Source organism: Ambystoma mexicanum, chromosome 3q (genome assembly GCF_040938575.1).
Source record: "Ambystoma mexicanum isolate Mex_15411 chromosome 3q, UKY_AmexF1_1, whole genome shotgun sequence".
In the NCBI taxonomy this organism is placed as follows: domain Eukaryota; kingdom Metazoa; phylum Chordata; class Amphibia; order Caudata; family Ambystomatidae; genus Ambystoma; species Ambystoma mexicanum.
The window spans coordinates 1308727378-1308799466 of NC_090926.1; positions in this window are offsets into that span (position 1 = coordinate 1308727378).

Consider the following 72089-nt stretch of genomic DNA (forward strand, 5'->3'; position numbering starts at 1 on the left):
TCGTTTGAGCAATCTGTGAAGAAGGTGCAGGGTCGAATACCTTTAGAACCAAGCAAGAAAAGTTCCAGGGCAAAGGTAACAGATGAAGCCAGAAAGAAGTAGAGTATCCAAAAAACAGTCCGTGGTCGTAGAGCCAATGAATCCTTGATGAAAACAATAACGCCAAACAGTCCTTACGAGAAGCAGCTGAGAGGCGCTGCCAAAATGGTTTCCGGCGCTTTTGAATGTTAGTTGTAGTCACATGATGCAAAAACGCGGCAGCGTGGAAAATCACGTGATGACAAAGGATAAACGTGATTGACAGCAGTTCATCTCACTTGACGCGTGAATCGCCATGTTCCTCGGCGGTGCTGTAAGGTATACGAAATTTTCCACGGGAGTTGCCAGGACAATGAAGGTCGGAAAACACCTGGAAAACCAGTCATTCTTCTCCAGTGTTGAACAGAAGGTCGTTTCCTTGTGCCCTGATGTGCAGTGAGAAATGTGCCAGGTAAATGTGGGCTGATCGTGGGTTGCCTAGTGGGTTGCCTAGTGGGTTGCCTAGTGGGTTGCCTAGTAATGGGCACACTGGGAGACGTGACAGCTTCTCTAATGGTGAAGGCGAGCGTCCCCAAATAGCACAACCCTCCCCGCAATGAGAGACAATAATGAACTCTCCCAAGTTGGGAATAAGGCTAGTACCAAGTGCGGGTGAGCTTAATGGGAGTTTATATAAGTCAAATAGGGCATGCAAACTCCGAGAGCGCTCTGTCTGACAATCGCAAAGACAGACGTTTATATTTACAAAAATCCTCATAAGAACCTACACACTATAGGGGACACAAGTTCATTGGGATTGGGTGGCGTCGACTAACTATAGGTGCAGCTGTGATGTGTCGCTTCGTGGTTGGTGGACATCACTAGGTGCCAACGTAGGGTGGGTAGGTCAGCTGGGCTCATCCGGGAGGTGCTGCCCAGCCAGGTGTGGTCAGTGTCATTGATGAACGTCTTTCTTGGCTCTCTGCCCTAAGGGCCACGCACACCCCATCCATTCAATACTGCATTTCTAGTTGTCCTGTAAATCCTACAAGGGGTTATTCTACAGGTTAATGCAACACAGGAGGAATGCACATTGAGTGGGATACTTTGACAATACGTCAGTACATGGTTGCCATCATCCCGGTGGCTGGATATCATGGGTCATGGGGTTGGGTCTAAGGGCACGGGGCGGGCTGTCCGAGTTTCAGGTCTTGTTAGAAGTAATCACATATGCTCTCACACAATGTTGGTGCAATATTAGGTGTCTTTTCTTACAAGGGCCATTAATTCAGGGTGAACTGGTGGGCCATGGGGCCTGAGAGGGGGCACCTCTGGCCTTTTGGTTATGGCCGGCGTTTACTGCCTAAGCTGTAAATAATTCAGGTGGCTGGCCGTGGCCATGTGAGCTGCGGGGGAACGTGAATTCTTGAAGCGGCTCCAGCCGAATTGGGGGAGGCGAGGCGTTGCAGATCGGGCCTCTGCTTTTCTCTGGCAGGCTTCAATGGGGAGGGAGGGGAAGTGGCCTTGGATGTGCCCACAATGATACACTCCTCGTATGTTGCAGGTTATATAAAAGACATACAAAAGTCATATAACGTTATAATGCTTATTCTAAAAGGTTATACTTTCATATCGTTTCGTGCCTTCACATAGTTATTTCAACTGTACTAACTATACCACGTTTCTGTTAAACACCATAGAGTGAGTATTTGTAAACATAGCAGCTCTTGCATTATATGTACACATGATACGTGAGGTAGCGTTAAGTTTGATGGAGCACGCAGGAACAACAGACCGATATGGCTGACAGCAGTGATGCACGTTAAACTTGTGCATTCACATTTTGATTACACTCTATGTATCTCCCTTTTGAAGTGGGAGAATGGAACAATAGGCTCCCACCAATCCCCTCTCGCCCTTGGCCTAGAGGATCACGGCCTAGGCACCCGCCACGAGATGAGTTTGCCCATCTACCAGACGACCAAATACCTTGGTACAGGAACTTACGGATGTGCCCACCTACCTGCCCTACCTGCCCAGCAGCTCGCCCTACCCAGGCCGACACCTGCAACATGGATCAACTCGACTAAACCAACACATCGTTAGAGATGCCATGACGACCTAGCCAACGGTCACACCTGTACGACCATGCACACTGGACACTCCTACACCAATCTACACGAAGAATATACTCAACGCTATGACGTAGGTGACGAACACATCCACGGACGTGCATCTTTATTATTTTTCACATAGGCTTTTAAGATGCAGAAACGCAAGACGCACGATGAACTTATCTAAATGGCTTGCTCACGCTTCACATAAACCCTATAACCTAAAGCACCTGTGCACTCAACGGCTCCATTTATCCACCTGATTCAAGTAGGCTGCAAGCAAGAGCTTCCATGAACATTAAAATGAACAAGAGTCCGGTTGCTGATCCTGAAGAATGAGCTCGGCGAAAGGCAGACAGCCAAGCCACAATGTTGCAATCTCGCACGCCGCACACCAACGTCAAGGTCGCACCTGCAAATTAAACAAGGCACACAGTGGAAAAAACAATATTAATTGTGCAGATTTCGGCCTCAAACACGGTCCCGCCTCACGTGACCAAGCCAAACCTGAAAGGATGCCAAGGCTAAGAGAACGGGGGCGCCTGGATCCCTCGTTACAAGACACAGGCAGATACAAATAAAAGACTCAATGGACATCTGCGACAGTGGGAGTAGTCGGCCTTCCAGCCTATGAATATGTCCTCGCATTGTCTGCACGTACCCATAGTGAAACATTGTTGCAAATGACAGGTACACCGCGAGCTGGGAACGGCGATGGTCCCAGGCTGGGAGGCTCGCGAGCGCACCAATCAGAACATGGGGCTCTTATCACTGACGCCATTAACATTGACCAATCCTCAGGGGTCTTCATGTAACAATTCTCATGTATCTAATTGCAGGGACAACCCAGGTATACCACCTGACTGACCCTCAGCCACTAATACCCTTCTCTATATGTATGCTATACTAACCCTACCACTCAAGTAACCAATCCAGCGCGTCATACCAAGGTAAAAAGGGCCTGCGAGCCCCACGATTGTGTGTGTGTCAGGACGGACGCGTACGATCCTCGACCCATCCCTGCCGTTTGTATAATAAACAGCAGAACCACCTTGCTTCTTGCGTGCGCCTCATACTCATTTTTGTGATACGCGGGAGGAGTTGGGGCCTCCCTGCCCGGAGGTCCGCGGACGGCCCAGCCGACCCCGGCAGAATTTCCCCCCGACAAGTTGGAGGCACTGCTGAGATCTGTTTAAGGTCTGCTTTTATTTTATTTTTTCCGAGTGCTCCCGCTGCGAGGAGGCCCGGCGGCGCGGCCCCCTCTGCCGCTGCCCCCTTCTGCAGACTACAGGACCATCGCGGAACTGCGAGAAGACCGGACAGCGCAATCCGGATATTGGCCTTCGGGAGCCGGTTGAGAAGTATCCCGGCCGCGGTTGGCGAGTGTCCAGATGTGGTCCAGACGAGGGGAGGTGGTGAGCCGCTTGGAGAGGTGCACGCAGTCGAGCGGCCCCGCATCAAGAGAACTTGGTGAGTAAGCCACACCCAACAAGCAATGTGAAATTGTGAGGGAGGGGGGAGGAATTAAATAAGGGAGGAGGGAGGTGTTGCACAGGTGCGCGGCGAAGGTTTGACAATTTAGTGTTGGCTATGAAATGAATGGTAGCCGAACGAGCGCGAGTGCAGTCGGCTACGCTATGCGAAAGAGGGGGGCGGAGCACGAAAACATCACGTGCGGCCGCTCGTAGACACTGATTGGCCTAGGTCGCGACTACGTGTACGGGTGTGGGTGTGTGCGGTTTCCTACGATTTGGTGATTATTGATCAATGAGTAGATGAGGATCCCTATTGATCGAGCAAGAAACTCGATAGGTAGATGACGTTTCCCTGTAGGCGGTAGCTAGTTGGTTGCCCAATACGGAAGATAATTGGCTGGTTAAGCCCTCCTGTCGAGGGGCGTATCACACGTGAGGCGACGCAGTGTGCGCAGTCCGATTATATATTGTTGATTACCTTGTTCCAGGCGTGACAGGAAGACAGCTGTGGGGTTAACGGGGGTAGAGTGTAAGTGTATTAAGAACTGACTAATAGTTTGAAGAGATCGGTGACGTCACTAGTAGGGCTTTCATAGGATATCCCGAGCACAAGGCATCTCTCTTTCGGAGGGTGGTGGGGAAGAGAGTTGTGGTAAGGGAGTGGAAACGGAGATAAACGGTAACGAGTAGATCGGGGAAAAGGCGAAAAGGGGGGGCGTGGCTGCGCACGGAGAACGCCGGCCACGGCAAGTATAGAAGAGGGATGAGGAGCAAATGAAAATAGGACGACTGTATAAGAACGTCACAAGGGGTACGCAGCCGTAGGGGGCTACGTGCGCCTCGGCCGCAGGGGGCCGTAAGGGTGTTCTGTAAGGGAAGACAAGAAAGAAAAGAATATGCAAATGTAAATACTATATTTTAATAATTTTCCTTAGCGGACTATCGCAAGTCCCCAAACTCACGGGGCCAGGTAAAGGTAAAAGGTTGTGTATTGTAGGTGTTAGTAAAATAACAGCTACCAAACAGGGGAAGGATAGCAAGTGGAGCGCTGCTATGTCACACGGAGCAGGATCGGGAGGGTGGGGGAACACCCTCACTACCCCACTACAGCACATATGCAAAACACTGTCACCCCATCGGGAGAAATTGATCAAGTATAGCATTGAATGGACACAGGGGACGGACAACAAAATGACAACACCATGGCCGCCTAATGGTAGCTTCGATCCATATACCCAACACTCACTATTAAACCATCTGCATAATACATACAAGGGGAAGAAATTGACAAACCATGTGGAGATGTTTAACTTATGGCGGATGTTCCAGGGGTCCCGACCAGGACCAAATGGAATGTTCACTGTGGGGGAAACACCAGAAGAAAAAGAGATTAAGGAGGAAGGAGAGAATGGGGAGAAGGAGAGTGAAGGCCCAAAGAACACAGGGAACGGACAAGAGGGAGGAGAAAAGAATAACAACCCAAAAGAAAATGAACTAAAAAAGGAACAGAGCGAAGATATAACCCTAGCAAAGGTAGTGAAAACAGAGGGAGGGGGGTTGTACCCTTTAAGAGAACTAGGTGAAATAGGAAGAGAACAATTAAGGGCGGCTGAGGGGTACTCGAACCCGACATACGCCCGCCACCATATGCAGTGACAGGTGTCAACAAGGGAGGGGAGCGGACTAGTACGACGGGATCAGCCTATAGGAAGATGCCAGAGGGGGAGGGGAGGACTGGAGAAGAGCAAACTGAGGAAATAGGACATGACGAGTGGGTAGCTGCACAGATACTATTAAAATTACGAGGTACACTAACAGGAGAAGAGAGGGAGGTAGTGAGGAAGATGGACGAGGATAATACCAGGGAGAGTGAAATAAGGGGAGAAGAGCTGATAAGACGAAAGGAAGAGATTTTGGAGGAACGGCTAGCAGAGCTAAGGGACGAGCAGAATGAACTAATAAAACAGCTCGAGAGGGAGGAAAGAGAGAGAGCGAGGGAAAGGAAAGAAGGTAAGAACGAGTTGGAAAGAACAAGGGAACGAAATGAGGAGCAAAGGAGAGAAGCCGAAAGGGTAAAAGCAGCAGCAGAAAGGGTATCAAGAGCAGTGCTACGAGAGAGGAAAAAGGAAGAAGAAGAGAAAGAAAAAGAAATGGCAATGTGGAAGAAGAGATTACTATCAGAAACGACCAGGAAATACGAAGAAGGGAGGGTGATAGAGAGTATATTAGAAAGAGAGAGGGTGAGAAGGGAAAGGAAGGAAGAGGATGAAAGGATATTGGGAAAGATGAGTAGTGAAGTAATGGAGGAATTAAAAAGGAAAAGGGAGGAAATTGGTAGAGAGATGGAGGAGAGAAATGAAGGGGAAAGAGAAGATAGGAGAGGAGAGATTGAAGAAAGGAGGTATGTATATAGAGATACAGAAGTAGCAACAACATCAGCACAAAGGGGAGAGGGTGATAAAGGAGAAAGAGGAGACACAGACCTAATAGACCTAAAAACAGTAACGATCAAGGGGAGAAAGACAGAGTGGGGGCAGCCACATACAGATGACTTTTGTAGTGAGGAAGAAGAAGGAATGGAGAAGGAAGGAAGAAACAGTGACAGGGAAAGGCTAGATAAACTATACACCTCTCGGACCAATACAGACTCACCATGGATATGTATGAGAAAGGATGAACTGGAGAAAAGTGAGGAGGAAGAGCAAGGAATAGCGAAAAGACAGATACATGAAGCCACACCCTCACCATCCTACCCTCAGTCAACCACCCCACGCTCACTACGTACAACTAAACTCACGCCTTTCACAAACGAAATGACACCTTATGTAGGTAGGCTTAGAGACCTCCCTAGACGTAGGCAGGAAGGACGAATACACACGCCCACATTAAATACAGGAGATGATGAAAAAAGGGGAAACGATGGAGAAGAAAGAGTTACGAGCAGGGGAACTACGGACGGAATTGACGATATAAGAGAGAGGGAGGAAGAGGAGGGGTGTGGGGACTCAATTTTATGGAACCCAAGGGAGATAACGAGACACAACTTAATGCCACTTCTGGAGAGGGGAGGGGTGAGACCACAATACGTCCCTTGGAAGCATGTAGACAAAGAAAATATAAAGTGCAGGCTCCCATCATTAAGTGGAGGTGCAGGTAAATGGATATATGAAATGGAAAAACACACCGCAGGACAGAAACTGGCAGTGGGGGATGTAAAGGGCCTTCTAATATCCATATTAGGGGATGCAGCGGATGACATTTGGAAAAGAGCGGGATTCACTGGGGTAACAATAACCAACACATCACACGATGGGGCACCATTCGCAAACTGCAGACATGCATTATGGCAGGCACTAAGGGTACAGTACCCAGACACATCAGACATAGGAGCAATTACCTCACGCAAGATGCGTGAGGACGAAGATCCTGTTGATTATATCCAGGAAATTCAAGAGAAGTGGCGCATGGAAACTAGTGAACAATGGGACAAAACACCAGCAATATTCTATCATATACTGGTACAAGGGTTCCCAGAAGGAGTTCAGAAACAACTGAAGAAAGTGGTGGGAATGGAAGCAAAAGCATGGCCAGAAATACAACTGACAATAGTGCATCATTGTAGGACATGGCAAGGTAAAATGAAACAAAAGGAAGAGGACAGGAAAGCGGAAGAGGCTAAACTTGTACAGAAAAAACTTACTAAATACACAATGGAAGGGGCACTAATAACTACACCTGCAACAATGACTCAAAGCCCCACACAAGTAGGGGCTGCACAAGACCCCTCCCAAATACAACCCTCCCAGACTATAACACAACAGATGACACCACTCCAACCATACACGACCAACTTGGGAGGAGGATACTCAATGCCAGGAGCTGGGTATTATAATTACAATAGGGGAAGAGGAGGAATAATGAGAGGGAGAGGATACGGATACAACACACAACAACAGGTGGGAGGACTTAGAAATTACTACCCCACCGGTCCACCAGTATACCAGGACAACACAGGAAGCTTTCCATGGCAGAGTAGGGAACCACCAGTGTGTTGGATTTGTGGATTGGTAGGACACATGTCACGCACTTGTAGAGTAAGACCAGGAACATCATCATGGAGCGAGCAGGGACAACTAAAGCCCACACAGGAACAGCAGGGGATACAACAACAGCAGACGTTGCTACAGGGAAATGACCAGCAACAACTAGTAACACAACAACAGCCACAGGCATTCTCACTGCCACAACAACAGGTAACGACAATACAACAACCCCAAGCACAACAGACAAAACTGGGTAAGGTGACAGTACTAGGACACAACCCTTACACAGGAAACGGTCAATCGTTGTACCCTCAATAGGACAGCCCACAGACGGCCTTGGTGTGTCCCATCCTGTCAGTAACGCCTAATAGTGCGGAGGAACCACGCATAGAGGTAACGATAGGTGACAAAAAGTTATCATTCCTTGTTGATACCGGGGCGACCCGGTCTTGCATAAGGGAAGGTAAGTTTAAGATGTCAGGCGAAGCCATGAACACCCAAGGATTCTATGGGGCTAGGGGGTTGGTTCCCTTTACTGATAACGTTCCCTTATCAATAGGGGATTATGACATGTCAGTGCCACTTTTATATTCTAGGGCCTCACCAGTAAATATACTGGGGAGAGACATCATGAACAGGTTGAATATGACGATTTCCTTTACGGAAAACGGCATAATTTGCTCTACTCCAGGGATTAACATGCTCACAGCACGACAAATCATGCAAGCATACTGCGGACAGACAGCGATTAGGGCTGAGCCAATTGATGGTGAACTATTCCAGTACGGGACAGACATGGCATTTGCCTGGATGCCAGGGATAGAAGGGAAGATCTGGAGGAGGCCAGCAGCCTATTTGTTCAGACCAGAAACACCAGCCAATGAACCAGAAGGAAAGGTGATTTCAGTGGACATAGAGAGCATTATAGCAACAGCTGATTAAATTGCAGTGCATGCCCAAGACAGCGAAGGAAGAGCATGGAGAGCAGTAATAGCACTAGCAGAGGGATGTAGGCTCACCCAGGTGTCAGACGAGGAGCTCTTTTCAGAAGAAAAGGAGGAAGGTGAAATGGTGTTTATGATGAGTGTGGAGATATGGCTAAGAGTGGCGTATAAACAAGTGGCACAAAAAATTGCAATGGCACTTGAGGCACCCGCATCCACCCCAGTTCCCTTCTTTGAGGAGGATATGGCAAGGGTACCCACGTCACTATGGACTACTAGCCCCTATATAAAAAGTATAGGAGGTGTAAGGATAAAATTGAAAAAAGGTGCAATACTCCCCAGGGTAAAACAGTACCCACTATCAAAAGAGGCAGATGAGGGCATATATGAAACCATAACGGCCCTCATAAATAATGGCATACTGGTACCATCAGAATCACCATGTAACACAGCTGTATACCCAGTGCGCAAGGCTAAAGGGGGGTCTTGGCGCTTCATACAGGACCTCAGGCCCTTGAACAACATAGTGGAAGCAGAGTACCCCATAGCAGCAAACCCGGCCACAATATTGTGTGGCATTCCAGCAGAAGCATCATGATTTACAGTGATCGACCTTAAAAATGCTTTTTTCTCAATACCATTGCACCCAGACTCACAAGATTTGACAAGCTTCACGTACAGAAACACAAAGTGGAAACACACTAGATTGCCACAAGGATACTGCGAGTCACCCTCAATATTCAACAGAGTAATACAGATGGATTTGGGTAACATTGAAGTAGAAAGCACAGTGTTGCAGTATGTAGACGACATAATCATTTGCAGCACAAACGAAAAAAGATGCAGAGAGGACTCATTAAAGATGCTGACAATATTGGCTGATAAAGGTTACAAGGTAGACATGGAAAAATTACAGTACTGTCAGGAACAGGTACTTTACATTGGTCAGCTCATATCCCAACATGGAAGAAAGATTGCACCACAAAGAGCACAGGCCATTTCAAAAACGCCATTGCCACAAACAGTGAGGGAACTGCAGCAGTTCCTAGGTCTGTGCAACTACTGTAGAGCATGGGTATTTGATTACAGCTCATACATAGGACCCCTGCTTGAGGGGTTAAAAGAAGCTAACAAAGGGGAGAAACAGTTGGGGTGGACAATGGAAATGAAAGAGGCTTTTGATGAACTGAAAGATGCAATATCAACTGCTCCAGTACTGGCCACCCCAGATTATGAGGGACAATTTTTCATATTTTCACATTGCGACTCAGCAGTAATGAAAGCAGTGCTGGCTCAAAAAACCAGCATGGGCTACAAACCAGTAGCGTTTTACAGCGGCCACTTAGATCCTGTAATGTTGGGCCATTTCCCTTGTGAACAAGGTCTCGCCGCAGCTGCTTTTGCGGTAGAAAAAGCGTCAGCAATCACCATGGGGTGCCCAACCACACTATTTGTGGAACATGCACTATTTGCAATATTGAATAAACCCAAGTGCACCCTAACCATGCAGAGGGCATCAGGTTATGAGATCATCTTATCTAGAGCTGAACTATCAATTGTTAGATGTAGCACGGTCAACCCTGCAAGGTTTTTAGCAGAAATAATTGAGGAAGGAGATTATGCACACGATTGTACGCAAACCACTGAAATGTACTCATGTGCTAGAAAAGTTGAAGAAAACGCACTAGAGGGAGGTGAGCTCCTGTTCATTGATGGGTCATCAACAATTGACCAAAAAGATGGGATAAGGAGGACTGGGGCAGCAGTGGTGAAAATGATGGAGGTACCGGTGTGTGTGGCAATGAAATGTGTGCAATTACCACAGCATTACTCTGCTCAAGCAGCAGAGCTAATTGCTCTGATCTTGGCGTTGAAGGAAAGCTTTAATAAACGAGTGACTATATATTCTGACAGCGCATATGTCACGTCCACTGTCCACTCAGGGCTGTCAAAATGGAGAAGAAGAGGGTTTAGAAGAGCTGACGGCACTCCAGTGCAACATGCTCTTTTATTGGCAGAACTAATTGAAGTAATAAACAACCCCCAGGAATTAGCCTTGGTCAAGTGTACCGCACACACCAATGGAGAAGATCATGTCTCAAGAGGGAATGCAGCGGCAGACGCACATGCGAAGTATGCTGCATACTTTGGTGAGATATGGAACCCCCCAGAGTCAGACAGAGGGAGAGGGAGGGGAATGGCTAAGGAGATGTTGATAAGGGAAGGGTACACCCATCTCCCAGCCACACAGATAATGGAGCTACAAGCAGCTGCACCAATGGCAGAAAAAGAACTATGGGTAAAAAGAGGATGCACAATGTCACCAACTGACGCACTATGGCGCCAGGGTAACACTGGAAAAATTGTAATACCACTGGCACTATTGAATACCGCCCTGAGCCAACTACACCACCCAGCCCATACAGGCAAGGAAATAATTGCAGCACGAATTAGGGAAGACTGGTTTTGCCCCGAATTAAACTCTCATGTGTCAAATTTTATAAGTAACTGTCTCACATGTCAACAGTTTACGGCCGGTCACACTCTGAAGGTGATAAAAGGTACTATACCCCGGCCAGAGGGACCCTTCCGACATCTCCATATTGACTATGTTGATATGATCAACGTATGTCAAGGAAACAGGTATATGATTGTAGTAGTATGCCCATTTTCGAGGTGGATTGAAGCAGGGCCATGTTCACACCCAGATGCATTCAGAGCAGCTAAATTCCTAGTGAGGGAGGTCTTCCCCAGGTGGGGGGTGTGCGAGGTACTGCGGTCAGATAATGGGCCACATTTCGCAAACGAAATGTTCCAGCACATCACGTCCTTATTGAGCATCAAGCATAAATTTGCATGTGCATACCACCCACAGGCCAACGGTATATGCGAACGCCTGAACGGCCTACTAAAAGAGGCAATTGCAAAAATACAGCAAACAACAAAAAAGAGTTGGTTGTATTGCCTTCCGCTAGCCCTATTTGAGCTAAGGAATAGACCAGGTTCCGACCACCACCTCACCCCTCACGAGGTGGTTACCGGACGCCAAATGCGCCTTCCTCTGACACCAACATCAAGAGCATTCACCAATCACGATAGTACTGCCACTGTTTTTGGTGATGAAATGTACCAATATGTGTCTTCTTTGATTACTAGTGTAGTGTTTGTGTCTCAACAGCTCGAGGGTACACGGGGCGGGTCTAACAGTGATCAACAAGAAGAGGCGGATAAAGAATTGGAAAAGGAAAGAATGTGTAAAATTGCTAAAGGTGACCACGTGCTACTCCGCAATTTCAACAGGAAGTGGAACAGCCCACGTTTCACTGACCCCCATCTGGTAGAGGAGATATCAACGAGAGCAGTAAAGCTACAGGACAAACGTGCCTGGAATCACCTACATGACGTAAAGATCTACAAACTCCAGACCCGCCCCAGCGCCACCGACAGGGCCATCGGAAGAACAACAACAGCGTCACCAATGGAGGAAGAGACTTCTGCCATTACTGACGGCTTAAGTGTCCCCATACCCTGTCAACCCCCACCCCCAGATCCCCCAGAGACAACTAATGGACCCACCCACCCCATGGTCACACGATCAAAGAATAAAGAGACTTCCGCCAGCTAAGCCCCAAACCCTCTGCCCAGTGGCCCCCTACCCACTACAGTAACGACCGAACTGAAGGACATTGTTTTGCACATATACACATGTAAACACTTGAATGTTCTCTTTTTCTTTTCTCTCGCACATGCAGGTACTGCGTATTATTGTACTGTTAAGAAAATAGCTAATTAACAAATTCACTGCCCAGGAGTAGATGGTACCCTCAGACGATAACTACCCAGAAGAATTGTCACACCAATTTGTATATGAAGTAAGAAGGCCAACGTACCTGAACAAAAGAAGGGTACGTGTCTACTACACAGCATTCCTCTTGGCCATAGAATATTCAATGCCCCACGTCCACCCATACTTGCCTGCCCTAAGAGATAGATCACTTAGAGTGGCGTGGGAACAGCTCTTCGCCTGGGCACTGAATGACTATCTGATAGGGAGGGCTTAAATAACAACCACTAACCTTAATAACAAGCATATTAAGAATTTTCAGGCGGGCAACTTTAACGTCGCAAGAATAAGCTGCCGGACTGCAGCAAGGTAAGAGCAAAATGCCGGTGAAATTAGCCTTTGTAATAAAATTGATAGGGATTTTGATGATCACCGGGTTCTTGGCTGCCTCTGTATGGCAGTACAGCTATGCTATGAATATTGTTGCTGTACCCAAACCTAATATACCCCCATCCCCAGCTGCAACAGGTGGTACGTCAGGTGGTAGTAGTATAATCCCACACAAAGATAATAGAGTTAAACGCAGCACATACTCAGATAATAAAGGCATTGACAACTACATGCAAGACTCAGCGCACATCTCAAACAACATGTGGTATCAACACATGACCCACATAGGTAAGCAGACAACAGAAGACAGCTGCTACGTTTGCTCATTAATTCCATATGCCATGAGCGCTTCTCGAACATTCGTTGCCACGGAAATAGATGACAAAACAGCACGATGCATAATATACCTGGCACTGTTCCAAACGAAAGGAAGATTTCAAGGGACAGTGGTGCAATTGGTATGGAAAACACGAGACACATATCCATATGAAAACAACTTCCTCAAGACTTATTTAAGTTACCACAAGAGCAGTTTACATACTGAAGCCTACAGATACATGACAAGTGGTCCTGAAAAAGGAGAAACAAAGAAGGTAACACTACAGTACCTACCATGTGATTGGTATGCCACTGAAGTTCCTGGTAAAACAGGATGTTGGGAGAGGCCACTGGTGACGATAACAGGGAAGGTGTACCTGGACAACAAATGGGAGATAGGAGTGGTTGGCAGCAACATGATAACAAAAGAAACTATTTCAACTATCGATGGACACAACCACAGATGTTGGACGACTTGGATCAAGTACGTACCCATGCTCACGTGGATAGAGAAGGATGAAGACCCAATAATAATACTGCAGCTAACTGCGCCTAAGGTATGCTACCAACATAAAGGAGAGGTGGACGTAGGATATAACACCAATTGTGCAAGCGTGATGGAGCTACCTGAGGGGGGAGCAGGAACAGCAGTGATAATGGACCATTACTGGGCCTGCGGAGAAAAGGCATACCACACACTGCCCCCCCTGTGGAATGGTATATGCACAATAGTGCACGTTAATGTACCATCACTAGTGGTACCCCAGAAACACGTGAATATGGCCAACTTCCCCAAAATGGATGAAGGGAACGAGAGGAAGAAGAGATCTGTACAACCTCAGAAGGGGCCAGAGAACAAAGCCAACAGCAATAATACTGTCCTGAATAGAAAGAAAAGACAAGAAGAACCTCTGACAGGAAATTACCTATGGGGTAGATCAGAAACAGCACTCACCTCAATTCCGCCAGAACACAGACTATTTAGCAGAGCAGCAATGTTCTTCTCCTCAATAATACATCCGGGATTACAGGCTTACGCAAATGCAAAATGGCTCCAGATAACTAGATGAGAACTAATGATGACCATCAATTCTACAGTGAATGGATTCTACGCAATAAAAGAGGAACTGCGCGCAGTGAGGATGGTGGCACTTCAGAACAGATATGTACTGGACCTCCTCACAGCAATGGAAGGAGGAGTTTGCGCAAAGATAGGACAATCATGCTGTACATTCATCCCTGCCAATGATGCTGACAACGGTACGCTGACAGAGGCAGTTTCACAATTGGCCCAGATGCATTCCAAAATGATGGATGAAAGTAAAGGTGTAAAAAAGGATGAGAGCTGGTTTTCAATATTATGGTCATGGATGCCATCTTGGCTGTCAGATGGACTGAAAATTATAGTTGGATGTACCATTTTGGCTGGAGCTACACTGATCATAATAAGATTTTGGAAAGCCCGGAAGGCACGCACCACAGACGAACTGATTGAAATGGCCGGTATGCACCCCTTGATGCCAGCAGATGACGGCCAAAACACAGGCATGATAATACAAGAGAGAGAGAGGTTGCGCAATCAGATCACCACCAACCACCTGGACCCACCATCTGTGAAGCTCAAAAACCCAAGAAACCCAAGGAGCTACATAGGGAAATGGGTATACTGCACTCCTGGAGGAACCTGTGAATACATGTATTGGTCATTTGAGGACCATGTTAACCACTATGGACATTTGGGAGGAATAACTAAAATATGGAGAGTGAGAGGAGATAAAGAAAAGGATATGTTTGTGGTCGACAAGTCGACCAGAGGGGGGACTGAAGTGGGAGAATGGAACAATAGGCTCCCACCAATCCCCTCTCGCGCTTGGCCTAGAGGATCATGGCCTAGGCACCCGCCACGAGATGAGTTTGCCCATCTACCAGACGACCAAATACCTTGGTACAGGAACTTACGGATGTGCCCACCTAACTGCCCTACCTGCCCAGCAGCTCGCCCTACCCAGGCCGACACCTGCAACATGGATCAACTCGACTAAACCAACACATCGTTAGAGATGCCATGACGACCTAGCCTACGGTCACACCTGTACGACCATGCACACTGGACACTCCTACACCAATCTACACGAAGAATATCCTCAACGCTATGACGTAGGTGACGAACACATCCACGGACGTGCATCTTTATTATTTTTCACATAGGCTTTTAAGATGCAGAAATGTAAGACGCACGATGAACTTATCTAAATGGCTTGCTCACGCTTCACATAAACCCTATAACCTAAAGCACCTGTGCACTCAACGGCTCCATTTATGCACCTGATTCAAGTAGGCCGCAAGCAAGAGCTTCCATGAACATTAAAATGAACAAGAGTCCGGTTGCTGATCCTGCAGAATGAGCTCGGCGAAAGGCAGACAGCCAAGCCACAATGTTGCAATCTCGCACGCCGCACACCAACGTCAAGGTCGCACCTGCAAATTAAACAAGGCACACAGTGGAAAAAACAATATTAATTGTGCAGATTTCGGCCTCAAACACGGTCCCGCCTCACGTGACCAAGCCAAACCTGAAAGGATGCCAAGGCTAAGAGAACGGGGGCGCCTGGATCCCTCGTTACAAGACACAGGCAGATACAAATAAAAGACTAAATGGACATCTGCGACAGTGGGAGTAGTCGGCCTTCCAGCCTATGAATAAGTCCTCGCATTGTCTGCACGTACCCATAGTGAAACATTGTTGCAAATGACAGGTACACCGCGAGCTGGGAACGGCGATGGTCCCAGGCTGGGAGGCTCGCGAGCGCACCAATCAGAACATGGGGCTCTTATCACTGACGCCATTAACATTGACCAATCCTCAGGGGTCTTCCTGTAACAATTCTCATGTATCTAATTGCAGGGACAACCCAGGTATACCACCTGACTGACCCTCAGCCACTAATACCCTTCTCTATATGTATGCTATACTAACCCTACCACTCAAGTAACCAATCCAGAGTGGAGATAGGTTTTTGCTAACTTTTCGAGGTGACGCAAGTAGCGCGTCATACCAAGGTAAAAAGGGCCTGCGAGCCCCCCGATTGTGTGTGTGTCAGGACGGACGCGTACGATCCTCGACCCATCCCTGCCGTTTGTATAATAAACAGCAGAACCACCTTGCTTCTTGCGTGCGCCTCATACTCATTTTTGTGATACGCGGGAGGAGTTGGGGCCTCCCTGCCCGGAGGTCCGCGGACGGCCCAGCCGACCCCGGCAGAATTTCGCCCCGACACTTTACATGAATCTCACAATACTGTCGCACTTGTGTTCCGTTGTACTCTAGCAGCATTAGTTTAGTTTTGGCATGCAGACTTGGTATTGCTTCTTTTTGCATTCCCCCCTAGAGAAGTACATAACATAAGGCTTGGGACACTTGACGTTTACACATACTGAGGGGATTTGGGTATTCTAAACAGTTTGTCACAAGACAACACATTCTGCTGGCTTTACAGTGTTTGTAGGTTTTGACAAGGGGTCATGCTGAAAGGATGTTAAGGCAATGCAGTTTACATGTTGGTACTCTTTGGTACAGGATTGAACTCTTGCTTTTCTGAGAGACGATTTACAGTTATTTTCCAAAGCAGCCCCGCTTCCCGGGTCACGCTGTGGACAATAATGTACTGCGGAAGGTGAATGATACAGTGTTTGCTTCTAGCACTAGCTCATGTCCGACTGTTCATGGGAACGGACTTTCAGCGGATCTGCCAAGGAGGGGAGACAACAGGGGCAGGCGAGAACTCTCTGAAGGTGGGGGCCGTGCTGTAGTGCACGAGGGCTTATGTCTAAAGATGGCGTTTGGGTTTTCAAAATGGTATCCATGGCCTAGCCTAATACAGTACGTTTGGTCAATGTGTCAGCCAGTGAGCCACCCACCACCTGGGCCCTGGTGGCAGAGGGGCCCCTGACGAGCCATGGACTTCACAAGGAGGGGACTGCAGGGGAGCAAGGGTCTCTTGGACCTGCCCTCTCATACATTTCCCCTCTTTTGTTACTTAAGTAACGAATACTGTAATTCCCCCAACCTCTGGCGTTCCTTTTCTTCAGCTACCGCCTCGTCCCATGCTGGAGTGCCCTTTATGGGCATCCAAGCCCTACACACCCCTCCCAGGCTTTCACCCCTTCTAGCATACTCATCTGGTGTACAGGTCATGTATATACAGTCCCCACCTTCCAAATCTACCTACACTTCTTTATACCATTCAGGCTCACGGGGTTCTCTAATCATTGTGTGCCATAACCTATCCACTATGTCCCCACTGTGGTATATTGGTACCATCTGGTATTTAGGCCCATCTTCCTCACCTGTTTGCACATGCAATTCCTGCACACCCTGTACTGCACCTCGAGCGTTGCCCATTGTCACCATCATCATTGCACCGTTTGGTACTGCATTTGCACAACATCGAAGGCTCACCTGGCACACGCAAAAAATTAGCAGCAAAAACACCACGGCGGGCATCAGTAGTTTGACAGTCATTCCCAATTATGACGGGACCCAGGAGAAGAGGTTGTCGAACCATGTGCTTGCTTCTGCCCCACCTTCAGTTATCATTCTTTCTCCTAGGTTGTGTACTTCTGCGATCACGTGGGACAAGATACCATTATCTGCATCTTTAGAAGGTACGAAAGTGCAGCAGGCACTTCCAATTTTTCGGCAAACATCTCCATCCATCGCTGTTAACAGGTCCAAGACATACCTATTTTGCATTGTAATTAACCTCAGTGCTCTTAGCTCCACCTCGATCACATTGAAACCTTCTTCAGTATCGTTTCCTAACTGGATCAGCTCCCAGCGGGTTATTTGGAGCTACTTAGCATTCGCCCGTGCCTGGATACTTGGGATGAGTGAGGCAAAGAAAGTCTCTACAGAGCTGAACAATCGATATCTGTCTGGGATCTGCGCCAGTAGTTCTGAAGATGCTTTGGATATGTAGTTGGATGATCGTCTGTTTCGTGACAGCATCTCTTCCGTATTGCCAGAGGACAGGACATACATGTGCGGCTCTTCCGTTGGTTGGGCTGTCCTTTTGCGAGGAGCATCTTGTGTTTTCTTGCTTCCACTGATATGGCTCTCTGGTATCACCATTAGAGCTGAATGTAGTGTAGCCAGTGAGCAGGTGCCGCTCCATGATTGTGGGAGATGTAGGTATGCCTGGCTTCCACATACCCAGTAAGTGTCCATGAGTGCTGCTGTCCCTTTTCTCATGTCTGGGATTGTGAGGGTCTTGTTGCAGTTTTTGTTTATCCCCATCACAGTTTTTCCTTCTCCCTGGAAACACAGCTCTTATGCTATTTCTTTTTGTAGTTCAAATGGTTTTTCGATGGCTGTCACCCAGGTTAGTTTTGCGATGTGCTCCTTCCATACTGGTGTGCACATTTTTTCAATCCACTGCAGCTTTTCTGGTGGCACTCCTCGTAGCGCTTCTGCTTTTCATGTCACTTCTTCGTCTTTTCATTTGTTTTCTGTAAACAATGTTCCTTTTATCACAAAAAACTGCTCTTTTAGGCATATCACTCCCTCCACTTTTGGGTAACAGGTTTTCTCATTTTGCAGCATCTCAAAAGTTATATCGTGTGCCTGTAAACTGTTCTTAATTCTGCACAGCGTAAGATGAAGGAGACATTGGGCACTCACAATAGGCAACTCTCTAGGCAGCAGTACTTTAGGTGTACCTGAGGCGTGGGGGATAAGAGAGCAAACATAACAGCTCTCATTCGTGGTTTGCTTGGCAGTCGCACTCATGTCTGCATACCATTACTGGTCTAGTGTGCATGGTTCTGTGATGAATGTCGCTGGGTTTATTGTCCTGCACCTCACTATGTAGATGTTGGCACTAGACAATATTATCTCATAGGCAGTTGCTCCCTGTGTGGTCAGTGTGCTTTTTGATCTTTCCAATATTGCGAACAGTGAGTGTTCCACAAACAATGTAACAGAGCAGCCCATTACTATTGTGGCACTTTTCTCAATTGCGAACGCGGCGGCAGCAAGAGATTGATCGCACGCGAAGTGTCCTTGCATCACTGCGTCTAATGTGCCACTGTAGTAGGCCAATGGCTTGTGCCCCAAAGAAGTCTGTTGTGTTAATACAGCTGTCATGAGAGTCCCTTTGCAGTGGGAGAACAGGTAAAATTTGCATTCATAGTCCGGATTGGCGAGTACTGGTGCACTTGAAATTAGCTGTTTTAGTGACACAAATGAGTCACTCATTTCTTTTGACCACTTTATTTCTCTGTTCTCCCGCTGGGCCTCTTTGAGTGCTTGTAGTAGGGTCCTAGTGTATTCTGTGTAATCCAGTATCCATGCTCTGCAATAGTTACACATTCCTAGAAATGTTTGCATCTCTTTTACTGTGTTTGGTACTGACTCTTTTCCGCACTCACCCTCATTCTGTGCGCAAATGAGCAGGTCATCTACGTACTGAATGATCGTGCTTTCAGTTGTCAAGTTTCCCAAGTCTTCGTGGAAGATACGATTGAATATACTGGGGCTCTCACAGTAACCCTGTGGCAACCTGCAATGCTCATACCTCTTCCCCCCTAGGGTGAATGCTGTCAAATATCTGCTCTCTTCTGCCAGGGGGATGGAGAAAAATGCATTTTTCAAATCGACTACTGTGAAATGTGATGCGTTTTTTGGGATACTGCAAAGTATGGATGCAGGGTTCGGGACTAGAGGAAACTCTTTTTGTGTGACGTCATTTAGTGGGCGTAGATCCTGGATCATCCTCCACGCCCCTCCTTTTGCTTTCTTGATCGGATAAATACAAGTATTATATGGGGAATTTGATGGCACTATTATTCCCTGGGCCAATAATGCCCTTATTGTTTCTTTTATCCCTTCCTCAGCTTTGCAGGACAACGGGTACTGTTTTACTCGGGGCAGGATTGCTCCCGGTTTAAGTTTTATTGTGACTGGGGTGACTCTGTGTAGTAATCCTACATCATGGGGGCCTGTGGTCCACAAATTGCTTGGCACTAGTTTCATGTCATCATCAAAGAAGGACGGTTGCACTCCTACCACTGCCATCAACTGTACGGGCACTTGTCTTGTTTGTATTAGGATATCACATGGTATTGCTATTTCCATTATTATTTCCCCATCACTTTCTGAGTCAGAGAAAAGATCTTCGTCTGACAGGTCTCGTAAGGCAATAACAGCATTGATGCACAGCACAGTCCGCCATTCACATCCATCTATGTGCATGCCAATTACGGCAATTCTTTTGACTGATATCTGTACGGCATGTAAATCTAGAGATATCACTGAACCGGGTGCAATGTCTGGGCGTACTATTGGGCGGAAGATGAATTCTGCTGGTACCCGCCATTCTAAATTTTTTAACTCAGGCACTACTCGGGCTAGTGTTTTAACCCTTCGATGAACATGGTTTAATTTACTGGGATGCCACGTATCTCTGGTGCTGGTGCTCGCGCGTGCACCACCAGCATTACACGCAAAGGGCAAATTCCTGGGGTGGAGCAAACTATTCCTCTCTCTGTAAAGGATATGGTCATATTGAGCTTGCTGAGGAGGTCCCTCCCAAGCAAGTTTATCGGTGACTGCTCATAATACAGCAGGGGTGTTTTTACTGTTTTACCCCCCACCGTCACATCCAAATCTTCTGTGTAAGGAACTTCGATGACAGCCCCAGAGAGTCCATGCGTCTCCAACCTACGGTTAGAAAGCGGAAACCGTCCTCCGCGTATGCATGATTTTTCGGCTCCCGAATCCACCATAAATATGAATTGCTTGTCTCCTATCTGTGCCCCCACTAATGGTTCCTCTGATGCATTGCAGGTGGTAGACAGGACAGGACACGCAAGTGTTCCCTGTGGGCTGTCCTATGCCGGCTGCCTCATGGTCCCCCCTTGACTAAAGACATTTCCTGATACTACCGCCACACCACTATAGGGGGCTGGGGCTGGTTCCCCATTGGCGACTGTTGCAAAAGGGTTTCCTGGTGTGTATTGCATGTGCTCATCGTTCTGTGGGTGACTCAGTGCTCTATGGGGTTGAACTGATCTTTGCTCGACATACCCCTGTTCTTGTTGTCTTTGTTGTCTTCCCACTGGGAGGCCGTATGGGCTCCCTGGGAGGGGGTTACCGTATTGCTCCATCTCCTGAAACCCGTTGTTTGGTCTGTTCCTGCATTCTCAAGAGAAATGTCCCCACCTCCTGCAATTCCAACAGCTCCCTTGCACTCCCCTAGGACCTTGCCCCCCATACCCTCCATTACCACTGTATCCTGGCCCACCCCCTCTGTGACCTCTGTACCCACCTCGTCCCCCTCGAGGGGCCCAGTCTTGCCACTGCGGACCTCCGTAAGGCTCCTGTCCGTTCCACTGCGGTTGCCCTGCTCCTGCCCAATTTGCTGCCATCCTCCCCTGTATTGCTACCAGCCCCTACTCGTCTCCCTCCCGGTTGTGTGGGAGCACGGCTACTGCTGCCGCGACCTTCACCAGTTTCGTTTGTACTAACTTTGCCTCGTCTGCTAGTCTTTTTTGTGCTATTTCTTTTTATACTCTGTATTTCGGGCCATCCTTTCGCTTCAATGCCTGCAATTTTGTCAAGTGCTTTTTGTACCTCTTTAGGCAGCCCTCTCTTTATTATGAAGTAAAATAGGGATGTTGATTGATACCAGGGCGTGCCCGAATCCACGCTCCACATCTCCTGCACCCGAAAAATGTAATCCATAGCATCTTCCCCATCATTCATTGTGCACTGCATTACCGACTGTAAGTCTGGGGTATCTGGAAATGTTTCCCTTAATGCATCCCACACTCGTGTACGTACTGTGTTGAAGGAGGCGCCATCATGGCGATCACAGTCCAGTGTCACCCCCGGGAAGCCAGCTTTAACCCATACTCTATCTGCTTGGTCCCCAACTTCCGACACTAACAAGCTTTTTACATTGCCCACCGCTAACGGCACCCCAGCTGTGTGCTTCTCAAATGCATATATCCACTTACTTGCCCCCCCCGACAGCAGAGGTAGCAATTTTAACAGGTTGGCCTTATCCATTTGTGCCCAGGGTATGTAGTTTGGCCTCCCTCCTCCCCTGTGTATCAACGGGAGCTGTAACTTCCCCTTGGCTGCCTTGCTTGTACTCACCTTCGTTCCTTTCTTCCCTATGGGGCCATTCTCCCCAATCTATTCCTTAGTCGTCCTGTCCATTCTTCCTCCATTGTTCTCCCTAGAGATGCACCATCCTTTCCCCCACTTACTCCTCCCATTTCTTCACTTAATCTCCCACCCTCTTCTTCATCGTCTTCCATCTCACACCATAAATCCTCTCTACCCCCTGTAGCTATCATCTCATCATCTGCATGCTCACTCATCACTTCCAGTTCTATTATTCGTGTGGGCTCTTCTTGTATTCTGAACAATATCTCCCCTTTTTTCCATCCCTCCTCAATTGTCTTGTCATGGCTCTGTGCCCTTGCTGTTTGCTCTGACCGGGCAACATGAGTACCACTTTGCTCGCATGTGTTTTTTATTCTTGACAATTCGTCTCTCGCTAATGAGAGCCTGGATTCTAAATCCTCTGTTAATTTTTCCATATTTATTGTGGGTGTACTTACCTGTCCACGCTCTCTATAGTTCTCATACGGTGGTGGTGCACTCGGCCCTCCAGTCGTAGTGACTGTAGTTGGGGGCACATAAGTGCGGTCACGGTATCCTTCTGCGGGCACTGGTTTATTTAGTATGGGGTACAATTGTGTTATTTTAACTGGTAGTCCTACCTCTGGTGTCTCTCTATCTTCTTTGGGTATCAGTGATGGGTTATCGGTAGTAGATGGCAATTCTTTCCCTAACTCTTTCTTTTTGATATGGGGCACTTCTTCAAACAATCTCCAAAGGTCTAATATCTCCTTCCTGTTGTTCAACTGCTTTCCCTTATATTTCATAAAAATGCAGGTCACCACCATATCTAGAACACTTTTGTCAAACGATCCTCCTTCTGGCCATATTTGGGGCAGCCCTTCTCCCTTTAGCTCAGTGACCCACTGGTCATGATACTTCCTGATGCGTTCAGCATACCCAGGCAAGTTCTTACAAATATGGGCCAGGGGTGTTTCCACCCCCATGGTGTGTATTCTGCTTTTATATCGCTATATGTTTGTATATATGCGTGTAATGACCTCTAAGTTTCTGATGCGTGTACTATTTATACTTAAGAAAACTTCGGGGGCACATACAAGAGCGAACTACCTTTTGCACACTACCAATATTCATCAGCACAGATATTCAAATAAAACAGTTTACTTCATTGGGTTTACCACCTTATAATGTTTCCTGGTCACACTTACCATGACCGTACCATGCTCATACACATTTTATCATTCATCACACTCATTATAACATAGCTATGTTTGACACATATAATGCACATACGACATTAATCAATACTCTATTCACAAGTTAGTTTGTAACCTTTATCATCCTCCCTCCTTAGTTTCCCCCTTCTGGTTTTGGTTGAAATGAGGTCCCCCTTTTGCTCGAACCCTTTTAAATTTACTCACTATTAACCTAGTTTTATTCACAGACCCAGAGAGAAGTAAGAAAAAATAGCAGCTACTAATATATTCACGTGTCTCTCTTTTTACCAGACACCTTTATTTTATTTTTCACTTCTTCATATATTCCCAGTACTAGCTTAGATAGCACTATGCGGCGCCGCCTTCTACCCCCTTGCAGAGCTAGGTTCCCGTCTCTTTATCTCTTTTCACCTCTTGATCCTAATGGCCATATGCAAAGAAAAAGTGAAGAAAATCTAGAATAGTTTTTAGTAGTCCCAAAATGTCCCCTTTTAAATGACCTCGTTCTTTTATCCTTCTCCCTTCCCCTACTCCCTTTATGGTCGCTCGCACTCAATACTCACGTGTCCGTCTTGAATTGAGAGTCTCCGAACTGGGTTCGTCCAAGCGGCGCTGCCACACGCTCAAAGGCCAGCCCCGGCTCCGGCGAACGGTACTCAAAGGGGATTTTTCAACCGGGATCCCGTACCCTTTCTCTATTTCGTGCGCACTTCTAAGCGTACCGGTCGCCGTGGGCGGGTAGCTTTCCGGAGCAGGCGCAGCGTGCGTCTCCCCTTTCGACCGGAGATTTTCATGCCAGAGGGGACGGTAGGGATATATTCGGAGGAATTATCACGCATTCGGGATCACCACTGAAGGCTCGCGTCCCCAAATAGCACGACCCTACCCGCAATGAGAGACAATAATGAACTCTCCCAAGTTGGGAATAAGGCTAGGACCAAGTGCGGGTGAGCTTAATGGGAGTTTATATAAGTCAAATAGGGCATGCAAAGGACTCTGCAAACTCCGAGAGCGCTCTGTATGACAATCGCAAAGACAGGCATTTATATTTACAAAAATCCTCATAAGAACCTACACAGTATAGGGGACACAAGTTAATTGGGATTGGGTGGCGTCGACTAACTATAGGTGCAGCTGTGATGTGTCGCTTCGTGGTTGGTGGACATCACTAGGTGCCAACGTGGGGTGGGTAGGTCAGCTGGGCTCATCTGGGAGGTGCTGCCCAGCCAGGTGTGGTCAGTGTCATTGATGAACGTCTTTCTTGGCTCTCTGCCCTAAGGGCCACGCACACCCCATCCATTCAATACTGCATTTCTAGTTGTCCTGTAAATCCTACAAGGGGTTATTCTACAGGTTAATGCAACACAGGAGGAATGCACATTGAGTGGGATACTTTGACCATACGTCAGTACATGCTTGCCATCATCCCGGTGGCTGGATATCATGGGTCATGGGGTTGGGTCTAAGGGAACGGGGCGGGCTGTCCGAGTTTCAGGTCTTGTTAGAAGTAATGACATATGCTCTCACACAATGTTGGTGCAATATTAGGTGTCTTGTCTTACAAGGGCCATTAATTCAGGGTGAACTGGTGGGCCATGGGGCCTGAGAGGGGGCACCTCTGGCCTTTTGGTTATGGCCGGCGTTTACTGCCTAAGCTGTAAATAATTCAGGTGGCTGGCCGTGGCCATGTGAGCTGCGGGGGAACGTGAATGCTTGAAGCGGCTCCAGCCGAATTGGGGGAGGCGAGGCGGTGCAGATCGGGCCTCCGCTTTTCTCTGGCAGGCTTCAATGGGGAGGGAGGGGAAGTGGCCTTGGATGTGCCCACAATGATACACTCCTCGTATGTTGCAGGTTATATAAAAGACATACAAAATTCATATAACGTTATAATGCTTATTCTAAAAGGTTATACTTTTATATCGTTTCGTGCCTTCACATAGTTATTTCAACTGTACTAACTATACCACGTTTCTGTTAAACACCATAGAGTGAGTATTTGTAAACATAGCAGCTCTTGCATTATATGTACACATGATACGTGAGGTAGCGTTAAGTTTGGTGGAGCACGCAGGAACAACAGACCGATATGGCTGACAGCAGTGATGCACGTTAAACTTGTGCATTCACATTTTGATTACAGTCTATGTATCTCCCTAAACACTTTACATGAATCTCACAATACTGTCGCACTTGTGTTCTGTTGCACTCTAGCAGCATTAGTTTAGTTGTGGCATGGGACTTGGTATTGTTTCTTTTTGCATTCCCCCCTAGAGAAGTACATAACATAAGGCTTGGGACACTTGACATTTACACATACTGAGGGGATTTGGGTATTCTAAACAGTTTGTCACAAGACAACACATTCTGCTGGCTTTACAGTGTTTGTAGGTTTTGACAAGGGGTCATGCTGAAAGGATGTTAAGGCAATGCAGTTTACATATTGGTACTCTTTGGTACAGGATTGAACTCTTGCTTTTCTGAGAGACGATTTACAGTTATTTTCCAAAGCAGCCCCGCTGCCCGGGTCATGCTGTGGACAATAATGTACTGCGGAAGGTGAATGATGCAGTGTTTGCTTCTAGCACTAGCTCATGTCCGACTGTTCATGGGAACGGACTTTCAGCGGATCTGCCAAGGAGGGGAGACAACAGGGGCAGGCGAGAACTCACTGAAGGTGGGGGCTGTGCTGTAGTGCACGAGGGCTTATGTCTAAAGATGGCGTTTGGGTTTTCAAAATGGAATCCATGGCCTAGCCTAATACAGAACGTTTGGTCAATGTGTCAGCCAGTGAGCCACCCACCACCTGGGCCCTGGTGGCAGAGGGTCCCCTGACGAGCCATGGACTTCACAAGGAGGGGACTGCAGGGGAGGGGGGCTTCTCTTGGACCTGCCCTCCCATACATTTCCCCCCTTTCGTTACTTAAGTAACGAATACTGTAACTCCCCCAACCTCTGGCGTTTCTTTTCTTCAGCTACCACCTCGTCCCATGCTGGAGTGCCCTTTATGGGCATCCAAGCCCTACACACCCCTCTCAGGCTTTCACCCCTTCTAACATACTCGTCTGGTGTACAGGTCATGTATATACAGTCCCCACCTTCCAAATCTACCCACACTTATTTATACCATTCAGGCTCACGGGGTTCTCTAATCATTGTGTGCCATAACCTATCCACTATGTCCCCACTGTGGTATATTGGTACCATCTGGTATTTAGGCCCATCTTCCTCACCTGTTTGCACATGCAATTCCTGCACACCCTGTACTGCACCTCGAGCGTTGCCCATTGTCACCATCATCATTGCACCATTTGGTACTGCATTTCTTTTTTTTTTTTTCCTTTTTGTTTTAATTGTATCACAATTTTTACAAAAATAAGACGTAAGTAGTCTACAGACACCAGACAGCAAACTTCCTTTAAAACAGTTCTTTGTTCTTATTCTTTCTCTTTCTCTTTTTTTTTTTTTTTTTTCCTTCCCTTTTCCCCTTCTGTCCAAAATCCAGTGTAACAAATGCATAGTAGGAATTCCTCCTACTCGAGATTCAGGAATTTAAGAAAAAGTGTTACTCCTATAACACATCTAGTGTTATTCCCATTCGTCAGCAATGACCAGAGGTTATCCTCATCGAGGGTTGAATAGTTTTTCAGCGGGTCCGCAAGAAACTTGGCTCTTTCCGTTTTTAGACTAGAGCATTCCGTTAGCAGATGTTTTGTGCTTTCTATGACGTTTATAGACTGACAGAAGCGGCAGGTGCTCAATGGTACTTGATTACGCAAAGCCAAAATCTCGTTGGTTTTTATTTGGTTCAGCTTGAATCTTAAAAACAGACGACTAAGATTCTTATCTGGAAACCTAAGTAAGTAACCACGCGTGGCATTAAGCTTCATTGGAGCAGTTGGTAACTTTGCTTTGATGGAATACGACCAAGCCACTTCTTGAGTATGGATCCAGTCGGCTTCTAAAAGTTTTTTCGACACTCGATTTGGATTGTGTATGAGTGTCTCAACAGGCAGGTCCAGTACTTCAAATATTCTCCGATTAGATTGTTCCCAGGTTACAAGCGTCCGATTGTCGCCCTCAGAAAGTTCTTTCCGTATGAGGTCCAATACTCGGGCTTCTGGATTATTTATTACCTTGCGGTATAACATCAAGGTGGCTCTCAATTTTATTGCCAACATTGAGGAAGTACATAACTCTCGTCTTATTAGTGCAATTGGTGTAGATTGGGCTAAGCCAAGGACCCTTCGCCAAAAGAAAGCTTCCAATTTCTCCCAGATGGTATTCGGAGCCAGCAACATTGCATCCATGCCGTAAATTAAGGCCGGAACGACCTTAGCTTTGTAAAATCTCATGATAGGAACGATCGAAAAACGACCGTATTTCTTATCCACAGCCTTAGCTTGGGCTGTGAGATTTTTTAACTTTACCCAGAGTGTTTCAAGCATGGTCTTTTCATCTTTGTCGTTGCTAATTGTAATCCCAAGATATTTAAAGGCTTCCACTCTTTCTAGCTTCTTACCGTCACAGTGCCAAGTGAATTTAGGATTCCGCTTTGCAGGTCTGCCCAAAATGAGCACTTTTGTCTTTGCATTATTTAAACGCAGGTTGTTTTCAGACATATATGATACCATATTGTCCAACTGGCGTTGAAGGCCTATAGGTGTTAAATCCATCAGGATGATATCATCCGCGTACAATAGGCGATCTATCTTCTCCCCTCCCATCGTCGGGGGAAAATGTCTAACCGTGTGGATGGTGTCGCCATAGTCTGCGATATAGGAGTTGTACAGCGATGGGGCCAGAGGACAGCCCTGCTTGACTCCACGAGCTGTTTCAATTTCTTCCGAAAGTCGACCTTCTGCACTCAGGCGAACTCGAATTGAGGTCCCTTGGTGTAGAGCCTTTATAGGGTTTAAGATTGACTCCGGACAACCTTTTGATTCCAATTTCGCCCAAAGCCGATCCCTATCTACCTGGTCAAACGCTTGGACCAGGTCGATAAAGACAACGTAGATTGAATTACCACTTTGAAGAACCTTTCCCTTTAAAGCACTCATAAGTAGGATGTTCGTCGATGTTCCAGAGTTTCTGATAAAACCGTTCTGGAATGGGTCCATTACTTTTGACGAGCGCGTCCAATTTTGGAACGCCTCTAGGGCCAGAGACGCGAATACTTTTCCCATTACGTCCAGGAGGGCAATAGGCCTGTATTGATTCGGATCGTCAGTAGCACCTCTTTTGTAAATGGGCACGATGTTAGCTTTTCGCCATGTTAATGGTATTGCTCTTTTTCTATTACAACTTGCGAAAAGCTCACTCATGATGTTGGCCCAACACTCAGGATTTTTTTTCAGTTCCAAGTTACTGATCCCATCAGGTCCTGGAGCCCTCGAGTTGTTTAATTTCTTGAGTTTGTCTAAGATGGACTCTTTATCATCGGGGATTGACCATGGAGTTGTCATTTTATGGCGATCGCTCTTGGAAATTTCAATTATATTCACTACCCTGATGGGTGCGAATAGTTTTGAAAAGTGTTCGATCCAACGTGCCTCACCCACGTTGTTCTGGATACTCTCGTTAGCATTATTTTGTGTTCCTTTGATCAAGTTCCAGAACTCTTTAGGTTTTTTGCCGCATATGGTCGACAGCATTTGCTGGGAATCATTCAAATACAGCTGATGGCGATGATTTTGAAGCCAGCTTCTGTAATGCCGTGCCGATTTTAGCCAGTTTTCGTTATTCTCTAGAGATGGATCCCTTTGTGCTAGTCTTTTAAGTTTTCTGTACTCCTTCCTTTTCTCTACTAGATCTTTACTGTATGCATGAGAATGAGAATGGTCTTTCTTCACGGCTGATGCTTTCGCTGGGGCCATTAGAAACCTAGTTAGTAAGGGTGTATAATCCAGGTCAATCTCTTTTCTTTTTTTCTCTGTCGATCTTAGAGTTTGAGAACCTACAAATTGGGCTTCCAATACCCGTAGGCCCTTTGCAGATATTTTGACTCGCTTGCCTTTTTCTGTTGTCTCCAATGGCAGATCGCTCAGGGTCATTTGAGGTTTGGCTGCCCAAACTTCTATCACTAAGAGATTGTGATCACTAAATGTTGTTGGCCTGATTGTAAAGGAGCGGATCTCTGGCAAGATGTCTCTCGAGACGAATATATGATCTATCGTTCCTGTTTGTTCGTCTCTTTGCCATGATGAGATTGCCAGGTTTGCCTTATTTCGCTGCCAGTGCAGGTTATGCATATCTCGTTCAGCCATGATCTTTTCAAGGAATTTTCCTCTCTCCCGTGCGGGAGACTTTTGGGTTAGCGATGTAGAGCGATTTCCAATTCCTTCACAGATGGCATTGAAGTCCCCGCTTATGATGGTACTATGGTCAATCCGTATCTTCTGTGCTCCCTCCAAAACATTTTGAAGTTCATTAATGAAATCTTCGTTAGTTGTTAACTGGGGATTCCAGTAGACGTTGACCAAGAGAACCATACTTTCCTTTCGGTTCATAGTGGAAGGTTTTCTTATGAGAAGCGAGGCCTGTATCCAGTAAGGAGATTTTAGTGTTTCGAAAATTTCCAGGCCTGACCCTGCTTTGATGGCGGTAATAAGGCCTGCTGACGGTCTTCCCGATACTCCTTTTCTGGCGCACGTAAATACTATATCATAACCATCTAGTTGAGGTTTGGTGGTTAGCCAGGTCTCCTGTAGACAAAGTGTGTCAAAATTTCCCAGGTTAACATCGGTTTCCTTTGTTAAATGAGCAAAGCCTCTCGTGTTCCAACAACCAATTCTTAGTGGGTTTGGCGATCGAATTTGTGTCTCCTTTACTTTAAGCTTGCCCAAATATGTGGAAGTCTTCTTTTCCGTCGTTCGTTGCTAATGGTCTTTTCGATCTGTTGCTTCAGTTCTATGCCATGTCCATGATTCCACTTCGTTTGACCTTAATCTCCCATCTTTGTTGGAAGATTGATTATTACAATTAGATTGCTGAGGTCTTTTGTTTCGATGAAAGTTTTGTTCCCGTTGAGGTTCCTTTTGAAGATTTGTCTCAGATCTTTTTCTTTCTTTCTGTTTGACCGCTCCTGTTCCTAAATTGTATGGTCTTCGGCTCATCTGAACAGGCTGCGCATGAGGCATTTTACTGATGTATCTAGTACTCGTTTGTTGGGTGGCCTTTTGATTTCTCGTGTCTCTGTCACTTCGTTTAATTAGATCCTCTTTTTCATGTGCACATTTGGGCTCTGATAATTCAAATCCCATGGACAACAAATTTTCGGATTCTCTCAATAGGTAGCGTTTGGTATTTTCCGAAGAGAGATGTATGTAGGAATAATCAGTTCTCCCTGTGGTGCTCGGTTCTACTATCCAGAGATCTTTATTTCCAATATGCTGCAGGCTTGTAATTTGAGTTAAGATTTTAATGATGTTAGTTCTGTTCATGATTATTTCACCTTGCTTTGAGTTGATGTTTTTCAGTCTTAGCATATGGGCACTTACAATTTGTTTTGATGCTTTTTTCCGCTCTCGATCTTGTTCTGATTTACTTTCTCCTTTTTTTTTCAAATTCACCTCAGTGATATATTGGAGGTAAGAATCGGATGTCTTTTTTTTGTTGTCATGGCTAAATTTACTAGGCTTTTTCCGCTCCCCTTTGTCATCCTGTCCTCCAGTATATGCCGGAATAGACCGGTTTTTATTTTCCTTCCATATATTTGTGACGTATTTACGTCCCTCGTTTGATCTTTTTTCTTCCTGGACATTAGGCCTTAGATTTATGGTAGACGTGGATTCGACTTTTTGAGATCTTAGGTTTTTCACTGTTGCTTCTATTGGCGAGTCTGGAATTTCGTGCACTTGGACCTTGTGTGGTGGTTCGTTTTTAGGAGAGTCAGTAATCACTTTGTGTGCCTTTCTCTTTGATGATTTTTTTGGGTGATTTTCGAACCCTATCTCGTCCACTGTCAAAATGCTCCAATCCGACTGCTCCTCTACCACAAGAACAGGCCCTTTTTCCTTTGCACAATTAGATCGCTTTTCTCTCTCGTCGATAATACAAGCAATAGGTTTCATCTCTGGTTTGGTTGAAGGACCGTTTTTCCTAACGGCGACCTTTTGCTGCTTCAGTAGTGATTGAGGAGCCAGTGAAGCAGTTGGTCTGTTCACGTCCTTCTTCAAATTTCGATTGACGATGGATTTTTGTTGCGAAAATATTCCAAATGTAAAGTTCTTTGGCTTTGCATTGATGTCTTTACTAGGTTTCCAGACTTTTTCTCCGGTCTTGACATAGGAGAAGGGATTAGGTGCTTCTTGGGCTGCCCAGTGCGTGTCTACTTCTTTTTCCGTCACCATGTGATTATCTCCTTCCTCAAGAATGGCTATAATGGCGTCCAATGGCTCGTCCCCTTGTTTGGGGTTGGAGATATTGGCGACTCTTTCACCATGAGCTAGTGATCTCGCGGTTTCGTCCTTTGTGACAGATGAAGCTGTCTGATATATATTGGGATATTGTGATTGTTTGTTCTCAGGGTCATCAGCTGACGGGTGGGATCCATGAACGTAACAGCAAAGGCGGGTTTCAGCCTGCCTTTTTTTTTGCATTTTTCCTCCGATTCAGAATTTTGGGCCCCCATAATGTAGCCTTCCAAGTATTGCAGTTTAGATTGCATTATGGTAAGCATAGACACCTGGTCCCGGAGTATATCATTTATAGTCTCGTACATCTTTGAAAATGGCGCCATTGCTATCGTCACTGACGACATTAATGTTGATAGATCCATACTTTGCTGCACGAGATTTGGTGGAGGTAGTTGTTGGGTTTCCTCAAATCTCCGCGTTACGACTGGGGCGGGATGCAGTGAAGTTGTTTTTCCCCCGTTGATCTCGTTTTGTTTCGGGGGGGTGATTGGGCCCCGTTCGACTAAAGGCGTCAATGCTCCGATATCCATCTCTTGCTTCTCGTCTGCCTGTGATCCCTTATTCTCTTCACTTTTAGAGTCCATATCTCGTGGCTCTTTGGTAAAGCTGCATTCTATAGGTGTAGTTTCGTGCAGGTATGTATTGGGCTTTTGCTTCAAAGCCTCTTCTTCAGTGATCTCTATGTCTGTCCTTAGTTCAACCTCAGGTAAAGCTTGGGTGCTTATTTCAGTGATCTTTCCCGTTAATTCGCTAATTTCAATCATCTCCTTGTGGTTACTTGAGTAGTGCCATTTTAAAGAAGGGACAATCCCTCCTTGTGTCTTGGTTGATGTGCTGTTCGATGATTCTGAACTTGCGGGGACCTCTACTGTATGGCAGTCTAGTTTTGATGTATTTATTTCTGCTTCACCTAAACTCTCGAGAATTTCACAGTCTGACAACTCTTGACCTTGATTTAAATTTAGCTCCATCTTCTTTTTAAAAAAAATCATTCATGGCTGCCGCTGTGCAGCCTTTAATAGGACCGATTTTTGGCCCCAGTTTTTTTTTTTAAGAGAGCTTTGGGTCTTGAGGTCATTCTACTTCTCACTTTATTGTAATTATATCGGTGCGGTTTGCAGGTCGTCGTTAAGGGTATGCTGTTCTGACACTCATTATCCACTCCCGTTTTTTCTTTTTTCTTTTTCAGTTGGGTTTTCATTTGAAAATATGCAACTGTCGGTTTTTCAATCTTAGTTGCAATGTCCAATTCAGTGACGATTTCAATATCCTCAGTGCTTCCATCCTCTGCGGAGTCGAAAACCGCCGGGTTTCGATGTGCAGTTTTACAATTAAGTGCTTCTCCAGGCTTTTTGTTGGCCAAAGTTAGTATCGGCCGATGTTCCTTTAATTGACTCTCTTGGTTTACTGCTGCTGATGCATTATGAATTTGCGCAGCGCATAAAGTTTTCATTGCAAGCCCTGATGGCTTAGACATTGAGTCTTGATTGCTGCCTGTGTTATTTGAAGGCTCTGAAGACTCACCATTGGCGGCCACGGCCATCCTTAAGCATTGTCCAACATGGTTCTCAGTTTGTTCTTTTTCTCCCTTTGGGCTACTGCAGTTCGTAATGTCAGCAGGCAATGCAGTGTAGACAGTGTGTTTTCTTATAGTCTGGTTCCCCTCCCCTTCTGGGCACACGCGTGCAGATCGGGGGACCGGCGTCGTTGACTCAGTAGTTCCTGCCAACTGAGCCTCTGCTTGCAAGTCGCCTCTCAGGTCCACCGAAGGCAGTGGCCTAACTTGTTCCGTTTCCGGTATGAGGGGGAGCACTCCGCCGCTGGAATTATTCAGCAACAGCCTCGCGTTCTTGTATTTGGGTGTCACAGGAAACTCGGATTGATCAGATGAGATGGTACGCTTCGGCACCCGCTTGAGAGCCATGATCTTCTCTCCGCGTTTCCTGGGATTTCCTCTTCCCAGACAGGACTCCTTCAACAGTCTGAGCACCCGGTGATTTGTTGCAGTCTCAACCTCAGTGGGCGGGCAGGTAAGGGAGAGGGAAGGCGGGAGAGGACAAGGGAATTTGGTAAGGTAACGGGAAAGCAGGTAGCGAGAAAGGGGGACTTTTCCGAAGTGGGAGACGGAGAGGGAAGGCGGGAAGCAGGGAGGGCTAAAAAGTCTGAGGCTAAGGGACCCTTTAGAGAACCCTCCACTCCCCGAATAAGGTAGGTGTGACCGCTCCTGATTGTGGTAGCGGTGACTCCTCCCTTGCAACTGGCGTTTCGTTCAAAGTATTCATTGCAAGGGTAGTCCTCTCAGACTCGTCTGTGCACGGGTGTATGTCCATACCGATAACTTTTTCCCTTTGGCCCACAGTCGGGCCACGGTCTGCCACTGTCTGCGACCTCACTCTGCTGCTCACTCCGCAGCCGCTCGGCGGGTGGCAGGCCTTTTTGTAGACACAGGTATGCTGGGAAAAGTAGAGAAACAGCAGAAAGACTCCAGTCTGCCACTGTCTGCGACCTCACTCTGCTGCTCAATCCGCGGCCGCTCCGCGGGTGGGAGGCCTTTTTGTAGACACAGGTATGCTGGGAAAAGTAGAGAAACAGCAGAAAGACTCCAGTCTGCCACTGTCTGCGACCTCACTCTGCTGCTCACTCCGCGGCCGCTCCGCGGGTGGGAGGCCTTTTTGTAGACACAGGTATGCTGGGAAAAGTAGAGAAACAGCAGAAAGACTCCAGTCTGCCACTGTCTGCGACCTCACTCTGCTGCTCACTCCGCGGCCGCTCCGCGGGTGGGAGGCCTTTTTGTAGACACAGGTATGCTGGGAAAAGTAGAGAAACAGCAGAAAGACTCCAGTCTGCCACTGTCTGCGACCTCACTCTGCTGCTCACTCCGCGGCCGCTCCGCGGGTGGGAGGCCTTTTTGTAGACACAGGTATGCTGGGAAAAGTAGAGAAACAGCAGAAAGACTCCAGTCTGTCACTGTCTGCGACCTCACTCTGCTGCTCACTCCGCGGCCGCTCCGCGGGTGGGAGGCCTTTTTGTAGACACAGGTATGCTGGGAAAAGTAGAGAAACAGCAGAAAGACTCCAGTCTGCCACTGTCTGCGACCTCACTCTGCTGCTCACTCTACTGCATTTGCACAACATCGAAGGCCCACCTGGCACACGCAAAAAATTAGCAGCAAAAACACAACCGCGGGCATCAGTAGTTTGACAGTCATTCCCAACCATGACGGGACCCAGGAGAAGAGGTTGTCGAACCATGTGCTTGCTTCTGCCCCACCTTCAGTTATCATTCTTTCTCCTAGGTTGTGTACTGCTGCGATCACGTGGGACAAGGTACCATTATCTGCATCTTCAGAAGGTAGGAAAGTGCAGCAGGCACTTCCAATTTTTCGGCAAACACTTCCGTCCATCTCTGTTAACAGGTCCAAGACATACCTATTTTGCATTGTCATTAACCTCAGTGCTCTTAGCTCCACCTTGATCACATTGAAACCTTCTTCAGTATCGTTTCCTAACTGGATCAGCTCCCAGCGGGTTATTTGCAGCCACTTAGCATTTGCCCGTGCCTGGATACTTGGGATGAGTGAGGCAAAGAAAGTCTCTGCAGAGCTGAACAATCGATATCTGTCTGGGATCTGCGCCAGTAGTTCTGAAGATGCTCTTGATATGTAGTTGGATGATCGTCGGTTTCGTGACAGCATCTCTTCCGTATTGCAAGAGGACAGGACATACATGTGCGGCTCTTCCGTTGGTTTGGCTGTCCTTTTGCGAGGAGCATCTTGTGTTTTCTTGCTTCCACTAATATGGCTCTCTGGTATCACCATTAGAGCTGAATGTAGTGTAGCCAGTGAGCAGGTGCCGCTCCATGATTGTGGGAGATGTAGGTATGCCTGGCTTCCACATACCCAGTAAGTGTCCATGAGCGATGCTGTCCCTTTTCTCATGTCTGGGATTGTTTGGGTCTTGTTGCAGTTTTTGTTTATCCCCATCACAGTTTTTCCTTCTCCCTGGAAACACAGTTTGTATGCTATTTCTTTTTGTAGTTTAAATGTTTTTTCGATGGCGGTCACCCAGGTTAGTTTTGTGATGTGCTCCTTCCATACTGGTGTGCACGTTTTTTCAATCCACTGCAGCTTTTCTGGTGGCACTCCTCGCAGCGCTTCTGCTTTGCATGTCACTTCTTCGTCTTTCCATTTGTTTTCTGTAAACAATGTTCCTTTTATCACAAAAAAACGGCTCTTTTAGGCATATCACTCCCTCCACTTTTGGGTAACAGGTTTTCTCATTTTGCAGCATGTCAAAAGTTATATCGTGTGCCTGAAAAGTGTTCTTAATTCTGCACAGCGTCAGATGAAGGAGACATTGGGCACTCACAATAGGCAACTCTCTAGGCAGCAGTACTTTAGGTGTACCTGAGGCGTGGGGGATAAGAGAGCAAACATAACAGCTCTCATTCGTGGTTTGCTTGGCAGTCGCACTCATGTCTGCATACCATTTATTGGTCTGGTGAGGGTGTCTTGGGTCCTCCATTTTGTCTAGCCCCAGACCATACTATTCGTCATACTTCCTCCTTCCCACCTCCCCTTATTTCTAAGGTATCTCCCAGCTTTGCGTGCGATAAGCAATCTATGCCCCCCTTTTCCCCCTCCACCCCCCTTCTCCCATTCATCATACAGAGATGTAAACTTTTCTGCCATCTCTTCGTTTTCTTCTTTTATTCTATCATGTACTGTGCTATCTGCTGTAGGGGTGGTTACATGTGTGGGCATGGTAGTGGGGGTGTTGTAAAGCCATGATATGACAGAAGGGTTGTGGTCACTTAAGCTGTGGGCATTATAATCAGAGACATTTGGCGGGGATGTGGCACCAGAATCCATTGTAACACTGCTTTCCTTTGACGGGGTAATTATTTTGGGTGATTTCATGTTATAGCCCTATACAAGCTGGAATCCATCCCATACCAAAAAATCACCTTCTTTTGCTTTTGCAGTTCTTTTAGTTTCATTTGTCAGCTGCTTCAGTGTGAGTGGGCTAGTTCCTGTTAGACGAGAGGACCTTTTTGCCTTTCCAGGTCGGAGGGCCGTTTCTCTAATGGGAAATAGCTGCTTCTGTGTGAATGGGCTAGTTCCCATTAGACGAGAGGACCTTTCTGCCTCTGCAGGTCGGAGGGCCGCTTCTCTAATGGGAAATAGCTGCTTCAGTGTGAGTGGGCTAGTTCCCATTAGATGAGAGGACCTTTCTGCCTGTCCAGGTCGGAGGGCCGTTTCTCTAATGGGAAATAGCTGCTTCAGTGTGAATGGGCTAGTTCCCATTAGACGAGAGGACCTTTCTGCCTCTGCAGGTCAGAGGGACGCTTCTCTAATGGGAAATAGCTGCTTCTGTGTGAATGGGCTAGTTCCCATTAGACGAAGGGACCTTTCTGCCTTTGCAGGTCGGAGGGCCGCTTCTCTAATGGGAAATAGCTGCTTCAGTGTGAGTGGGCTAGTTCCCATTAGATGAGAGGACCTTTCTGCCTGTCCAGGTCGGAGGGCCGTTTCTCTAATGGGAAATAGCTGCTTCAGTGTGAATGGGCTAGTTCCCATTAGACGAGAGGACCTTTCTGCCTCTGTAGGTCGGAGGGCCGCTTCTCTAATGGGAAATAGCTGCTTCAGTGTGACTGGGCTAGTTCCCATTAGACGAGGGGACCTTTCTGCCTTTCCAGGTCGGAGGGCCGTTTCTCTAATGGGAAATAGCTGCTTCAGTGTGAATGGACTAGTTCCCATTAGACGAGAGGACCTTTCTGCCTCTGCAAGTCGAAGGGCCGCTTCTCTAATAGGAAATAGCTGCTTCAGTGTGAATGGACTAGTTCCCATTGGACGAGAGGACCTTTCTGCCTTTCCAGGTCGGAGGGCCGTTTCTCTAATGGGAAATAGCTGCTTCAGTGTGAGTGGGCTAGTTCCCATTAGAGGAGAGGACCTTTCTGCCTCTGCAGGTCAGAGGGGCGCTTCTCTAATGGGAAATAGCTGCTTCAGTGTGAGTGGGCTAGTTCCCATTAGACGAGAGGACCTTTCTGCCTCTGCAGGTCGGAGGGCCGTTTCTCTAATGGGAAATAGCTGCTTCAGTGTGAGTGGGCTAGTTCCCATTAGGCGAGAGGACCTTTTTGCCTTTCCAGGTCGGAGGGCCATTTCTCTAATGGGAAATATCTGCTTCAGTGTGAATGGGCTAGTTCCCATTAGACGAGAGGACCTTTCTGCCTTTCCAGGTCAGAGGGCCGTTTCTCTAATGGGAAATAGCTGCTTCAGTGTGAATCAGCTAGTTCCCATTAGACGAGAGGACCTTTTTGCCTTTCCAGGTCGCAGGGCAGTTTCTCTAATGGGAAATAGCTGCTTCAGTGTGAATGGGCTAGTTCCCAATAGACGAGAGGACCTTTCTGCCTCAGCAGGTCAGAGGACTGCTTCTCTAATGGGAAATAGCTGCTTCAGTGTGAGTGGGCTAGTTCCCATTAGACGAGAGGACCTTTTTGCCTTTCCATGTCGGAGGGCCGTTTCTCTAATGGGAAATAGCTGCATCAGTGTGAATGGGCTAGTTCCCATTAGACAAGAGGACCTTTCTGCCATTCCAGATCGGAGGGCCGTTTCTCTAATGGGAAATAGCTGCTTCAGTGTGAATGGGCTAATTCCCATTATTATGCAAGACTTGGTCACTAGGGGCAAAAAGGGCCATTTCTCTAATGGAAACTAGCCTTCTCATTGTGAGTAGGTTAGTTCCCATTATTATGCAGGACTTGGCCACTAGAGGCAAAAATGGCCATTTGTCTAATGGGAAGTAGCTTTCTCAGTGTGAGTAGGCTAGTTCCCATTATTATATAGGACTTGGCCACTAGGGGAGCAAAAAGGGCAATTTCTCTAATGGGAACTAGTCTTCTCTGTGTGAGTGGGCTAGTTCCCATTATTATGCAGGACTTGACCACTAGGGACAAAAAGGGCAATTTCTCTAATGGGAAATAGCAGGACTTGGCCACTAGGGGCAAAAAGGGCCATTTATCTAATGGGAACTAGCCTTCTCAGTGTGAGTGGGCTAGTTCCCATTATTATGCAGGACTTGGCCACTAGGGGAGCAAAAAGGGCCATTTGTCTAATGGGAACTAGCCTTGTCAGTTTGAGTGGGCTAGTTCCCAATATTATGCAGGACTTGGCCACTAGGGGAGAAAAAAGGGCCATTTGTCTAATGGGACCTAGCCTTGTCAGTGTGAGAGGGCTAGTTCCCATTATTATGCAGGACTTGGCCAATAGGGGCAAAAGGGCCATTTGTCTAATGGGAACTAGCCTTCTCAATGTGAGTGGGCTAGTTCCCATTATTATGCAGGACTTGGCCACTGGGGGCAAAAAAGGGCAATTTCTCTAATGGGAACTAGCCATCCCAGTGTGAGTGGTCTAGTTCCCATTATTATGCAGGACTTGGCCACTAGGGGCAAAAGGGTCCCTTTCTCTAGTGGGAACTAGCCTTCTCTGTGTGAGTGGGCTAGTTCCCATTAGTATGCAGGACTTGGCCACCAGGGGACAAAAAAGGGCCATTTCTCTAATGGGAACTAGCCCACTCACACTGAAACAGCTATTTCCCATCTGCGAAATGGCCCTAACAACCGATGGTCCGTTTCTCGGATGGGAACTAGTATTAACCGTGGCGGTTGGTAACGCGTGCTGAGGAGAGCGCCTGACTGACTGAGGCGGCCCCGCCGCACATGCGCAGTAAGCAGGGAAGGCGCGAGGGTGGGTGGTGGTTGGTAGCGCGTGCTGAGGAGAGCGCCTGACTGACTGAGGCGGCCCCGCCACGCATGTGCAGTAAGCAGGGAAGGCGCGAGGGCGGGTGGCGGTTGGTAGCGCGTGCTGAGGTGAGCGCCTGACTGACTGAGGCGGCCCCGCCGCCGCGCATGCTCAGTAAGCAGGGAAGGCGCGAGGGTGGGTGGCGGTTGGTAGCGCATGCTGAGGAGAGCGCCTGACTGACTGAGGCGGCCCTGCCGCGCATGCTCAGTAAGCAGGGAAGGCGCGAGGGCGGGTGGCGGTTGGTAGCGCATGCTGAGGAGAGCGCCTGTCTGACTGAGGCTGCCCTGCCGCGCATGTGCAGTAAGCAGGGAAGGCGCGAGGGCGGGTGGCGGTTGGTAGCACGTCGTGCTGAGGAGAGCACCTGACTGACTGAGGTGGCCCCGCTGCCACACATGCGCAGTAAGCAGGGAAGGCGCAAGGGCAGGTGGCGGTTGGTAGCGCGTACTGAGGAGAGCGCCTGACTGACTGAGGCGGCCCAGCCGCGCATGCGCTGTAAGCAGGGAAGGCGGGAGGGCGGGTGGTGGTTGGCGCACTCATCGGCCCCCTCAGCATGCACCTGGCTGGAGACCCCCCTCGCCGACACAGGTAAGTGCGCGGCGCCGACAGACACGGGCTGTAGAGTGCAACCGGTGGCACGGCACCCTTTGCTAAAGGCCTCTCGGCAGCAGAGCGTGGCAAATGGAGTGCGGCCTCTGCTCCGCCCCTGCCAGGGGCGGCGCCCCGAGTTCGCGGTGCTCTGCGGAGTTGGGGGGGGGCGCAGAGAAGAGGCGCAGGATGGAAGGCCCTGTCTCTCTCCCTCTGGTGGCCCGCCCGGTGACATACATGCCAACCCTGGCGATTGTCATGAGGCCGCCCGCCGCCGTGTCGCCATGTACGCTTATAATAAGCACAGCAATAAGAACAGCTCCCCCTGCAGCTAAGAGCAGCGCTTAGAAGCGCCCCCCCAGAACCCCAAGCACTGGCAGCAGCTTCATCCCTGTCCCCATGCAGAGGATCCCGCCTGCCCTGCAGCCTGACAGAGCGCGAGCTACACGCCGGCCCCCCCATTAGGATTAGGATTAGGTCCACAGTGAGCGGATAGTGTGGGGCTGGGATCTGAGCGCAATCACAGTCGATATGTTTAACAGTGCGAGCAGGGCAGCACAATTTGGGCAGATGCAAACAGTATTTGATTACAGTGCAAGTGGGCGGCACAACTAGGTAGATGCAAATAGTATCTGATTACAGAGTGAGCAGGACGGCACAACTAGGCAGATGCAAACATTATTTGATAACAGAGCGAGCGGGGCGGCACAACTAGGCAGATGCAAATAGTATTTGATAACAGAGCGAGCGGGGCGGCACAACTAGGCAGATGCAAATAGTATTTGATAACAGAGCGAGCAGGGCGGCACAACTAGGCAGATGCAAATAGTATTTGATTACAGAGCGAGCGGGGCGGCACAACTAGGCAGATGCGAACATTATTTGATAACAGAGCGAGCGGGGCGGCACAACTAGGCAGATGCAAATAGTATTTCATAACAGAGCGAGCGGGGCGGCATAACTAGGCAGATGCAAATAGTATTTGATTACAGAGCGAGCGGGGCGGCACAACTAGGCAGATGCAAACAGTGTTTGATTACAGAGCGAGCGGGGCGGCACAACTAGGCAGATGCAAACAGTGTTTGATTACAGAGCGAGCTGATCGGCACAATCCTTACAGAGCACAGGTAGTAACGATCAGTAATTATGATGTGAGTGTAGCCGGACAAGCTCGTCAGCGCACGGTGTAGTGTGGCTCAGAGTAGTCACAGTGTGCATTTCAAATTGCGAGTTATTTTTGGCAGACACAATCAGGGATAGTAACATGTGAAGGGGGCAATAAATGCTGGATTACAGTTGAGGTTTTTTTCGGCGAACACGTTGCGTTAGCTCAGAGAGGATACATTATCCTCTCACATAGTAAAACGGATAGTCATATTAATAGAGGAGTGCTCAAAGAACCTACCTAATGTAGATTGTGACGAGGACCAGTGCGCTAACAGGCAAAAACAGGGCCTTAGCTGCGGGCCGCAGCAGGCGTCTTCCGCCTGCCGGCGGATTGGTGCATATGAAATGCACCTACGTTGCTAGGCAACGCAAGCAATGGCTTTGGTGTGGCTCCAGGCGGCCATTTTAGGATCAGGCTGTGTTGGTGAAGATAGTAAATCCTCTATTCGGGAGGATTGTGCAGATGAGGGCTCAGCGAGAAAGCAAAATTGCAGTGGGGGAGTGCCTTCTACCAGCGGGTGCTCACCTCGTTCGTTTTGGGCCTTAGGAGCGTAGAGTGGACTTCTGATGATGAGGTGATTAGCTGCTCCAACAGCAGCGTCAGAGAGGCTGGGGGAGAAGGGCTCCTGCCCACTCTGTGTTCGGGATTCTAATGCTTAGTGGGGGCGCAAACAGGGCCTTAGCCGCGGGCCTTCGCCGGAAGGGCCGTACATCTTTCGCCTACCGGCGGATTGGTGCGTGTGAAATGCACCTACGTTGCTAGGCAACGCAATCAATGGCTTCGTTGTGGCTCCAGGTGGCCATTTTAGGATCTGGCGGTGTTGGTGAAGATATTAAATCCTCTATTCGGGAGGATTGTGCAGATGAGGGCTCAGCAAGAAAGCACAATTGCAGTGGGGGAGTGCCTTCTACCAGAGGGTACTCACCTCGTTCGGTTTGGGCCTTAGGAGCGTAGCGTGGACTTCTGATGATGAGGTGATTAGCTGCTCGGGCAGCGGCGTTGGTGAGGCTGGGGGAGAAGGGCTCCTGCCCTCTCCGTGTTTGGGATTCTAAAGGTGGAAAGAAAACAAGACGAGAAGGAAAGCCAATAAGAATGCCAAACTCTGTAATGAGAAAAAAATAAAAACATTCGAGCTATCAAAATTCATGGCCACATTTCCACACTTAAAGATCTATGCAACTTGCCTCTGGGGAACAAGATCATTGATTTGAATACTATGTGCAATATGGTGGTCGAAGGATAATGAGGCTAGGAGGAGGTCGTCCGTCTCGAGGATTGGCTGTTCCACTGACCTACGATCTGTGGTACAGGAGGAGAGCGTACCTTTTTGTCATACCCTCTCGGTTGAGGCCCCTCTATCTGACAAGCTCAAAGTTTCTCAAGTTGACTTAATGGACTTACCACCTCAGTTTATAAATGGGGGTGTGGGTACTTAACAAAGTAAATTGTCTGCCTTCTTTCCATTAGTGATCAAAGAAACTAATGTGCAGTTGTAGTGCCAGTGGCTATTGGAACCGCTTCGGAATTAGTTGTAGATAACGCTTTATCTACATCAAGTAGCTTGAGGCCTCCGCTGTTGCACTGGAACTACCCTCCGCTCAGAGTATAATTCTTGTAGCTGATCCCCCTGCTGGTTCCCAAATTCCATCAACAACAGAGTTATTTTCATCAACGGTCATGGTATGGGAGAGTGATTTACAAATGAATGGAACTGGTAGCATGACTAGATCGTGCTATATGGTTGTGAGCTTTGGAACATTCAGGATGGGAGATTCTTTGACAGTATGGAATCTAGGATCTTGAAACAGACCTTGGCCATCCCAGTCCCACTTCCTATCAGTGTCATCAGACTTGAACTGGGACTGATTTCATGGTGGGCCCAGTATGCTAAGCGTAGTCACACACTGCTGGAAAACATTGAACAAGCTGATTATTCCACCTTAGCATTCTATGTAGGGATTGTACTGCCTGCAGAGAAGAATCCATATCTCAGGAAATCAAGCTCAGATGTACTAAGATGAGGGAGGTTGTGGACCTAAGAGGTACTGAACCGGAAAGTGGGGTAAAGAGAAATATTGCGTGCTGGGAGAGAGCCACGGACCTACAAGATTTAGCCAGAAATACAAAAAAGGTAGCAGGTGCCCCTCTCTAGAAAGAACATGGCATGATCACCTGTTATGTGTTTTTTTTTCCCACTTTGAGAGTCTGAAGCCATCGCTTTTATCTCATTGTACTTTTCACAAAGGAGGAATATCCATTTGCATATCAGTCTAAAACATGCAACACACAAGAACCAGGCATACCATGGTCATGGGTGATCACCAGTTGTTCACCCAAGACATGCAACAAACGAGAACCAGGCATACCATGGTCCTAGGCGATCACCAGGTGCCCACCCCAAGACATTCAACAAAGTGACTGAATGAGTGAAGGATGGGGGTTAGCCCACTGCCCGTCAGGGAGGAAGTGACTGAATGAGTGAAGGATGGGGGGCCCTCTGCCTCCGAGGGAGGAAGTGGCTGAATGTGTGAAGGGTGGGGGAGGCCCGCTGCCCCCCAGGGAGAAAGTGGCTGAATGGGTGAAGGATGGGGGAGGCCCACTGCCCCCCAGGGAGGAAGTGGCTGAATGAGTGAAGGATGGGGGAGGCCCACTGCCCCCCAGGGAGGAAGTGGCTGAATGAGTGAAGGATGGAGGAGGCCCACTTCCCCCAAGGGAGGAAGTGGCTGAATGAGTGAAGGATGGGGGAGGCCCACTTCCCCCAAGGGAGGAAGTGACTGAATGAGTGAAGGATGGGGGGACCCTCTGCCTCCCAGGGAGGAAGTGGCTGAATGGGTGAAGGATGGGAGAGGCCCACTGCCCCCCAGAGAGGAAGTGGCTGAATGGGTGAAGGATGGGGAGGCCCACTGCCCCCCAGGGAGGAAGTGGCTGAATGGGTGAAGGATGGGGGAGGCCCACTGCCCACCAGGGGGGAAGTGGCTGAATGAGTGAAGGATGGGGGAGGCCCACTGCCCCCCAGGGAGGAAGTGACTGAATGGGTGAAGGATGGGGGAGGCCCACTGCCCCCCATGGAGGAAGTGACTGAATGGGTGAAGGATGGGGAGGCCCACTGCCCCCAGGGAGGAAGTGACTGAATGAGTGAAGGATGGGGGAGGCCCACTGCCCCCCACGGAGGAAGTGGCTGAATGGGTGAAGGACGGGGGTAAGTCCACTGTCCCCCAGGGGGGAAGTGGCTGAATGGGGGAAGGACGGGGAAGCCCACTGCCCCAGGGGGAAAGTGACTGAATGGGTGAAGGATGGGGGAGGCCCACTGCCCCCCAGGGAGGAAGTTACTGAATGGGTGAAGGACGGGGGTAAGTCCACTGCCCCCCAGGGAGGAAGTGACTGAATGGGTGAAGAACGGGGAAGCCCACTGCCCCAGGGATGAAGTGACTGAATGAGTGAAGGATGGGGGAGGCCCACTGCCCCCCAGGGAGGAAGTGGCTGAATGAGTGAAGGATGGGGGAGGCCCACTGCCCCCCAGGGAGGAAGTGGCTGAATGGGTGAAGGATGGGGAGGCCCACTGACCCCCAGAGAGGGCGTGACTGAATGAGTGAAGGATGGGGGAAGCCCACTGCCCCAGGGGGAAAGTGACTGACTGGGTGAAGGACGGGGGCTAGCAAGCACTGTGCTGGCATACAGGGAAGAGAGCACCAGCTGAAGAATAGAGGTTGTGCCAGCAGAGAGACGGATTTAGTTTCTTTAAGTGAGAAGAAAGTGTTACTTGTACTGGGTAAAGAGCATGTTCGTTGGGGTGAGTGCATTGGTCTGACAGTGTTCAGCAGTCCGCAGCTGCACAGTTGCCAAGCACGCAGCCCAGAAAGGTGACAGCGTCTGCGGGCTGTGAACATGCCAGTGTCCTGGGGAGCGGGAAAGACATAACATGTGCATGCATGGGCTCGCAGTGAAAGGGTGCCTGCCGCATGCAGTGGTTTGTTTGGGGCTGCTTGCAGCGCTCCGTTAGGAAGTGAATGCCCTCACTTTGGCAGTTGGGCTCCGAATGGTGACGTCATCAGGAGGCTGTGGGCGGGGAGTTTGCCACGTACCCTTGCATTAGAGAAGCGTGCGTGCCACATCACCTCACGCTGGCCAGGCCTCCCTCCAAATATTTAATCTGAACAACAGTGGGTTATGTTATGTTAAGAAAATGTGTAAAGCGTAAAAACGCACAGAGGCATCTTGGCGCTAACTGCAGGCAAGTGGGGGAGGAGAAGCCAAAAACATGAAAACAAATAACACTTGAGAGAACGCCAACATGATGGGTGGTTGTCCGTAGTACGTAGTGGCAGCGGGAGAGTTCCAAAGTGTAGCAGCTGCTATAGAGAACTAAGAGGAAATCAGACGAGGCCTTAAATGCTGCATGGAATTTGAAATCTGAAGTGTGTTCTTATCCAGGAGATGGAAATCATGGCTATTTGTTTTACAGGACAGGCAGCATCACTGTTCCTACGGAGTCATTCATTATAAAGAAAGAGGAAAACCCACAACCGATCCACTCTCCGGAAACAAGCAAGGAAAGAAAGTCTCGGCTGAGTCGAATGCCTAGGTATGGAATCTACACGTCCCGTTCTCCTTACCTTGCTCTGCTCCAATTCCTAAGTCCAGGAAACACATTGTATATTACCAATAATATGAAAATGTTACAAACCTCAGAATTATACCTTAAAATGTTCACAAAGCGATATCAAAAGCTGTGCTGGTTGTAGCCTTATTTTCAAGCAATAACTTTTTTTTGCTGGGGTCACAACACATTTACTGCCTGATTGGAGAATTAATTACACTGATTTTGTAGATTCTTTCCAAACCACAGGGGTCGTCCTCTCTGCGGATGGAACCACTGATTATGTGCTTATCCCTCCAGTGGCTCCCTGTGGCTGCAAGGATCAAGTTCAAGACCCTCTGCATAGTCTGCAAGGCTTTCTGGGGGAGAGGCCCGCCCTATCTACAATGCTCTCTTCTTAAATACTCTCCCTCTAGAGCCGTCCGCTCATCCTCCCCCAACTCTCTGCGGGTGAGCCGCTTTTCCAAACAGGGATTTAGGGGTTGATCTTTATTCTCTGCAGGTGCCTCCCTCTGGAACAGCCTCCCTGCCTCTCTCTGTCTTGAGCTGGAGCACCTTAAGTTCTGGAAACTCCTCAAGACCTTCCTCTTCTCTTCCTCCTTCTCTCTCCCTCTCCCCTGCTAACCTCCCCCTCCTTCTCTTCCGAACTGTTCAGCTTTTACTGACTGGTTGCCTGGTTCACGTCCGGAACCGGTCCTAGGCACCCCCTCCAGTCTTGCACTTGCCTCCGGGCCTCTGCACTTTGTTCAACATTATTGCACTTACTGCCTATGATCCATGAGAGGGGTAACCACTCTGCAATTAGCCCAGGGCGCTGCTGGTCTGGGTGCATTTGTCCCCTCCTCCCTTCCTTGCCTTTCTGTCTGTACACTTGCATGCCCTGAAAGTAGTTGGACTAGTAAGTTAGTTGTTCTGGCCCTCTCATCCCCCTTTTTTGTCTCTTCCCAACCTGATCACGCCTGAAACCCTTTATGCACTTGCACTAGGAGTAATGCCGCCAGGCCTAGTACACTCGTTTTTCTGTTAGATCATTTGGAAACTCAAGGCCTAATGACTACTGTATTCCCTTGTTCCCTTCTTGCCTTGAAGCGCTTTGAAGCACTCCACCTGTGTATAAACTCTGTACAAATAAACAATAAATAAATAAAATAAATAGAGAACCCTTGTGGCATTGAAGGCAAAGTACAGTATCTTAAAAGCTACGTCGACCTCCAAGAAACCGATGAAACTGACTCAGACGAGTGTTACACACAGCAATAGATTTCTAGGCTGTTTTTGAGCACTCAGCTTTTCCATTCTGACAATAATGTTTCAAATACTGTCAGCTAAAAAGGGTTACACACAAACTGTGTAATTAAAATATGTAATCGCTAGGTTTAGGTTTAACCCTTTTTATTTTGCGATTGTTTAAAACGCACAATCTGTAATTTCTGAAACACTGAACAATATCAGCTTGTTTTTGTGATTTTGTTTGAGGGAAGATGAAGCCTCAGCTTCAGTTTTTGTTGCTCATTGTGGAGAGGAAATGGGAGGAGGGGACATGCACCCAGAGCCAGGTGAGTTAATACTGACCCTAGGAAAGTCTTTGTGAGAGCAGTAAATGAAGGCATTGCGGTGGAGCTCATTTTGCAGTCTCCTCTCCCCCATGTACGAGGACCTCTGGTTTGTTTGTTGCTGCCCTTGATAGGACAGTTCATGATTTCTTATGCGCCTCCTGCAGATGTGTCTTCAGTTTGGCCAGCATGGTCTCTTTGCACTACATCTCTGCAACTTGGTCTATGGAATGCCAGATCATTGTGCAATAAGTCATCATCAGTTCTCGACATGTTTTCACAGCTACAATCACAATTTCTCTGTATTGCAGAATCTTGGATTTTGGCTACTAATACTGCTATTCCTGCTTTACTGTCTACTTCTGCTAAATCTTCTTGCCATACCTCTCGCATTTCTTCTCAAGGTGGTGGTACTGGTATCTTGTACCATTGCCCTTTTTCCATTGTTTCTCATAACTTAACTCTTCCTCAATTTTGAACGTTTTAATTTTCATACTCCATTTTCTCAGCTATTTCATCTATGCCTTCTATCTCATTTCTATTAATGTATGAACCACCAGGTACTGTTACCTCATTTTTTGAGGACATTGACATATTGCTTTCTTTTCTGCTTTCTACTACTGTCCCTCTTATAGTTCTAGGTGACTTTAATCTCCATCTCTCAACTACTCAACTCTTCCATTTCTTTCCATTCTTTATTCCTATTTCCTTACTCCCCTATCTACACATTCTTCCCATACATTGGGCTCTTATATTTATATCATCTATCATTGGATCCCCTGTGTACTCTGTTCCGGTCTACTTATCGGACCATCATCTTCTTTTGTTCTCAATTCCTTCTGCTGTTTCTCCTTGTATTACTTCTTCTCCTACTTTTTTACGTCTTGATCTACGCAAATTTAACACAATCCTTTTCATGTCCACAAGTGCTTCTAAACTGGGATCTCAAGCTTCATTCACTAACTTATCTGCAGTCGGAGGTGTCTCTACTCTTACTGCTACAGATCTTGCACTCTACTTTACTCTCAAAGTCTCTTCATTTTGATCAACTATTTAGTCTTCTTGTGCTCAAGATAACTCTACGTCCTCAGTATATTTTCTAGAGTCCCCTAAAATAACTATCTCTGGCTTCACTCCTATAACCAATGAAGACACTCTTTGTCTTCTTGCTCGTGCCCACCCTACTTCCTCTCCTTTGGCTCCTATACCATCTGTACTTATACCTAAAATCCATCCTTCACTCATCTGTTATCTTACAATTTTATTTAATTCTTGCCTTCTTTTGTCTACTTTTCACTTGTTATTTAAGCATGCCACTATTATTCCTATTTTTAAAAAACATTCCGCTGATGTTTTTTCTGCTTCTAATTTCCGTCCTATCTCAGTTCTTCCATACCTCTCTAAAATCCTGAAACGCGTAGTTTACACTCAACTATCTACTTTTGTCTCTCAAAATTCTATTCTTCCTTGTTTCCAATCTGGGTTTCGCCCAGGATACTCTACTGAGACTGCTCTTCTTTCTGTTCTTGACTCGTTACAATCTGCACGTCATGCTAAAGAGTCTTCCCTTCTCATACTTCTTGATCTATCTGCCGCGTTCGATACTGTTAATCACGCACTCCTGCTCTCTGCTCTCACTTCTTTTGGTTTTTCTGGTTCCACTCTATCTTGGTTCGAATCTTACTTTTTCAGTTTCATGGGCTGGTGTCACTTCTGAAACATACTCTCTTACCTGTGGTGTTCCTCAAGGCTCAGTCCTTGGTCCTTTTATTTTGTCTCTCTACGTTTCTTTGCTAGCTGGGGATATCTCTTCTTTTGGGTTCTTGCCTCATTTCTACGCTGACAATGAGCTCTTTCTTTCATTTCCACATTTCTCTGATGATATCCATCACAAGCTTAGTGCTTGCTTACTGGCTATCCAATCACCATCTAGCCCCTCCCTGGACACCTCCATATCTTTTGATTGTGGGGTGCAAGACATCATGGTCTGAACACGCCTATGGTAATTCACATCCCTGTCTCCCTGGGGTTAACTCACAATGACACAAGTGGTCATCCTGTTTAATGTTTAATCTGGTCCCAACCAATGTAGAGGCATAGCCCTCCCCGGGATACCCGTAAACATTTTGGTTGTGGGGGGTGCAAGATATCATAGCCTGATTGCACCTATGGTCATTTGCATCCCCTATTTCTCTTGGGGTAATTCACACTAACACAAGTGCTCATCCTGTTTTATATTTACTCAGGTCCCAATCAATGTATCAGCACCATCTATCCCCTCCCTGGACACTCCATCCATTTTGATTGTGGGGGGTGCAATATATCATGGCCTGAACGCACCTATGGTAATTCGCATGCCCTGCCTTCCTGGGGATTACTCACACTAACACAAGTGGTCATCCTGTTTCATGTTTAATCTGGTCCCAACCGAAGTAGAGGTACCATCTAGCCCCTCCCTGGACACCCCATACCTTTTGATTGTGGGGGGTGCAAGATATCATGGCCTGGACACACCTACGGTAATTCGCATCCCCTGCCTCCCTGGGGTTAACTCGTCATGACACAAGTGGTGTTAGGTAGATTTCTCACACAAGTGCTTAATTCACTCTACCTTAGAGACCTCCAGCTCTTTTGCTATATTTTGGGGCTTTGAACTTTTCATTTTCAGTGTGTTTTACTTTTGTGTTATTTGGTTATGGAGTTTTAAGACAACTCCATAAGCATCATCTTTTTCTATGTGTCACACAGCACCTTCAGTGCAGTGGCACAGGGTTGTCTTTCAGACTTCCCAAGGTTTAAATACCTTCTCTGGGACTGACTACCGTCTCCCAGAGCATGTAAAGTTAAATTGACTTTACTAGTCTCTTTAAATTTACTGACCCAGCACACCCTATCTTCCTATAGAGTGCTGGAGGGGTTGCCTAGCTTCCCCTGAGTCAAAAAACTCATGTAACAGTAAAATGTTACCCTTTCCTACTTTAAATGGCTGGTGGCAGTGGTTTAGTTCAAACTACCATGATTTTTCCCAACCGCTAACAACGGTAGCTAAAAATCAGGTCAGCCATGTTTTTCAATATGGCGCCCAAGACCTAACTCTGTTCATCTTTTTTCGCCATTTTGTTTGTTTGTTTGTTTGTTTGTTTGTTTATTTATTTGTATAGTGCTCTTGACCCAGGGGTATATGTGCGCTTAGAGCATCAAGTTACAGGCATCAATAGGGAACAATAGTACAGTAGTAATGAGGCATAGTAGACAGAAAGACAGTTAGTGCATAATAAGAAACATTTGTACATTAGGAATGCATACATACATGGTTGGTTATTTGTTGAGTAACCAAGTGATGACCTTAGTTCTGAAAGAATGGAAGGTAGGTGTGGATTTGATATCCAGTGGAACAGTGTTCCAAAATTGTGAGGCCAGAGTTGGGAAGCTAGATCCACCAGCTCTTTTGAGGGAGTATTTGGGCACAGTCAGTTGTAGTGTGTTAGAGGATCTAGTGGTTCTAGTGTTCTGTCTTAATGTAAATTTGTTAGTGAGATAGGGTGGGGCTAGATGGTTAAGAGCTTTGTATGTAAGGCATAAGGTTTTTAGGTCGAGTTTTTGTTGGATGGAGAGCCAATTGCAAGCGATTCTTGTAGCGGATATATGTTCTCTTCTGGGAATATTTAGGGCGGCACGGAGTGCGTTGTTTTGTAAGACTTGCAGTTTGTTGATTACTGTTTTGTTGGCGCCTACATAGAGGCTGTTACAATAGTCCAATTTAGATTGAATGAGTGCTCTGGCTAAGGTGAGGCAGTTGTTGGGGGAGATCAATGGCCTGCAGGCCCTGATTAATTTACCAGTGTAGGCAGTGGCTGAGGCAGTCATATTAATTTGTTTGGCTAGGTTGGTATTTGTGTCTAAATAGAAACCGAGGGTTTTTACACTCTTGGCAATGGGTAAGGTGTTACCGTCAATGGTAAAGCTGGTGTAGCTGGGGCAGAGTTTCCGGATGGTATTGGGTGAGCCGACAAGAAGCAGTTCGGTCTTATCATCATTCAGGCAGAGGCCATGTATGGCCATCCATGCCTGAATGATGGCGAAGACTTCATTGATCCATTTGGCGTCCTCGTTGTAATTACCGGATAGGGTGAGAAGTATCTGGGTGTCATCTGCGTAGTTCGTGTAGGTGACACCCAGATTGTCCAGTATGTCGAATAAGGGCTTTGTAAATATATTATACAAAGTAGGTGAAACACAGGAACCTTGTGGGACACCGCAAGTAATGGGAATAGGGTCAGCCGCTGCTAGGGGTGAGAAGACCCGCATGGTTCTATTATCCAGGAAGGATTGAATCCATGTGATCGCAGAATGGGAGAAGTGTGCTGCCGATGACAGGTGGTTGCACAGGATTTTGTGGTCAACCAGGTCAAAGGCAGCGGAAAGGTCGAGGAGAAGGAGAATGGCAGCCTTACCTTTATCTTTGAGTTCGTCTATCTGGCACTTGAGGTCAACAAGGGCCGTTTCTGTCCCATGTTGTGGTCGAAAGCCAGATTGGCGAGTTCCTAGTAAATGGTTAGTCTCAAAGTAATCCTGGATTTGTAGATAGGCCACTCTATCAAGAATCTTTAGTAAGAATGGGACGGTGGTAATGGGTCTGTAGTTAGTGGGTATGTCCGGGTCGAGAGTGGTTTTTTTTAGTAGTGGTAGGACCCAGGATTGTTTCAGATTACTGGGGACCAGGTTGTTGGAGAAAGACAGGTTTATTAATTTAGTAATGAAGGGGGAGAGATCCCTGGCTACATCTTTTATGATTTGTGCGGGGCAGCTATCCCCCTTGCAATTCGAGGGTTTCAGAGATGCAATAATTTTCTGTACCTCCGGTATAGATACCTTTTTGAAGGTAAAGCCTGAGCTGGTGGCGGTGGGCGGAGGAGGAGTAGAACTGAAGGTAGAACCAGGAGTGAGTTGTTGTCGTTTGTTGTCAATTTTGGTTTGGAGCCCTGAAATTTTGTTAGCAAGAGCATTCTGGATCCCTGTGCACCAGGATTTATCCTTGGTGCAGGAGTCAGTGGGAGGAGTGGGGTTTTCTAGTTCTTTCAGGATGTTAAAGAGCTCTTTTGTGCTAGAGCTTGCCTGGGAGATCCTAGTGTTGAGAGATTCTTTCTTAGCGCGTGTAATCTCCTTTTTGTAGAGAGTGGAGATATTAGCGAGATTAGTTTTATTGTTTACTGAAGGCACTGATTTCCATAGTGCTTCAAGTTTACTTTTTTGTTGACGGAGAGTTTTGAGCTCCGGGGTGTACCATGTATTCAGGTGCGCTATAGGTTTCTCTTTGCGCATTTTCAGTGGGGCAATGATGTCAATGGCTTTGGTCATGGAGTCGTTGTAGACTTTGACCAATTGGTTCAGGTCAGTTGTAGCTGGAAGTGCGTTTAGAGTCGGGATCACCAGAGGTATTAGTGCTTCCGCTGTGATGTTACTCTTTTTCCTGGTTAAGCAGGCAGGTGCAATAATGGGTTTTTTGTGCACTAGATTACTGGTATTAATGTCAAATGGGAGGAGGTAGTGATCGGTCCAAATGAGCTGTGTGGGATCTTTCACGGTGATGTTGCAGTTGAGGGCGGTTATCCAGTCAAGGATTCTACCCTTCGAGTGTGTGGGTTTGGAACAGAATTGTTTTAGGCCCTGCTCCCCTAATGCCGTGGCCAGGGCAATGGCTGGTGTGTCGAGAGGGTCATTGAACCCAAGATTAAAGTCTCCAAGTATAATCATTTGTGCTGATGGTTTAGCGCTTTCAGCAACTAGTGAGGTGATGTCTTCTTCAAATGAGCTCGGTGGGCCCGGGGGTCTGTAGATTAAATGCAGCGTAATAGTGCTATTGGGGGAAGTTTGTAATTTGACTGTAAGATGCTCACAAGATTTAAGTGGAGGAGAGGGGGCTAGTCTAATATCAAGCGAGGACCTAAAAATAATGGCTACACCACCTCCTCGCGCGTTAGGTCTATCTGCTCTGAGGATGGTGTAATTGTCAAGTATGGCTAGGGTGAGAGATGGTCCTGCAGCATCATGCAGCCAAGTTTCGGTTACAGCAAGGAAGTCCAAGTTGTTAGTTAGAATAATGTCTGCGACTTCTATGGAATGGGCGACTAATGATCTAACATTTAGAAGAGCTCCTTTGGGTATAGGAGGGGTAGAGTTCATGGGTATTACCGAATGAATGTTAGTCTTATTGGGCGGTTTAACTGGGCAGTTGCTAGATCTATGGTGGGTTCTGGTACCAAGTCTAATGTTCCGATCCATAGTGGTTCGAGAGAAGGTTCGGTTAGCAGTTATGGGGGTGCTGTAGTCAAGGGTGGGGTAGGGTGCTCTCCTGTCGGTGGTGTTCCGCTTGGAGACGGCTGAGTCCATAATAGCTGGGACATGAGAGGGGTGAGCATGGCTGCAGGTAGGGTTGGCGTAGTGCGATACCGGGAGGAATGCCGGTGTGGTAGGCAGAAATGGTGTAGGGCAGGTGATGGGGTGATGTCTTGGACAGGCAGGTCTGACTAGACCATTGTTGAAGGCTGTGTAACTGTTGCCAGTGCAAAGTATGTTACTTTGCAGGACACAAAAGGGGAACATGATCATGGTAAAGTAGAGTAGCATGCTAGGGCTGGGGTGGCATGCAAAGGACTGGCGAATAGGGGGCATAGGTGACATAGGGTAGGCGCAGTATAATTTGAGTGTGGACAGGAAGCGACCATGGGTCGCAACACAAAATCGAAAGTGGTCCTGAGGCGACCATAAGGCACAACACAAAGCAGATGTGGTGTGGGGGTGACCATAAGGCACAACACAAAATCAACTGTGGTCTGGGGCGACCATAAGGCACAATACAATGCAGGTGTGGTCTAGAGCGACCATAAGGCACAACACAGTCTAAATGTGGTCTGCTATTGACCATAAGGCACAACACAGTATAAGTGTGGTCTGCTATTGACCATAGGGCACAACACAGTCTCAATGTGGTCTGCTATTGACCATAAGGCACAACACAGTCTCAATGTGGTCTGATATTAACCATAAGGCACAACACAAAATCAACTGTGGTCTGGGGCGACCATAAGGCACAACACAATGGAGGTGTGGTCTGGAGCGACCATAGGGCACAACACAATGCAGGTGTGGTCTGGGGCGATCATAAGGCACAACACAATGGAGGTGTGGTCTGGGGCGACCATAAAGCACAACACAATGCAGGTGTGGTCTGGGGCGACCGTAAGGCACAACACAGTCTAAATGTGGTCTGCTGTTGACCATAAGGCACAACACTGTATAAATATAGTCTGCTATTGACCATAAGGCACAACACAGTCTCAATGTGGTCTGCTATTGACCATAAGGCACAACACAGTCTCAATGTGGTCTACTATTGACCATAAGGGACAACACAATGCAGGTGTGGTCTGGGGCGACCATAGGGCACAACACAATGCAGGTGTGGTCTGGGGCGACCATAGGGCACAACACAATGCAGGTGTGGTCTGGGGCGACCGTAAGGCACAACACCGTATAAATGTGGTCTGCTATTGATCATAAGGCATAGGCATAGCACAGACATTGAGGTCAGTAAGTATTTATAAGCCAAACAGGTGTTGGGCTCTATAGATAGACCCGCAAAAGGAAACAGTATAGAAGATTGAGAGGTATATTGTGCGACTTAGCAACCAAGGCCAGGTGGGCTGCAATCTCTAGCTAGAGCGCCTAGAATCAGAGTATAGCACTTTAAGACTGGTTTACTTACAAGGCCTGGTGGATATGAGGAAATTTGAAAGCATTGGCACATCAGTGATGTCTTGTTGGCTGATGAGGTAATTAACAGGGTTTCAAAGTTTCAAAGGTAGTTCTGCAGACGGGTAGGGAGTGTTCCGGGCCTTCACTTGCCAGAGTAAAGGGGCAGCATCTGTGGCCCAGGCCCACAGTGCTACGAACAGGCGCAGGAACAGGCCTTTGTATGGCCTTCGGACTGGCCGCCGGCGATTCCGCCTGCCGGCGGATCCAGCTGATGGAATCGAGGCTCAGCCTCGGTTTCACGCCGCGCAGCGCCCGGCATGGGCGAGTCAGGCGCCGTATGGGGACAGGGTCAGGCAGGCCCTGTCCGTGTTGCTCGCTCGGAGCCAGGATCCTCTGCTGGGCTGGGGGGGCTCCTGCCCTCACCCCTCGATGAAGGAGGATGGAATGGGGGGATCTGGGGCGCAGGAACAGGCCTTTGTATGGCCTTCGGACTGGCCGCCGGCGATTCCGCCTGCCGGCGGATCCAGCTGATGGAATCGAGGCTCAGCCTCGGTTTCGCGCCGCGCAGCGCCCGGCATGGGCGAGTCAGGCGCCGTATGGGGACAGGGTCAGGCAGGCCCTGTCCGTGTTGCTCGCTCGGAGCCTGGATCCTCTGCTGGGCTGGGGGGGCTCCTGCCCTCACCCCTCGATGAATGAGGATGGAATGGGGGGATCTGGGGCGCAGGAACAGGCCTTTGTATGGCCTTCGGACTGGCCGCCGGCGATTCCACCTGCCGGCGGATCCAGCTGATGGAATCAGCTTCTTGTGTTTGTCTCTGTGTGCCAAACTAGGTTTGGTCCCTTTGTTCATTGGCCTTTGGCGGGCTTCAGTGCTGAAGCCCTCCTTTGGCGCCAGGGTGTCTGGGGGGGACAGGATGTGAGGGAGGTGCCAGAAACTCCCTGTGCTTAGTCTCGTAGGAGACCTGAATGCATTCTGGCGTGATTGACCGGCTGGCTGTCCGGTAAGGACAGCCACCCTTCTGTGTGAGTGACAGCCAGGCTGAAATGAATGGGGGAAAACTGTTTAAAAGCAGGTCTCTGGGACTTAGAAAGCAGAGTCGACCACTAGAACGAAAGAACCGAAGGGGAGAGGAAGGAAGAGGACTGCTGCAACTCCTGGACGACCCGTGAAGCCCTTCTGCAGGTCCGAATTGCCTGAAACTCCGACGACAGAGAAGCCCTTCAAGGTTAACTGCTTCCCTTGAGTTCGGTGGGAACTACCAACTCGCAAGCCACCTTGACACCGTCCCCATCTGGTCGAATTTCATCAGAGTTTTGTTGAAAACCGGATAGTCAGAGGGAAGGAAACCAGCTTGTGGACTTTAAGGCACTCACACCTTAAACCGACGTCTTGCTACAGCTTTTGGCCTCTTCCCTGGGCAGTGCAGGAACCTCCCGACGTCCTCCTTCTTGTCCCCATGACTGAAGCTCAGGAACAGTGAGATCTGCTGGAACTGCCAGGAACAACTGCCTCAGCTACAGCTTTCTTCATTGACAAGGTACTGTGCAAACACGGTCCGGAAATCTCTTCGGCCATCGAGAAAGTGCATGAAACTTTCCTCAACTACGAAGGCTTGTCCTTCCCTTAACATTCGTCAAAGTTTTCGCATAGCCAAATCTTTTAAAAATCTGTGGCAAAGACTTAACCGTTATATACCAGAACCGTGCTATCCTATACAAAAGACTGTGAACCATTGACTTTGGCCCAGGCCTATTGAGAAGAATTGCTTGTTGTATGTAACTGAAACCCTTTGCCCTGCCTATGAATGTATTTGGGCTGTCTATTCTTATAACCTTGTCTTTTCCCTCCTTTATTAAGTATCTGAAGTGCCATTTTGCTTCCACTTCATTTTGGAGCTAAACTTGTTCATTTACTTACTGGATTTTTGTGGTGTATTAGTGTGTGATATTGAGCTGCTTATGCTAGAGTAATGTTTTCTAAAAGAAGAATGGTCAATGGCGACACATCTTGGACCTGAGAGCGCTAAACAAATATATCAAACGCATCAAATTCAAGATGATAACTTTGCAAGGAATGCTCCCTTGGCTAAACATGTACGATTTCTTGGCCACTGTGGACTTGGAGGTCGCATACTTCCACGTACCAATCCACCCAGCACACAGAAAATTCCTCAGGTTCACTGTGGACGATCTTCATTTTCAATTTCGAGTGCTCCCGTTCGGTCTGAGATCAGCGGCGAGAGTGTTTATAAAATGCCTGGCACCAGTGGCTGCAAAACTCAGAAGGACAGGAACAGAAGTCTTTCCATATCTGGACGACTGGTTGATAAGAGCGAGTTCCGCCTCAAGCGCACGTTTGGCAGTTCCAAAGACAACAAATCTCCTAAGAGGGTTAGGTTTCGCCATAAACAACGCAAAGTCCTGCCCTGTTCCCAGCAAGACGGTTTCGTTCCTGCGAGCCGAGCTAGACACCAACATTCTCAGGGTGAGACCGTCGGCAGAAAGAGCAACAGCAATTCTCCGCTTGACCTTGTGGTTCTTAAGGAGAGAAGCGACAGCGGTGCGCTCTTACAAATCCCTCCCGGGCATGATGTCCTCATGTATATTCCTCATACCAAATTGCAGGCTTCGCATGAGGCCTTTTCAGGAGGCACTGGACCACCAATGGAAACAGGCTCTTGGCTCTTGGGAGGACATCGTCCATGTTAGGGAGAATTCTCTGTTAAGGCTAATTTCCCAAACCTAGTGAGTCCCCCAGCAGCTTTGCCGGACTTTTGGAGTTTTTTTTTTCCTCCTGCTAAGAGTGAGACTGTTTTTACTCCCACTCTTAGACATGATTTGAGGTGTTCCTTTGACTCTATAGGTGTTTCATGGGCTATGGGGTCTTTTACTCCATAGGGCTTCATGTGTTTTTGGTATGTGTGTTACACAGCACCCTCAGTGCACTAACACAGGGGTATCATAGTGACCCCCAAACATGGACTCCATACCCTGGGACTGACTACTGTCTCCCAGGGCATGTAAAGTCCCCATTGGCTTTACTAGTCCAAATTGTGAACAGAACCAGTACAAACCATCATATTGTGGAGGTACTGGTAAGGGGTAATTCGATTGCCCCTGGGTCTGTTGCAGAGGGGGCACTGTCCCGTCCCCCCTCGTCGAGTTTCTGGCTGGTGGCAGAGGTTACCACGCAAAATATTCCACCGGAATATTTCTTATGGGATTATCCCATTGATTTTAAACGCACCACTTTTTGGTGCAATGATAAAGATACCGCAGGTTTATTTATTTAATATTAATTCACCGGTCGGGTCTTTTTGCCAGAACTCGGTTTTAAAATGGCGTTTGTGTTCGCCTCTGTAACTCTGACCCAAGGTCGAGCCCTTTGTTCCACTTTTCGCGGGCTTCTCCACAGAAGCCCACCAAAGTGGTGCCACTCTGTGTTACGCTCAATTGGCTCCCACAGAGGCGTCGATCTGGACTGGACTGCTGCGACCTCCACCAATGTGACGCATAGGGCCGAGATGACGGACTGGACTGGCCCACCTAGCTTCGTTTGCTTGGGCCGTAGGAATATTCTTCTGCAAATGGAGAAAGGGAATTAACCACCAGTGGAGTTGAGCGTAAAGCCCCCCACCCCGCTGTTCTCCCCACTGATCACCTTGGATGTCCCCTCTTATAGTCTCACCTGATGATTTGAAAAGATGAGCTCTCCATCCTGCATTGAGCGCAGGGGCGCGTAGATAACCAGTTACTTCACTGGCTCGAAGGAATTGGTGAGTTCCAGGACAATATTGACTCCGATATTCCCGGCAAGACTCCGGTTGCAGCTTGACCCTACTGAAGAGTTCCTCGTGGCAACAGGTAATGTTCTGGTAAGGATTTGTATTATCAACACAGTTCGAAAAAATTATGTCCATATGTAACCTGTTGCTTTCTCCCTTATTCAGGCGCTGAGAGAAAGTATGAAGTCTCGGGGAATAATGCCTCCGGCGGTAAAATCAGGTAAGTCTTTTGTGGTGAGGAGGGTTCCCCTTGTTAGTCCCTTGTTTCACCTTGCTGTCCTTTTGTTTCCCCTTAGGGGCCGGGGTTCGGCTAGGATGCAGTGGAAGATGCGCCGACCCGTGAAGAAGAATAATACCCCCGGTGGTAAAATCAGGTAAGTCTATAGGGGGTATTCCTCTGTGTATTCCCTTTGCTCACCTTGCTGTTCTTGTCTTCTCCTTAGGTGCCGGAGTGCGGCCGGAACATGCAGGAGGATGCGGTGAAATGTGAAGATGCAGCGAAGGCCGGTGAGTTCAGCGCGGCGCTGCAGCAGGTGAGGTGGCGCGCATAAAATAACTTCTTTCTTCCAGCTCGAAGGCGCGATATATCGGGATTTCTGGTAAGGATAAAAGGTATTGCTCTTGTTCTAACCTTTTCTCCTTATTTCTTCCTTTTTCTAGGAGCTCCAAACTCGAGGCGGGCGTGGCAGAAGACTGGATGCAGACTTGCAGGCACGGTGAGCGTTACGCTGCTGGATGCAGAAGAACGCGAAGCGTGTGCTGCTCTTCGGGCGTGGTTTAAATAGCCTCCAAAGTAGTCCCAGGTAAGTATTTCTCCCCAGTCACACCAGAGTAAAAAAATAGTCCCTAGGTAAAATAGTCCCTTGCAAGCCTTGTTTGGCTTGGAGCTCTGCAGCATGGTCTGCATCAGGTAAATTTGCAGCATGGTCTGCATCAGGTAAGTTTTAATCTATGAGCCTGGCACCATAGGCGCCAGGACTGACTCTCCATATGAGCCTGGCGCCATAGGCGCCAGGACTGCACCGAAATAGCCCCTAGCGGGGGTTGTTGGGCTTGCTTGGGGTAACTTGATGCCTGCTTCCGGGGTTGCCGGACTTGGTCTGGGTCCCCGGGGGTAGACATCATGACACTCTGTCTGGGTTTCTTAGGAGGAGTGGAGGGGGGAATAGGCACCCTGGACTGAGTTGCCTTGGCAACTCAAGTCGCACTCTACTCTGATTGGCCCAGTGGTCAGCCCCCCGGATCACCACTTAGCATGTATGATTGACAGCTAGGCTGAATGAATGGGGGTTTTCTGCATAAAAGCAAGGCCTTTGGGACTGGAACCTCAGAAGTCGCCACAGGACCTAAGAATCCAACGAGGAAGAAGCTGAGCCACCTGCAACCCGACGACACCACCGGTGAAGCCCTGCTGCAACAAACTCACCACTTTCCAACGACAGAGAAGATCTTCTTCCAGGAGAGTCTTCTTCCCTTTAAGCTGGTGGGAACAACCAGTTCGCACGTGTTCGCCTTCCAGAATGACCCGTGGTCGAATTGCCCGTGCCAAGCACCCCGGCAACCGGATAGCCACGTTCACCACTAACCGCGAATAAAAGGATTGCACCTTTTAATCGAGAACTCTGCGGCTGGTTTCTTCTCTGGCGGTGCAACGACCTTCAGCCTTCCTCCACATCGAGATCTCCTCTTCCTCTGGACGGAGCACTGACTTGCACCCACCGCCAGGAACAACTGCACCCACTGGAGCATTCTCTCCATTTAATGTACTGGGTTCTGCCTAGCCTCCCCTTTCAACGGTGTGTGTGAGGTGTCTCGTAAATCCTTGCCTTTCCAACTGGGTTGACCCTAGGCTGGCTAACCTTCCTTGTTTAAACAGATCCAAACCCTTTTTGACTCTTCTGCAAAGACATTAAAGTGCATTACAACTGTGTGATCTTGGGCACATTCCGCCTGGCTCTCTCCAAGAGCGGGTATGGCCTATGAACTTTGTGACCCTGCCTTTCTCGACTTGCTATGGTCATTTAAAAGTGTTGGGATTGTGTTAGTTTCCTGCTTTGTCTTTTTCTCTCCCTTTTTTAACCGAATTATTAGAGTGCCATCTAAGGTTAAGCGCTCACCTCTGTCTGCAAATAAGTGGTGTTTCGAACCTAAGCCTTGTCTAATATTCCACTAGGAAGGTGTATATACATATAGTGACTGTGTTTGAACTTGCTTGACATATTAGTGCCAGTGTATTTCACAAGTGTGTTTTTAAATAAATAATTATATACTTTTATACCAAAGCTCTGGTCGGTGTTTGCTTGTGCTACTGTATTTTTGGCCCTATTGTGCATACTCTGTATACTGCCTAACTCATCTTGAGAGAAGTCTGACTGCTCAGCCACAGCTACCAGGTAAATCTGGGTGGTGCAGACTGCGACCAATTGGGTTTACTGCCAACACCTGTAGTCTTAATCTTTTTGCAGTGCTCCCTAAGGGAACTGCACAGGATTCTGCCTAACAGTCCAGATCCCAACAACGCTGCACAAGGCTCTTCGATGGTGGAACGTTCCGCAGAACCTCTTAGAAGGGATGCCATTTCAGGCACCAACGTCGACCCTTCTCTTGAGGACGGACGCGTCTCTTTCAGGCTGGGGCGCTCATCTTGCATACCTACAAACCAAGGGTTCCTGGTCACCCCAGGAGCCCCAACTCTACATCAACGTGTTGCAACTCAGGGCCATACGGTGGGCACTGAAAGCTTTCCTTCCGGTAGTAGCGGGGCAGGTGCTCACTGTGCAGACAGACAACACAACCTCAATGCACTACACAAACAAGCAAGGAGGCACGAGGTCGGAGATCCTATCCCAAGAAGCTCAACTACTATGGGCATGGGCCTTGCATCACGGAGCCCAAATCAAGGCGGTACACTTTCCGGGAGTGGACAATGTCCTAGCGGACAAACTGATCAGGGACTACGCGTCTTCTCACGAGTGGGAGCTGCACGAGAAGGAAACCCAACGGATCTTCGCCTTATGGGGCCATCCACATCTCAATCTTTTTGCCAACAGGGCCAATAAGAAATGCAGAATGTTCGCCTCCAGGTACCCAGAGAGTCAATCTGTAGGGGACGCGTTCTCAGTGGATTGGACGGGGAAATTCCTATATGCCTTTCCCCCCTTTCCCCTCATCTCCAGGATGCTACGCAGACTGAAAGAGCAGAATTGTTCCATGATCCTAATTGCACCGGACTGGGCACGGCAGATTTGGTACTCGACCCTGCAGCACCTGTCCCGATGGCCCCTGATTCGCCTCAAAGCACATCAATATCTATTGACGCAACAGAACCGCAAGGTTCTCCATCACGATCCAGTGAGCCTGTCGCTCAAGGCCTGGTTCCTTAGCAGCGTAAGATAATGAATCTCAATCTGCCTGTCGAATGCTGGGATATAATCAGGGCTTCAAGGGCTCCTTCTACACGCATCACTTACACTAGGAAATGGACTCGTTTTTCCAACTGGTGTGAGACATATGCTATTGATCCTCTCATCGCTTCGGTTGAGCAAGTACTTCCCTACTTATTGCACTTAGCCAAAGCAGGTCTTTCACTGTCTTCAATCAAGGTCCACCTATCAGCCATTACGGCATGCACAACGGCCCCAGAGACGCAAGCCTTACTGTCCCTCCCGGCCGTTAAGGTCTTCCTTAAAGGTCTTTTGCGTACATACCCGCCTATGCCCAGGCCGGTTCCGGCCTGGAGCTTGAACACTGTGCTAACAGTCCTCATGGAGCCTTCTTACGAGACCATCGACAGGTGCGACATAAAATTCTTGTCCTGGAAAACGGCTTTCTTGATAGCCATTACTTCGGCTAAGAGGATCAGTGAGTTGCAAGCCTTATCTTCTGAACCTCCTTTTACCTTGTTCCATAAGGACCGTGTCATTTTAAGACCATACCCTAAGTTCCTTCCGAAGGTAGTATCGGAAATGACGCTCACAGAACACATTGGGCCTCATTGCACGGTAGGCGGTAAGGGTTTACCGGTACCAGTATTTTACCGGTACTGGTAAATCCTTACCGCCTTACTACAAGGTCCCTTTGTGGTTTGGAGACTTTAACGCCTGCTTTTTGCAGGCGTTAAAAACCAACCCGCAAAGGGAATTTTAAAGGTAATTACGGTACCGTAATTTACGGTACCGTAATTACCGCCTTCCCCATTCCCATTGGGCCCTATGGGGCAAAAATGGGAATGGGGAAGGGCAATGGAGGAGGGAGGAATTACCGCCTTCCCAACCTTGGAATAGGGCAGTAATTCCCCTTTCCTCCAAGGCGGTACCGGTAAATTACCGGCATGAACCATGGCGCATAGCATCTTGTAGATTTTGTAGAGACCCGAATACCATCGAATCCTTGGAGCATTTGGTCTGTGATTGTGTACATCTAACTGCTCAAAGAGCAATGCACTTTTCAAAAGTGATTCCGTTCATAGATACTGTTGCCCATGATATGCGTTGGTCTTTTCTATTATGTTCTAATAATTATGGGGCTAAGATAGCACTGACCACATTTTTAATTGCTTTAGATTTGTGTAACCCTGTTTGTGTGGGAGCTAGAAAGGCTCAATCAGCCTTTAAAGCAACTGGACAAGTAATAAACTGTGATAACTAATTGTGTTGACGACCAACAAATACAGGCTTTATGAATTAGTTGTATGTAAGAATCAATTTTAATCAATTTTAATTCTAACACCTAGTATAATGTATATATATCAAGCTTGCAACTAAACGAAAAGTTATATTTGGCTGCTGAGTTTGTATATTGTACATTGTATATTGTATATTGTGTTGCTAAATTGACCTGTTAGTATGCTTGTAAATTGTTAAAATATGAATTTTGTATATTGAAAAGTTGTTTAAAACAGCTAAAACAATAATAAAAAAATAAAAAATAAAGAAAAGAATTTAAAGTTCTATTTGCAAAGGACTAGAGAGTTCCGTTCTTCAAATAGACTGGTCCTCGCCTTCTCTGGCCATACAGGGGGCCAGCATATTTCCAAACAAGGTCTGGCACGCTGGGTCTCTTCTTGCATCACCCACTGCCATCAGACGAAAGGCGACCCCCTTTCCAAACCAGCCACAGCGCACTCACCAGAGGCAGAGCGGCGTCAACAGCATTCCACGCACGGGTGGCCTTGAAGGACATATGCAGAGCCGCCACTTGGAGCACTCTGCACACGTTTGCTAAACACTACTGCCTGGCTGAAGATACCAACAAAGAAACTGCAGTTGGACAGGCAGTGCTCCGCCATCTCTTTGCATAAGGTAGACCAGCCTCCATTTCCCACCTTTCCCTGAGTATGTAACCGTTGTGTTGCTGCATGGTAAAGGTTTGACCAGAAGAACAAGTTACTCTCTTACCTGGTAACGTTCTTTCGATGGGATGGTCCGACGACGTATTCCATATCTATGACAGTAATCACCACAGCTGTGCTGCTTCAGAAACTTTTTTCGGCGTCCGCGTCCTGCGTCGATGACGTCGATACGCCGCCGTCGAGGACCTCCTCCGACGTCCGACGTCATCTGATGTGATAAGTAGGACGCACGACGCCCGTAGCCTCACTTATAGTTTTTTACCCCAGAACGTGTGACATTAGTCTTCTGCCAGTCAGACACAAAGCCTTGCGGAACGTAAGCTGCAATCGCATAAGAAATTCTGCAGCAGGGAAGGTAGGGAGGGAGCGATATGGAATACGTCGTCGAACCATCCCATCGAAAGAACGTTACCAGGTAAGAAAGTAACTTGTTCTTCGAGGGGATTGGGTCCTCCGACGTATTCCATATCTATGACAGACTCCCAAAGCAGTACCAAAGCAAGGAGGAGGGAAAGAATTTAGAAATAAAATTTAGAATTGCCCAATCAAATAGCGGAGTAAAGGACCGCCTTGCCAAAGGCCAGATCCTGTCCTCGGATGGAATCGAGGGAATAGTGACGTACAAATGTATGTACTGAAGCCCAGGTGGCTGCATCACAGATGTTGCGAATAGGAACACCCCTCTGCAGGACAGTAGATATAGCCATACCCCTGGTAGAATGGGCCCGCGAGCCAGCCGGTGGGTCCTTACCCGCCAAGCGGTAACACTCCGAGATGGCCAGAATAATGCAGCGAGACAAAGTCTGTTTCGTCATAGCTTGTCCCAAACGCTTTCCAGCGTAACCAATGAAGAGTTGATTGTCCACTCTGACCCGGGACATGCGTGAAACATAAAAGCTTAAAGCTCTCCTAGGATCAAGCCTATGGAGCCTCTCCTCTTACTTACCAGAATGTGAAGGAGGATAGAATGCCGGAAGAACAACCTTCTGGGCCAAATGAAATTCCGTCACCACCTTCGGAAGAAAGGAAGGACGAACCCTAAGGACAACCCTGTCCTTATGAAATACAGTGAAGGGTGGCTTAATAGAAAGTGCCTGTGACTCACTCACTCTGCGAGCGGAAGTGACCGCAACTAAAAATACAGTTTTAAGAGTTAACAGTCTCAAAGGACAAGAGTGGAAAGGCTCAAAGGGAGCACCCATTAGAAACCTGAGAACAAGGTTTAAATCCCAACCGGGCACCAGGAAAGTTGACGGGGGAAACACATTAGTGAGCCCTTTCAAAAACTGTGAAATTAAAGGAATTTTAAAGTAGGAACATTCTTCAGACGAGCGCTTAAAGATGGACAGCGCCGCCAGGTAACCTTTAATGGTACCCACTTGTAAGCCCCTGTGGGCAAAAGGAAGCAAAAAAGACAGAACCATGGGGATGTCACATGCAAAAGGATCCACATTCTTAACTCTGCACCAGTCGCAGAACTTACGCCAACGGCAACGGTACAGAGACTTTGTTGCTGGTCGTCGGGCCGAGAGCAACACCTCCATCACATCTTCAGGGAGGTCCCAATCCTTGTACCTCAACCTTTCAGAAGCCAAGCGTGAAGGTTGAGGGACCTGACCTCTGGATGCAGAACCTGACCCCCCTCCTGTGAGAGCAGATCATCTCGGTAGGGAAGACGACTTGGAGGGCAGATGGACAAGTCTAAAAGGTCCGGGTACCACGTCCTCCGAGCCCACGCCGGAGCAATGAGGATCATCCGGGAACCGAACTTCCGCAAACCTCTGCAACACTTGCAGGATGACGGGGACTGGAGGAAACGCGTACAGTAGTGGGAATGACCACTCCACCACGAACGCGTCTCCTAAGGCACCTTTTGGAGGAAATTCCTGCAAGCAGAACCTCTCGCACTTCCGGTTGACACTGGAGGCGAAGAGATTCACTTGAGGGGTCTCCCAAAGGGCAAAGATCTCCAGGAGAATCTCCTGAGCCAGCTCCCACTCGTGAGAGATCGCACTCTGCCTGCTCAGAGCGTCCGCCGTCTCGTTTTCGTCTCCGGCCAGATGAACAGCCGAGATCGAAACTTCCTGCTGGATGGCCCAGAACTCGAACTGCATCGCCTCCCTGCACAGAGGAAGTGACCCTGCCGCCCCTTTTTGTTGAGGTAGTGCATGGCCACCGTGTTGTCCGTCAGAACCAGGACACTCTTTCCTCGCACAGGCGGCAGAAAAGCCTTCAGGGCTAGCCTAATGGCCCTCAGCTCCAACAGATTGATATGGAGTCTGGACTCCGACGGAGACCAACGGCCGCTGACTGGCAACTCGTTGGCATGAGCTCCCCATCCCGTGAGGGATGCGTCCGTCACGATCGTCACCCCCGGCCATGGTAGCCAAAACGGAGCTCCCTTCACCAGATTGCCTTCCAAGGCCCACCACAGAAGGTCCTGGGCGACCGAGGGCAGCACCTGAACAGGGTCCGACAACCTGCCGGAGGACTGAGACCATTTGAGCTTGAGTGCCCACTGCAAAGATCTCATCCGCAGATGAGCCTCTGGCACCAGAAGAATGCAGGATGCCATGAGGCCGAGCAACCTCAAGAACTCGAACACCGGGAGCGTCTGGGTAAGTTGAAACTTGTGCACCATCTGCTGAATGTGAAGAGCCCTCACCTGGGGAGGAAAACACTGCCCCAGAGATGTGTCTAGCACTGCTCCGATGTACTGGAGCCGCTGTGTTGGCGTCAAATGGGACTTCTTTAAATTGAGGGAGAAGCCCAGCTTGTGAAGGGAGTGGCAGGTGACGGACAGATGATCCAGGACTTGCTGGGGAGAGCTCCCCCTGATCAACCAGTAGTCCAGGTAGGGGGAGACGTGAATCCCCCCTTTCCTGAGATACACTGCCACCACCACCATTAGCTTGGTGAAAACCCTTGGGGCGGAGGTCAAGCCGAACGGCAGGACCCGAAACTGAAAGTGCGAGTCGCCAACCGCGAACCTCAGGTGCTTCATTTGCTTGGGATGGATCGGAATATGGAAGTAAGCATCCTTGAGGTCGAGAGACACCAACCAGTCCTGAAGCTGAAGGGCCTGGAGGACTTGAGAAAGAGTAACCATCTTGAACTTGTCCTTCCTGAGGAGCTTGTTCAAACCGCGCAAGTCCATGATGGGTCTCAATCCTCCGTCTTTCTTGGAAATCAAAAAATAAGGGGAATACCATCCCTTGTTCCTCTACACTACAGGCACCAGTTCTATGGCGCCTTTCTCCAGCAGGGCTTGAATTTCCTGCGCAAGGAGCGGATCCGGACTCTTCAAAGAGAGGTTTCCTGGTGGATTGTCGTGAGGCTCTGCCGAAAGGGAAGACAGTAGCCGTGGGTTATGATCTCCAGAACCTACACATCTGAAGTAATGGTGCGCCACTCTACAAGATGCTGCGCCAGCCTTCCCCCAATCGGCGAACCATGGGACATGGCCTCATGACTGAGTGGTAGCGGCTGCGGCGTTGCCTGAAGGCAAAGAGGCAACTGCCCGAGCGGCCTTGGCACCTCGAGTGCTTTGTTTTCCACCTCTGGCACTCCTACGGTGACCCCTTTGACTGACAGCTCCCCTCGCTCTACTGAAGGATGAGTAGTAACGAAAGGAACCTCCCCTCCATTGCTGTCCCCTAGGATGAAAAGGCGGAGGTTGGCGAACTGCAGCGCTCAACGACTTCGCTGCAGCTTTCGAGGTCTGCAACCTCTCAAGGCTCTCGTCAGCCTTGCTGCCAAAAAGGTGTTCACCGTCAAAGGGCATGTTGAGGAGCCGGGACTGCACATCAGGAGCAAAACCCGACTTCCGCAACCACGCAAACCTGCGTATCACGGTGCTCGCCGCCATGGACTGGCTGATGCAATCTGCCATGTCCAAACCCGACTGAACGGACTCACACATGGCATCCTTGCCATCCTGTACCATAGCAAGGAAACCATCCCGTTCGTCCCCTTCGGGAATATGTTCAGCCGCCAATGTAACGCAGTTCCACAGAGTGTGCGTGAAACGAGACAAGGCACATACGGAGTTGGCCGCCTGAAGCGCCATACCCCCTGAAGAAAACACTTTCTTCGCCCAGCCATCAATACGTTTGTCGTCCCTATCCGGAGGGATGGTAGGATACGACGCCTGCTTTGTCGGGGCCGTAGCTGCCTGCACCACCAAACTCTCCGGAGTGGGGTGCTTGGACAAGTAGCCAGGGTCGCTACAGGCTGGACGGTATTTCCGCGACACAGACTTGCCCACTGCCGGGAGACTCTCCGGAGCAGTCCAAGCCGCTGCCACCCTTCTTTGCAGAGCCATATGAAATGGCAGAACCGGGTCAGTTGGAGGACCAATATCAAGGATATCCGTCATGTCATCCTGTACAAACTCCCGAGACATAAGGCGCCGGTACGAGGAATCGGCATGAGAGCCGGGCTCAGGCCTACAAAACTCCAACTCCGGAGAGGTATCCAGTCCACTGGCATCATGCAGTGACTGTCTCAAATCCTCAAATTGGCTATGGCCCGAGACCATCTCATCTGGAACCTGACTAGGAACCAGGCCATCAGAGTCCTCATCCACCTCCGAAATATAGTCCAGGTGGTGAAAAGAAGGCACTCGAGTGTGCTTGCTCTTAGCCAGAGCCTTTCTAGGGGGCTCCCCCGTACTACGGGGTACCTCCGACCCCACGGCCTCGAAAGGCGTCGAGGGTGTCGAATGAATCGGCGCCGTCGTCAAGGGATTCGGCAATGGCAGCGAGCGGATCGGCGCCGACGTCGAGCGAATCGGCATTGACGTCAGATGCAGCGCCACCAGCATCAACGGCGTTGACACAGTCCTCGAAGCCGGAGCTCCGAGCGTGTCCTTCCACAACCCGAGAGTCGACGACTTCGACGACTTCCTCGGAGCCGGAGCCTCGAGAAAGCCTGTCGATGCCCTCGACGCCACAGGCGTCGATGTCTTCTCCGAAGACATCACAGGTGCACACGGTCACGAGCGCGTCGAGGACCGGGACCTGGAACGGGTACGTCGAGAACGAGTCCCCTTGTCCGAACGGGACCTCTCCCGTGACTCGTGCCGACCACTCTTGCGAGCGGTGTCTCTCGACCCTTCACGACCGACCTCACTCGGAGGCGCGGACGGCATGCCCTGCGATTCGAGAATCGCCAACATCTGCTTCCCGAAGGAAGCCCATTCTTCCGGCGTCGCCCGCTTGGTGGGATAAGCGGCCTGCCAACGGGCAGAGTCCTCAGAAGAGGACCTGGAAGGCGACTGGTGTCGGCGCTTCCGAGAATGCCTCAAAGAGGCAGAGGAGTGGCGAGACCGACTCCTAGAAGGAGACCCACGAGACTTCCGATGACGACGCAGAGAGTCACCTCTCGAGTCATCCGTCGAAAGCCCCGCAGACCTTGACTTCCGGGGCTTGGACACCCTACCTGCCGACAACTTCTTCTTACATTCCCGTAAGGCTTTGGACGTGAGTGACTGGCAGTCGACACAGTCATCCGTGTCGTGGGCCTCCCCAAGGCACCAGAGGCAGGCATCGTGCGAGTCCGTCACCGACATCTTGGACCCACACTCCCCGCACTTCTTAAAGCCCGGACGCGGGGTTGAAGACGAAGTAGTAGACATCTTCTATGAAGGATTTCACAAAACGAACAGGTTCGAAGAACCGAGAAGAACAGAACTCCAAAGAGTCGAGGTGTAACCGAGATTCACAAAGCAACAAAGCAAATTCCCGCAAGCAGAACCTCTCGCACTTCCGGTTGACACTGGAGGCGAAGAGATTCACTTGAGGGGTCTCCCAAAGGGCAAAGATCTCCAGGAGAATCTCTTGAGCCAGCTCCCACTCGTGAGAGATCGTACTCTGCCTGCTCAGAGCGTCCGCCGTCTCGTTTTCGTCTCACGTTCGCGGAAAAAACGGAACTGAGGCTACAGGCGTCGTGCGTCCTACTTATCACATCGGATGACGTCGGACATCGGAGGAGGTCCTCGATGGCGGCGTATTGACGTCATCGACGCAGGACGCAGACGCCGAAAAAAGTTTCCGAAGCAGCACAGCTGTGGTGATTACTGTCATAGATATGAAATACGTCGGAGGACCCAATACCCTCGAAATATGTTTTCTGTAAATTGGATGTATGGATACGATGGTGGCATGTTTTTAACTGCTTAGTATTCTATTCAAGCATCTGAATCTATGAAAGATCCAATGCTGAAGAAGTCTTAGTTACTTACCTGTAACTATATTTCTCCAGCATTGGTATCTTTCATAAATTCACATGCACCCACCCGTCTTCCCTGCGAGGCTGCTCCTACGCTCAGCATCCATCATACTGTAGTCTCTACGGTTCAAAATCTGAAAATGGCTGCCGGATGCAGAGCTTAATCCCTGCCACCTCATTGGTTGGGGTCATAAGGACCAAAGTGAGGTGGAGGGAATACACAATAGAATGGGTCATAGGCCATAATTGACTATGGGCCTCATTCCGAGTATGGCGGTAAGGGATAGCGGCCACCGGTAACGAGACCGGTGGCAGTATTCCCTTACCGCCATACTCCGAGTTCCCTCTGCGCCCTCGCCCTTAACGCCTGCTTTGAGCAGGTGTTAAAGTCGAGGGCGCAAAGGGGCCTGCAAGCCAATAACGGTGATCGTAATGAACGGTCACCGTTATTTGCATCTTCCCCATTCCCATTGAGCCCTATGGGGGCTCATTTGGGAATGGGGAAGAGCCTTGGTGAATGGGGAATCACTGCCCCGCCAACCTTGGAATGGGGCGGTGATTCCGCCATCCACCAAGCCGCTGCCGGTCCGGGTACGGCGTCAACCAAGGCGTTAATAGCGCCATTGGTTAGCGCCGTACTCGGAATGAGGCCCTATGTACATGCATTGCTAGGTGGCAATGGGTGTATATTGAAACATTTTTAATTATTTTTATCACCGAGGATTCCCGGTCTCACGACGTGGAATATTCAAACATCTGAATCTATGAAAGATACCAATGCTGGAGAAATACAGTTACAGGTAAGTAACTAAGACTTATACCTTTCCTTCCTCCCCTGGACTCTACAAGCCATAAATTGAAGCATTCTACGGCAAAAACTGCCTCCAAAGGTAAAGCAGAGTTTCCAAAAAATCAGGGGGTGGGGGGACCATCATCAACGGATAGACCATAACACCCAGAAGGCCACACCGGTAGGCGGAAGCCAGCCACTTGCAGAGAAGGCCACGGAGAAAAGGCCTGTTCTGCGCCTGTTACGCACTGGTACGTGTGTGCCGTTGCCCACCCTGTTCTATATCTACTCATCCTGACCCTGTCCACATAAAGTGCCTGACTTGCCCATGCCGGGCGTTTCGCGGCACGAAATCGAGGCTGAACCTCGATTTCACCAGGAAGAACCGCCGGCAGGCGGATCGCCAGCCAGTCCGAAGGCCATACCAAGGCCTGTTGTGTGCCTGTTAGGAGCCAGGGGCCATGAACTCTGCCCGTTCTGCTCCAGGCAAGCTAGTGCTGCCACATGCACAACACCATCTGTTGACCAGAAGCATCTAATTCACAGCGCATACTTACGTTCCTGCCTATTTAACGTTGCCACCCCGCACGGCTGCACATGCCTATGCTGTCC